The sequence below is a fragment of the Triturus cristatus genome, chromosome 1_1 (assembly GCF_964204655.1).
Source record: "Triturus cristatus chromosome 1_1, aTriCri1.1, whole genome shotgun sequence".
NCBI classification, from domain to species: domain Eukaryota; kingdom Metazoa; phylum Chordata; class Amphibia; order Caudata; family Salamandridae; genus Triturus; species Triturus cristatus.
The window spans coordinates 93,073,707-93,143,099 of NC_140579.1; the positions used below are offsets into that span (position 1 = coordinate 93,073,707).

Genomic DNA, 69,393 nt, shown 5'->3' on the forward strand with positions numbered 1-69,393 from the left:
GCCTGTTGACACAAGCGCTCCTGATCCCATCAGAAAGGAGCTAGACCTGCAATGCGAGTGACTTCAAGGGCCCCGTCGCCCTGCATCTCTGAAAGGTACTGTTTGCGGGTCTTCTTGACACCGTAGCTGGCCTGCGACCCCGCGGTCAGCCAGAACTGTTTTTGGATTTGTGTGTTCACGACGCCGTGGTAGCCAGGACAGAGCTATACACACAAGGAACTCTTTTTAATCAGCGTATTTTTGAACTGTGAACTTCCAAGTATAGTATTGTAGCTTTATTAGTTTTTGGTCTTGTTTTAATCATATAAAAATATTGGATATTTTTCTAAACTGGTGTGGTGTCCTTTTGTAGTGCCTACATTGTATTACTTTTGGTTATGTGCAAATGCTTTACACACTGCCTCTAAGATAAGCCTGGCTGCTCGTGCCAAGCTACTAAGGGGGTGAGCAAGGGTTATTTTATACGTGTAACTCCCTTATCCTGACTAGAGTGGTGGTTTTTGCCTGGCTTTGGCCCACGCCCTAGCCTACTAAAAATCCCATTTCTAACACATATCGACTTGGCAAGTGCACCCTCTAGCCAGGCCCTAACCTTCCCTTTTCTTACATGTCAGTCACCCCTAAAGTAGGCCCAAGGTACCCCTGTGGGCAGGGTGCAGTGGATGTGAAAGGTAGGACATGTCCTTGTGTGTGTGGCATGTCCTGATAGGGAATTACCGCCAATTTTGTTTTTCACTATTTCAAGGCTACCTGTTCCCCATAGGACAGAATGGGGAGTTTGTTTATAACATCTTATAAACATAACTGGCCCTGGGAACTAGGTAGGAAAATGAAGTTTAGTATGCTTGAACTCAGAATCTAAAGATGCATCTTTTAATGAAGGTGATTTTTACATTCTGTGTTTGAAAATACCACTTTTAGAAAGTAGGTGTTTTCTTGCCTCACCATCCAGTGTGCCTCTGCTGGGTTTGTGGATTGACTGTCTAGGTTTTGGATGACAGGGGCTGGTAGTCTAGGTGGGTCAGGAAAGGGCTGAATAGACCTGGGCTGCATTTAGAGTAGGGGGAGGAGATTGCCTTGCACCTGAATGGGTCTGGTTTGCCTCTGACAATGCCGTCTCCACCTTCTGCCAGGAAGCCACACCAGAGAAGGCCGAACTGGTTTTGGCTGGGCATAGACACTCTCTGCCTAAGAGATCAAAGGATGTTGGTATATAAAAATTATGGCCCAGACCCCTGATCTTTAGAACTTTTTTGGATCAAGAAGACTGCCAAGAAGAAGAGCTGGAGAAGCTGTGTGGAAGAACTACCACTTTGCTGTGTGCTTTGCTGTGTTGGCCTGCAGTGGCTGCTTCTGTCTTGGGCAGTGAAAGGACTGGACTGAACTTTCTGCAATCTACTTTTGTGAGTTTCTCCAAGGGCTTGAGGTAGAGCTTGCCCCCTGTTCAAGAAGTCTCAGGAACAGCAAAGACTTCCAGCTCTTCTGCCCTCAGCACTAGGGACTGTTTGTTTCGTGCAGCAACAGAAGAAAAAGCAACCAGTCGACGACGACGCTGCCAACTCCATGTCCTGAAGGCACCGCAGAGGGCACTGCCGCAATGCCAAACCGCGACCCTGGTCTCGCCGATGATACCTGCTGACGCCGCCACCGAGCCACTGCTCGCACCGCGACCTGTGGGCACTTCACTCTGCACCGCCTTGCTTCACGACGATGCCTTGGTATCCCAGACGACTCCTCTCCACGACGAAATAGACGCCGCTGCTTGCACCGTGGTTTGAGGGCACCACTCGTAAAGTTACACGAGGCACTATCCTCATCCTGCACTGCAGCCTTGGCCTGCCGGTGCCACCGACTCCAATTCATCAACTGACAACAACGCTTCAGCAATGATGACACCGCTGCTTGCACCATGACCTATGAGCACCGCATTCACTTAGCACCACGACCCTGGTCTCACCGACGATGCCATCTGACGCCGCCAACGAACCGCTGCTCTCACTGTGACCTGAGGGCACCGCACGCCACACCGCTGCACTTCACACCGCAGCACACAACGCCTGAGGACGCCAGCGCTCCTGACTTCAACAGAGAGAAGTTCGATCTGCAACGCACATGACTTCGAGGGCCTAACGACTCCTGCACCGACCTCCGGAACCAATACATGCGGACGCCGTGCTTTTGGAAGCTCAACGAGAGGTCGCAGACATCCTGCATTTCTAAAAGGTACTGTTGCGGGTCTTCCCGACACCGTAGCTGACCCGGGACGCCGAAGTCAGCCAGAACTGTTTGGATTTGTTTCTTGATGTCGATAGCTATGGAGCTATCGACATCAAGAAACTGTTTTTCAAGCATATTTTGATAACTGAAGACGTTTAAGTACTGTATTGTGGATTTTTATCGTTTTTGGTCTTGTCTTAAGAATACAAAAAGTTTAGATATTTTTCTAAACTGGTGTGGTGTCCTTCCGTAGTGCTTACACTGTATTACTGTTGGTTATGTGCAAATGCTTTACACACTGCCTCTAAGATAAGCCTGACTGCTCGTTCCAAGCTACCAAGGGAGTGAGCAGGGGTTATTTTAGTAGTATAACTCCCTTATCCTGACTAGGAAGAAGGGTCCCTATTTGAACAAAGGTGCAAACCCTTGCCAACTAGAGACCCCCATTTCTAACAAGGTTAGAGACATGAAGCTTTCTTACTGTGTTTAATGATGTCTCTTGCAAAATAGGGTTTTAGGTATGTAACACTATGGTTACTCCTTTTGTGACTCTGCACTGCAAAAGGAATTTGTATAATCATGTATTTTATGGTCATGTGCTATTATACCATAAAACATTCGAGCTTTTGTAAATTGTCATTGTTCTGGTTTGAACCCTACTGAGTTGTGCCTCATTGCTCCTGCTGAGAAACTGCAACAAAGGCTGAGTATCTTAGCAGCAACAGAGAACCAAACATTTCCTGTAACCACTGCCTGATCTAGGACCCAGAGAAATGTCTGTTAAGAGTGCAGTGGGCGCTATAATAAAAAGCCACATAGGATGTAGCAATGAGATTGTGCTGTGTGTGCTACACCTTGGTGTAGATGAAAGAATGCAGTGAGAGTGAGCAGAGTATGCTGCTGAGAACCATTTATTGCATCACTGTGTAATCCACAGGAGTAATAACGTGAAGGCTCAGAAACCTCCAGAAGATGCGGTCGTGGAGCAGACTCTGCTGAGTATTGGAGAACATTCCTCCTTGCAGGATAAACTCTTGGAATTAAAAGGTAAATAGACATCAGATTGAAAGGGAAAACCCAAGTAACAATTGTTCATGGTGAATGCATCCTACGAAGAAGACTTTATATACAAGCAAATGTTACAGCAAGTCCTGTCCTTGTTCTGTTACGCTAGGTTGGAGGGTTGGGTACACAAGTAAATGATGGTTTTCAGAAGTGGAAGAAGAATAAAGAGCGAGAGAAAAGAAAATTATGAGTATAGCAAGAATGGAGCAGTTGTAAATGCTGCTAGTCTTTGGTGATAATAAAAGTTAGACGGGACAAGCAGCACTGTGAGACTGTATTGCATAAAATCCAAAGGAGGCCCAGGACAGCTCACTGCATTTGAATTGAAGATCTGTGTCATGTGCTGCATCTCTGTATGACTGCATGAATGTGTTCTGCAGTCTGTATTTTGGGAATCCTCTAGATCAGGAAGAATGTTGCAGAGACTTCTTGGAGAGAATGCTTCATATCTTTCTTTCAAATAGAATGCGTTCAGCAGGATGCGACAACATCTGAGAAAATGTACTGCATTTCTAAATTAATTAAAATTTGCCACCCAGGAAAGTTTGTACTTGGTCTTTTGGAGCTCAGAATCCTGCAGCGGGGAAGGGCTGTAGGCTGCATCCAGGACGTTCACATTTAAGTTGGATCGGCTGGTCACGAAGATCCGCTCAAAAGGCCGTTTGAGTGGTCCAAACCTCAGAGCCTCACCAACTTGATTTTCTTGTCCAGTGAAGTTGCGCTTTGGGCAGATTAACTCCGGTCAGTCCTGGTCCCAGGACCCATGGACATCACTTAGGGGTCAGAACGTATTCCAGCAGAGCCGATTAGCAGGGTCCAGTCCTCTTCCAGTTGCAACTGCTCTTTCTAGGAAAAAGACCCTGTGCAGATTGTTGTGTCCCTGTAAACACACAGGAGGGCCAGCTGACCCTGGCATCCACTTCATTGTCCTGGGTACAAGTGGGATTAGGTCCAGCGCTTCAGGTCTCCTCCCGTCTCAAACAGCAGGTGATCTGTCACAGGTCCAGTGATCTGGTGAGGGTTTCTTTGAGTGCTGCATTTATTGTTGGCACTAGCTAGTCGGGTAAAAGTTCCCAGGTGCATCCCTATCCACTTTTATTTTAGCAGTTACTGTTTGCACTACTGCAAACAATCCCACAATTGCACCTTATTCCTTAAGTCCAAGATGTGGAAATGCTTTGTCCCTTGTGTAGAGTCTGTGTGCCCGCCCAGAGGTGTGTTCAGGGAAATGAGTATCCCCCTCCTTTGTGGTCACTCAAAACTGGTATTGGAGCTAGCTAGCTTTTTCCCACTGAATTTATACCCAGCCCAGGTGTCTTCCCAATGATTTACTTTACAAAGGACAGGCCCAAGCTGGTCCTCCAGTAAGGGAAGACTAACATCTCCCCACACTCAGCCATTGTTTCCGCTCTGGAGGCAGCTTTTACACCTCATTACATCAAGCAATGGCTGGCCTACTGCTGTCGGGTTAATGTAAATTTGCCCCCAGGAGCTTCCGGCAAGGAAAACCTAACTTTCTAAAGTGGCTAGAAATTTGCTGTTTTTGTTAGAAATATATCTTGAATCGTAGAATTCAAGAAGCAAAAAGAAACTAGACTAGAACTGTAAATAGATGTGGAAATGTATTAGCTTGATCTCACAATATAAGAGAGAATATGGAGCACTGCTAAACTAAATGAGAAGGTCCTATAAATGGCACTTAGCAATAACCGAGCATAGAGTACAGAGAGAGGTCTTAAGTTAAGTCAAGAGAACCATTACCCTTTCCTAAAACTACAGCGGGGTTATGCTGCTGCCCTCTGAGACATGGCCAGCAAGATCTTGCCAATGGCCCAGGAAGACCTGAAGACATCACCAGCTCAGTCTTTTCAGAATGGGCAAGACGCTGCCGAATTCGTGATTCTGGCTGGCCTTGATACTATTGATTTTCTGGGAAGGGCAGTTGGTACTGGTCTGGTGCTTCGTCGCCATGCATGGATGCACTCCAGGATTTTTTGGAAATGTACAAGCCTCTCTCATGGATATGCCTTTCGATGCATTGCGTCTGTTAAGAGAAAAAGCCATTTCTGTCGTGGAAGAACTGCTTAACTGTTTCCTGCAGAAATTTAGGAAATTCCAAGGCTCCTCCAGGGTGTTGGTGTATAGGCACTGCCAGTGTCCCCAGCCCCTACGACAGTCACCCAAGTCCATTAGAGGTCTGATCGTGGATTTTGCAGGCAGCGCGCAGGTCATCAATGGTATCGGTTCTCCCAGTCTACTTCCTCTGCTGCCACAGCCATCAAGCCTCTTTAGCTTACCATTTGTAGCACACAACCATCCAGTGAGCCAGGATCCAGCACTTTCTCCCAGGGTTGTGAGCCATCATGCTTGCAAAATGGGCCCTCCAAATCTTTCAGCAGCTTTGCCCTTATGTTTCTTTATGCCCGCCGCACCTTCCTCCCACATTGAAGTGGCTCTCAGACGAGCCCCTATCCATTCAAATGCAAGGAGTCATCAATAGCGATGGATGTGATAATGCATCACTGCTGGGTTGGGTAGGCCAGCTGAGTGCGGTAGAGATCAGAGGTACCTGGTCTCCGGCAGAATCCTGGCTCCATATCAATCTGTTGGCATTGCAGGCATTCAGTTGGTGTTGAAGTACTTCCTGTAGTCTACCGAAGAAATGCTTGTGCAGGCTCCAAAGGACAACACCACCACCATGTGGTTCTGCAACAAACCGGGCAGAGTGTGGCCCTGGGTCCCTTGCCAAGAGGCCCTGCACCTATAGAGTTTACTGGAGCATCGGATAATTTCCCTGGTCTTTAACCACCTTATGAATGCCAGGGCAGACGAGCTCAGCCATGGGCATCTGGCAGAACACTAATGATGTCTGTATCACAAGGTGGCGTATTGCCAATAGTTTTGTTTTTGCTTGTTCGACTTTCTACAAAGAGAGTCACTATGATATGTGTTCTGGCCTTCCCAGCCCTACCTCTTTTGCACCAAGTTCTGAAAAGATTAAATTAAAATATATTTTGTAAAGAACGCTGTTTCCTGGAGGCTTCATGGCACTATCAAAAAATATGAAGGGGGGACTAGGAGCTGGAAGGAAGTCCGGTGCCCCTGCTCCTGGGGTTAAGATAAATGCAAAAACTTGAGGTCACTGTTCCTAGTTAGGAGAGGAGAATGAAAGAGGTTTTTTCAGTTAGACACATTTAGAGTGCCAGTCAGCAAGACTGTTTCATGTTGCCCTCACACATCCAGAGGGATGTCACGCTTCATCATAGAGTGTTTGCTACTCATCAGGCCAGCTCTGCGATACCCTACGGGTCCCGCGAATGGTTACTTTGGCAGAGATCTTTTGCTTTTATTGCTGTATGATGAGTGAAAGTCTTAGTGGGGTGGTGTTTGGTGTGCTGTGATAGGAGTTAAAACTGATTAGGGATATCACTGAAACATTTAATATCTCGATTACCCTGTCAGATTAAAAAACCTTCATAGGTTAGTGCTACTAATGGGGTAATAAAGTACCCTAGTAGCTTGTCACTCGTACCATTATTAGGGTCAAACTCCGGTCAACATGTTTCACGCCCCTAGTGGTCAAAAGGATCCGTGGCGCTTCTTCGGGAGAAAAATAATGGGTGAATCGTCCTACCCCACAATTGTGTTGATACAAATGCCCAATGAGTGGTACCTACTTGTCTCAGTGTTGGCTGTACTACCTGTTAGGAAAGAAAATAATATAATATAGCAACAAAATCTTCATGTTTCTGGCATAAGGATGTCTGGAGCTGAAATGGCTTTCAGACGTGTGCAAATAAATAAAAAAAAACACTTCATAGAAGAAAGTAGAACAAATGGACATTGTGCAGCATAAATGCAAATGCATCACATTTGGGTGTTTTATAAGAATGAGGTATCAGCCTTGTTTGTAAAATTGTTTGTAAAATTGGTGCCACTGTGCAACTAATACATATTGCCCAGTGAAACAAATAAACATCATGCAGCATAAATGTAAGTGAATCTCACCAGCAGGATTAGAGCGGAAGGGTCATGAACCCGTCTCTTTTCTATTGCGCATGTCTGGTGGCCATATTGAAGTGGTTCTTCCTTAAGGCTGTGAATAGAGAATGTGTCTAATATGACACAAGTATGTCAGAAGGATATGTTTTTGGTTGCCTTGTCGCATGTAGTTGATTTCTGTGTAAGTACGTATGCAAAGTGGCCATAATTGGAATGGCTCCTAATTCTGGTGTTGAAAATTGAAAATGAATGTCTTGGAACCAGCATATGAAAAAGACATGTTGAGGATGGCCAGTCGCATGCGGTTGGTAATGATCATTGGGGGCCATGGTGGGGTTGCTTTCTTGTCATATTGAAGAGACTCTATGTTATAGTTAAAGAGTGGAGACTATGAGAATCTTGAAATAAGTATTACAGGATTATATGTCATAGGTGGCTATGATATGTAGCCACACAGTTTCCTGCGGGATAGTTATGGGAGTAAAATGACTATATATTCTAATGGCTGTTATCATCTAATTCCCCAAGACCATCTACAAATGTTGGTGGTATAGATGGGTGGAAACGGTACCCCTCTATGTAAGGTGGTGATGTTTGAACAACCCGAGTCTTCTTGTAGCATCCAGAGGTATGTCATGGATGGATATCTGAAGTGTCATGGAGCGGCCAAAATATCTGTTCATATCACCACATAGTCGTATTGCTTTATGTCGTGGGTGGCCCGAGACGGGGAGCCTACATTTAAATCCAAGGAATATCATAATTGAGACAATCATGATTGGTGTGGAGGTAGAACACCCAGCTTTGTTCTCGTCTGAATAATGTGGTGGGGTTCCACAATGGGTTTGATTCTAGGATCGTCCATTTCACGTCGTCAATTGAGTGTTTCAGGTCATTGAAGTGGTTACAAATCTTAGTGGCATTGCGTCCACATCTTATAGTACTCTATTTTCAAACTTTTTATTATTATGTTTTTCACCTTATTGGATAAGGGCGTAAAGGTGGTGACATATGGCATGGCGGTATCCTTAGGTCCTGTTGTGTTCTCTAGTAGGGCCACTCTGTTGTTGTTGCAGGCTCTCTTTTTGGCATGTCTGATTACTCTCGGAGGGTAGTTTCTTTCAAGTAAATTCTTGCTGAGGTCTTTGGCCAGTTTGTCGTAGTCACCTCTAGCTGCTGCAATTCCTCCGGACACAAAGGTATTGACCAGATGGGAGGTTCTCACAGATAGCTTTTGGGTGGTGACTCTCAAAAGACAAAAGGCTGTTACAGTCTGTGTTTTTCCTGTAGGTTCTGGTGTGTATCTGGCCTTGCGTGAGACAGATTAAAAGTTCCAGAAAGGGATCTCTTCGTCCGATATCGATCTTGTAAAATGCAGAAAAGGGTTAAGGGAGTTGAACCAGTTTCCAAAGGCCTCAGAGATAATCTTGTCTCCTTTCCAGAAGACGATGATGTCGTCTATATACCGCTTCCATGAGATAATGTTTGCCTGGAATGGGTTGGAGAAGAGAAAATGTGCCTTGACTCGAAGTCGGCCATATAGAGGCAGGACAGGCTGGGGGCTAAGGTACTTTCCATTGAGATCCCTTGTATTTGATGGTATATTTGGGTTTTATACATAAAGACATTTTTTTTCAGAGCTAGGGAAGCACATTCGATTATGAAGTCCACCGCAGTGGTGGTCGGTAAGGTGGCTGTTACTAGAAATGTGTTGATCACCTCTATTGTGATATCTTGAGGTATGTTGGTGCATAAAGCCTCCACGTCGAGTGGCATAAGGAAGGAAATCTCCTCTGGATTCTCCATGTTGGCGATCAGGTTAAGTACATCCTAGGTGTCCTTCAGAAATGACGGTGTTGTTTGGACCAGTGGTTGAAGAAAGTAATTGCAGAACTGGTTCAAAGGTTCCAAGACTGACCCGATCCCAGAGACAATGGGTCTGCTGGGAGGTGGGCGCGTCTCCTTATGTATTTTAGTTAATACATGGAAGTAGGGTGTGGTGGGTGAATCGTTCACAAAGAAGGCTGCTTCTCTTTGTGAGATCCAACCCTGGTTCTCCGGCGAGTTAACCATGATTTTGATGCTTCTGAGGAGACTGCTGGTAGGGTCAGTGTCCAATCTTTTGTAATATCTAGTGTTTGCCAGTTGTCTTCGGCACTCTAGATCGTAGTCATCTGTCTTCAGAATCACGGTGGTGCCTCCTTTATCAGCCAGTTTGTTGACAATGCCTTCAACTTGCGTAAGAGAGATTAGGGTTGTCCTTAGTTTATTCTAAAGATTGTTAACAGGTCTATTTGGTTTAGTCCCCCCCCCCACGTCTCTGAGAACTGCTTTTTCAAATGTCAAAATTTCTCTTGGAGTAATAGCTGCTGTAGGGGTAAACGTTGATGGAGTTCTCAGTCCTAAGTCTGGTTGGGTGGGACTAGACTTGTCTTGGAAAAAGGAGTGTAATCAGATTTTCTGAAAATAAATGATGTAATTCACCTGTCAGAGGAAACTGGTCTTCACGAGGGGTGGGGATAAAACCAAGTCCTCGCTGTAGGACTGTGTTTTCATCTTCACTTCGTATCCTATCTGATAAGTTGATGATTATTTGATGATTTGTTTTTTGTGGCTGTCTGGCTCCTGGTTTGGCGTTGGGTCTCGGTCTCCTGCCATCGTACTTGTTTGTAGTTGCCTCTTCTTCCTTTGCCTCTGCCCCTGCTCCAGAAAGGTTGGGAGACAGGGTGTTGGAAGAAGGGTTGGAATGGTGGTTGTTGCCCAGGAAAGCTGGGATACATGGGAATGGTGGTGCATGGAAACCATACATCGAGGGCGTTGGTAGTACAAGAGCGGTAACAACGGTCTTCTGCAAATCCTGCTGATTAAAAGGGAAAACCTTCCTCAAGATTTTCAAGAAGAAAAAGAATGAAAAGGTCACAGCATTGATTTAATTCTCGAATGACAATTTGTCATCAAAAAGAATCCCATGATTTTTCAATTGAGAGACTGAAGTTGGCAGTGTTCCCAACTCCTGCGGCCATCAGGCTGTGAACCAAAAGGATGTGTTATTGTCATGCTGAAGTACTTCGGTTTTCCCAGAGTTAAATTTTAGCCAGTTTTTAGACATCATGAATCCCAGACAATGAAACCACTGACTGGGTATCGAGCACATAGGACACTACTGAGAAACTGAAGGTTTTAATGAGTCTGGCCAAGGGGGTGACATATAGATTAAAAAGTTTGGGGTTCAGGGACAAGCCCTTAGGCACCCCACAGGGCAGAGAGAAGGAGTTAGTTGTAAAGCGATCCATAGTGACGAATTGTCTGATAAGAATGATTTCAGAAGAGTAAGTGCTGCTCACCTGATGCCAATAGAGTGAGACGGTCAATCAGCAAGTCGTGATTGGCCGTGTCAAATGCAGCTGAGAGGTCAAGTAGGATCAAAGCTGCAATTCCTCCTTTGTGTAAGGTGGCATTCAACTCTTCGGATGCCATGATCAGGGCTGATTCTCTGCTGTGTTCACTCCTGAAACTAAATTGAGTCGCTCCAGGTGATGATTGGCTTGGAGAAACAAGACCAGTTCTTTGCTTAACACCTTTTCGACAATTTTGGCTGGAAAAGGGTTGTGTTATATTGGCCGGTAATTGCTGGGGTCCGATGGACTGAGATTCATTTTCTTAAGTAAGGGCAACATGGAGGCTAATTTCCAGGCTTTAGGATAATAACCTTGTTAAACTTTTGTTAAAGATTTTCACCAGATGGCTAGCTATTACTTTGGGAGCCAGTTGGGTTATCTTAGGGGGTCAGCTGCCCAAAGCGGAGCTCAATTTTGTAGATTGAAGCAAGTCCAACACCTGATCAGCCGTCAGTGCTGTAAAGAATTTCTAGATTAGTGTGCCGGATTATTATTCTCCTATGACTCTGGCATGATGCTTCTGGTTCAGCCTCCAGTGAGAGCTCCTTCTGAGGTGGAGAGGTCTGCTGAATATTTGCCATGAAGGTATTGTAAATATCTTTTAGCATCACCTGAAAGAAGGAGGCTAGAGTATTGCACAGGGATTGGTTGCTGTTGGTCAGATCAGAAAAGGTCAGGCCCAAGTTATATTAGTGGCTTTGGATTGGACCAGGAGAGGGTGGTCCCCTGAACATCTGGGCATGAGCATCTGCCCTCTCTTCAGGCTAACACCTCGGGATGATCTTGTGTCGCAGGGCAGGGTCCGTCTCCCGAACCGGAGCAATCTACACCTCCATGCATCTGTCTCCCAAAATTGTGGAGGTCATCCTGGCTGTCAGACATCCTTCCACACCAGGTGATGAGATACATTTGTGGGCTGTGGTGGAGCCCACACTCCAAACTGTTGGATATTTTAATGTTTGTTTTGCCTTTGACCCAGCAAGGCAGTGGTCTCTATTCAAGTTTATTTGACAGTCCTTTTGGCTTTTTGTGTTTTCTGGACCAAATGTCCTTGTTTACATCTCATGTTGTGATTAGGTTTATTAAAGTTTTGACACACTTGTTCCCTCCCAAACGTTTTGCATCCCATTGTGGGAACCTAACTTGGTCTTGACAGTTCTCATGTGTACACCCTTCTAGCTGATGCACAGTGCTTGTTTCATAATCTGACTCCAAAAACTGTATTTCTTGTTGCAATCATATTCTGAATCCAAAAACTGTATTCCTCATTGCAATCACTTCAGCTCATTGGCAGAGTGAGCTGCAGACACTCTTGATGCAACTGCCCTACAACAGCCTTTCTGCACACAAACTGGTGCCCAGGACTTGGTGGCCTCCTTGGCAAAAGTCATGACTTGATTCCACGTTGGGCAATCCATCACTCCATCAGTTGAACCCTAAATGAGCTTTTAAACTTGTTTGTACCAAGGACTCGTGGGTGGATACTCAGCTTATTGTTGATTACAGTGGGGCAAACAAAGGAAAGGCTGTTCAGAAAAGACCTCTATCAGGGCGAATTGCTCTTTGCATTAAGATCTGCTACACATTGGCTAAAAAGCAGACTCTGCCAGAAATGAAGGCCCATTCCACCAGGGCTAAGACTGCTCCCGCTGCATTGGCATGTGTCCTTGACATCAGCAAGGCTGTGACATGGGCATTGGTGCGCAGGTTCACAAAACAATACTGCCTTGACAACCAAGACTGTCAGGGCGGGCTTTTTGCCTGTCCGGTCATGCATGACATTTTGATTTAGGTCCACGCCACAGACTCTCTGCTTTCGAGAGGTACTGCTTTGGTATCAATTCCAAAGGTGAGACATCTGTGAATAGAAGAATCCACCAGAAGAGCAAATTTAGAATGATTTATAGCACTTTTAGAGAATTGTGAAGAAATATGCTTCCGGATCCAGTCTGGGGCTTGGGCAATATTCTAAAGGTTAAGAATCTGTGGTGTGATAGAGTTTCCACCAGAAAGAGCATTACCTAAGGTGTGTAGCTTGTTCAGATGCATCCCTTCTGGGCAAATGTACAGAATGAGCATCTAACCACTTAAATTATAATAAACCTTACCTCAAAGGGTATAAGACATATTAAAAAGCTATATGATAAGTTGGGTCCTTATCTAGCATTTTGTGTCTTTTTTTTATACAGAAATGTTTCCAGCAGAACTGGGTAAGTTTAATAAAAGACATGAAATGTATTCTATTTACTCTTTATGTTGTCTAATTTCACATACCCTCTATTCGTTTCTTACTTTTAGAGAGCAGATACATCAAACCTGGTGAATGTGAGTAATTCCATATACTTGGAGATGTAGCACTTGTGAAGCCACAGGTTACAGGGCTCTAGAGGTTCCACGTGGGTGGTTCAAAGGAGTTGTGTGCTGTTATTACCTAAACTTATTCAGCACTTATGACCTTGTGCTTTGCGACTCTTTTGTTTTTACCAAGAGTTGTTCATTTTAGGATTAATAAAGTGATGTGCTTGTTAGCAGAATTGTTTAGTTATCTGGCCTAACCTTTTGGTGTTTTCTCTTCAATAGTTTTTTTAATTTGGATCTCTTTGTCGATGAGCTACCAAAGGCGATGCAGCTGTTTTTGTTTTTGAAATCTAACTTTTAATGTTATGTATCAAGGGAATTCACAAAATTATAATAATGGAAAATAATTGAAACCTGGTATGGTAAACCTTTGTCATTAAATCGGGGCTAAATCAGATGTTAGATTAAAACAATAGCAGATTGGGATAAGAAAAGGAAACAAAGAGTAGAGTTTGGTTACAGGACCTCATATAGCCAGACTGAGCTGTCATATGGATTACTTAATTAAAGGAACATGGTTTGGGATTTCAGGATTGGTAGATCAGTCAGCAGTCTCCAGCCCTGGGTTAATGTTTATTCTGAATCCCAGACACTAGTGTAATGAAAATACATCTAAACAATAAATATTATTTTAACAATGACCACAGCCATAAAAAGATGTTTAAAAACAATTACCACAGTCAACATTATGAGGAATAGCTTTGAGACTCCTGGTGAGTGTAATCCGCTCCACCATGTGGTAACAACATGCCATGCCCTTCACACTCCATGCCTTGGCAAAGCTTAGACCGCCTTTACGCAGGCAGTTGTGTCTGCAGAGGCCCCAAGTCCATGACTGAGACTGATATGGCCGTGATGGGTTCAAGACTCATCCTGAGAGAAGGTTTTGGAAAAGGTTCCAATGTTTTATTTAAAGGTAAGAAAACCAGAAAAATATCTAAAAGCTATCTAATTCTCCCTCATTCAGAGGTGGGAGTCATAAACACCAATGACTCTGCGGTTAGGAAAGCCTTCCTCAGGAGCACACACTGTTGGAGATGTCATCGGAAAATCACCGGAGGGATGCAAAGCCATATCAGCCACGTTTTTCGACTGATGCTGCTGGTTTTTCGAATGACTCTGAGACTCAGGGTAACATGCTGACCCCTCAGCTGTGCTAACTCCTGAACGGTGTGTCGAAAATTGGCATACAAAGTTATCAAGCAACTCCTTACATTAAGCCCGACTTGTATCTCAAATCGCAATTAATGCCATTTGTTGCAGTGTGCAGCTTTAGCAAGCTGACACTTTGTTGCCTTTAACTCCTGTGCCTTCCAGGGCACACATGGAGCCTGTTCCACTAGACCGCTTTCTGCCCTCCTGCAGAGATGTGTCAAAGATTCTCAGGACAGTGAACAATGAGGGATTGCAGGTCAGGGAGGTGTTACCTCCCTCCAGTGGTCGAAGTGGGGAAAAAAAAGTAGGGGAACTGTGGGCGGAGTCTCAGGGGGCGGGAATAACCCAAGGATTAGATTAGTGGGCGGAGTCGGAGGTGTGGCTAGAAATAGCAAAACATACCAATTTTTGAACGTTTGGCATTTCACTGACCAGTTACAGCTTATAACGTTATTTAATTCAAAGAATCAATAAACATGTTTATTTGAGGTTTAATATATAAGTTGTTTATATTTAATTCATTCACAATGTGGGACATGTTTCCAATCACAGAATATTCCAAATACGCTTATAAGTGTCTCCGAGCCATGCAGTTTCTTTCATCTGCACTTCTCCTCCCTTTTTCTAACCATTTCTGAACATAAAATTCAGGTTTAAATTCTATGACAGGTGGCCCCACGATATTTATGAACATTGTAGAAGACAGACGATTGATTGATATTCTGTTCCGCAGTGGTGTGAGCACATCATTCATTACACTAAAGCCCCGTTCACATTCAGCAGTTGAGGTACAAAAGGTGTTTATAATGTGCATTAATGGTTTCAGGCTTTCAGAGATGCAATTTTTATTTTGTTTGTACTCTCTGAAACCAAGGATGTACTGCCTGGTATCAAATACATGCAACCTGCTACAAAGGTTTTGTAATTCTCCCTCACCGTATAAGATGTCTACTGGATCTGGCCAATAAACTGGTTGTAGGAGTTTCATTCTATGTACTAACTCTTTGTATTCTATTTCATCATTGTTTGTCGTTGTGCATCTAGAAACATTTGATGCATTAGACATTGTCATCCTTTTTCGCAGGTTATTTGCTAAGCTCCTAAAGAACAGTGCCCTATTGATGCTAACACAGCCTTTGTTCTGTTGCAGTCCTACACCAGCAAACTGCATCCGTTTAGCAGCATCTAATGCAGTTGTAGCAAACAAAGGGCCCAGGTGCATCAGCCATTGATTCAAACACTAAAATCTGCATCTGTATTGAACGATCGGCCTCATATATGGTCATATCACGCCGCTGCAGCCTTCTGGATAGGTCACCCAATTCTGTGAGAGCATCATATAAAATGCCCATATTTTCAACAAACACCAGGGAGGTTAATAAACGGTTTAAACCAGCATATTTCCTCTGCTCAATGTCACTCCTCGTTGAGTCTTCGGAAGATTCCATGAAATGTTTAATAAGTCCTTTGTAGTTATTCCAAACAGCTCTCACAGATCTTTCACTTGAGGACACCCAACGTACATCTAGCACCTTTCCAATTGCCAGAAGTCTTACTTCTACCTCCAGAGCACATTCCCCAAGCTCTCTCTGATTTTTCGGAGAGGCATGGTAGGTGGTATATAGTTTATCAAAAAAAAATTTGAGCTGATTAATGCCTGCGACTTCTTTACAAACATCACCCACAGCAAGCTCCAGCTTGTGGTTAGCACAGTGCCATACACTCAACTGTGGATATTTCAGTTTCAGAAGAGTTGCCACACCGGATTTCCTACCTATCATATTGGAAGCACCATCTGTTACAAGCTGAACCAAATGACTTTTTAAATACTCATCAGTAAAACCGTGTCTCTCTAAGCATGCAAGTAAGGTATCTAAGATTAGATCTGCTGCTGTGCTTGGCAACTCAACAAGGTCCAAGAAAAAGGTCAGTGGCTCATTGTGTTTATCAATACATGCTCTTACACAGATAATTAGTGTGGTCAATTTACTATTTGTGAGCTTAGGGACATATTTATGGGAATGGTGGCGCAGGGCAGCACAGCAAGTTACTTTGCTGCGCTGCCCTGCGTCACAGGGAAAGGGCGGGAATGTGCCGTATTTATCCAATATGGTGCATTCCGGTCTTTTCCCCTGCACTGGCGCCATTTCGACAGCCTGGCTTCAACGCAGGCACACTTGCCCCATGGTGCAAGGGTGCCTCCTTTGCATGCAGGATTGTTTTTGTGCAGGAAGGGGCACCTTCCTGTACAAAAACAATCTTGAGAGGCTTTTTCATCTTTCTATGTGGGCTGCAGAATAAAGCACAGTTTGAAAGTCACAAACTCTTAACCTTGAATGGAGGCTTCCAAAAATTGAGAGCCAAAGGAAGGGCAATGACAATGCAGACAACGCACACGCGGCCATAATAGAGTGCCTAAATCCTATTGGGTCAAAGAAAGTTGCAAGGAAGTGTCAACTCTCATTTTAAGCCACACTGTCATAGAGAGCTGATCTAGCTAATGTGGGGCGTACTACCTAACGCGCCCCAGGAGGGCCACAGGCGTGTGTACAAGCTTTCTGCGCACCCAGGGCACTTTGGTATTACAGAAGCGATCGCTAATGCTTGTGCTGCAATTTCTTTAGTACAAATAGCACCGGCGCATATATGGAACCAGCAATATCCTATGGGGCATGCCTATATTTGCATGGGCGTGTCGCCCCATGCAAATGAGGGAAGCACCTTTCCTCTGCTTATGCACCAGATTATGGATGCTTGAATAGAGGCCGTTAGAAGGTGAACTGACTGCGTGCCACAAAGCGGTGGTGCACAGTCCGTGCACCCCCCCTCCGAAAACTAACAATACATGGGGTAGAGGGGTCCCGTGGACCCCTCCAGACGTTTCACTGTAGGTGTGTGCTATCACTAACTGCAACAGCCAGAAGGGAGACCTCTGGCCCGCCTTTGAAATGTAGGCCGCATGCCACCTGTACAGTGAATCGAGGAGTGGCTGCTATAAATAGCCGGTCCACTTTTCACAAATGCGCTACCCCAAGTCAGCCACGAGTTTGTGTGTGCCCTAGGGGCAGCATATTTTATGTAACGGGCATACTTTCCCTGTTTGCCCTCAACGCACCGTGTTTAATGATGCATCAAGGCCCAAGCAGGGACAGTGCGACCTTTACATAATGCTTCCTTCGTGGTCTCTATAAAACTAGAGAGGGAAAGACAGGAATTGTAGGATTGTTTCATGTACTCCCTAAATGAACCTGAACATACAAAAGTGTAACAATCCTGGATAGCACTATTTATAGTGCCTGTATCAAAAGTATTTGCCTATGTCGGGGGAACCACACAGGACGATAAACCCTCAGAGTGATGTGAGATATACATACCGAAACCTAGGCGCCCCTACCATACATAATTACTGATGTGGCGGAATTAATGGAAAACAAAAACTGAGAAACCATATTGGTGGAAACTAAATCATGGAAAATCAATTTTAAGGAAAGACAATTTTAAGGAAATACAAAATTAATTTCAACTTGGGTGGAGTTTATGACTACTGTGGGATTTTGGGGTTCAGTGATTTGTAATTTTTAGGGTGATGAGGGGCTTTAGGGGTCAGCAGTACTTGAAGGTCTTCCTTGAGGATATAAATCTACATTGGGTGGTGACAAGGATTCACTTGTATCCTAGTTCACATTTTCAGAATAATGATCTTATGCATTACTGTACCAAACCCCAACATGAAAAGAGCCCCCTATTGGACTACATAGTCTTTAAAGGGGTCTCTTATGAGTGAATTGCCCTTTACCAGTAGCCTGATCAGACCACTCTGATTACCTTCTAATTCCTTTTTTCTCTTGGATTCAGTCATTCACTGAGTAGGTTTCTTTCTGGGTGTAATGAGGGATATTAAAGCCACCCTAGCATACGAAGTGGACTTTTTCTAAATTAAATTGGACCTCAAGCAGAAGCATTTGAACCCTGACGGGTAAAGTCACTGAAATGTAGGACAGGGTGAGCTTTACTCATGGTGGCCTGCACACTTTGGAAAGAAGGGTTCGGACACTCGTTCAAGAACTTAAAGCTGTGCATTTCAGAATGGAAGATCCAGAAGGGAGAGCTGAAAGGAATAATATTTGTCTGCTTGGTGTGCCAAAGGGGTTGTAATAAGACCAGATGGAGCATTTTGTGGAGTGCCTCTGTTCCCACAAGGAACAGGGTCAAGGGCTTGGCTCACGGTGGAGTTCCACGCCTCCACGTAGCACCTGCACCTGGTTCCCTTGCCCCTCCCTCTCCTTCCATGTGGCTGATGGCGGCAGCAGCTAGAGGACGCGTTCTGGCGGTACTTTGAAGGTCCAGGCTCATCGGCGGACTCTGGGCTGAAACTGCAGCATCGCGGCTTGGCTTGGTCATCCGCAGTCTGCCTTTGCGCTCAAAGGACTGAGAGCTGATTATTAAGAGCGGATCTTTTCTGGATTTATCGGCGGTTCCTGGCAATTCCGGCATTTCGATTACATAGCGGACTGTCCTGGCTGAGAGAACCGTTGTGTCACTCAGAGTACGTAGATTTCGGCGGAGTTGCAGCTGTTCCGCAGTCTGAGAAAAGTGTAGGGTGAGGCCATCGACCCTAGTGAGCAATAAATTACCATTCTGCTGCGGTAGCTGGTGCCTTTCTTCACTGCATACCTGTTCACACAGATTGGATTGCATTAAGGAGGCCATCGCAGCCTTTGGATATTTGGCACCGGCCGTACTGCAGGCAGAGTGACAGGACTATATGTCCCAGAAATCTTGGCGATGGACAGTGGAATTGGAATTGCGGAGCAGCTGTTGGTAGCAGTGATTGGAAGATTACTGACCCTGCCCGGGTACCATATTACAGTCGGACAGTGCGAGGCTCTAGCCCGTTTATGAGTGGAGCTGTCTGCCCGGCCGCTGCAGCCTTATAGTCTTGTGTTGCAGCCACTGTGTGGGTTAGACTTTCGGTCTCAGCATTCCTGACGACCGGGGTTTTTTTTTTGGCATTTACTGTGACTTATGGGGAACGTTGCTATTTGTGGCTGAGGATTGAAGGTCCAGAGATTTAGAGATGAGAAGATATCACCCTGTTATTTATTTATTTTTTATTTTTTTGGAACGCTGTAACTGCCTCTAATAATGGGCAAGCAACTGACGGCCAGGGCCAAGGCGATACTACGACGCCAGCAACTGAAAGAGAATTCAGAAAGGGCTAAGCGGGCTGGGTCAGTTGCGGAGAGAGAAACCTCTTTTGTTGAAAATTCGGAGAGCTCTGGGGAAGGCGAGGACGATCTCCCGGGTGGCAGCCCGATACAGGTTCATCAACAGAATCTTGGAAAATCCGTCATTAGTGAGGGGCAGGAGGTATTGGAGTTACCCGTGGGGGGAATGGACATGGCCTTACTGGGCTCAGAAGTTAAATTACCTGAAACAGCTCAGTGTTTGAATCCGGCGGCCTCACTTGATTTACTGGCGTCTAAAGAGGTTACGACAGTCTGTGCTCTTAAGGTCTCTAAACAATTTCCGTTATTTGAACGAAAGGGCGCAACACAGGTCTCTGCTAACGCAGCTGGTATTCGTGCAGCCTTACCAGGGGCTCCAACCCTTCCAATTCCTCCAATAACTATTTCTCCTTTGAAAGATTCCGAGAATTTAGGATTAACGATGTCGTCTGGCGATCTAGTCGAGTTAATAGCCCCTCCACCTTTAAATATAAGAGCTACTTCTCTCAGTGATAAAAAACTTTCTATCTTTCCTACCAGTACTTCTACGATTGCCTCTACGGGTGTCTCTACGGTATTGCTGCAATCTAGACTAGATTCCATTGGTGCTATTACGCCTCATAGTCCGATTGTGGGGATGGATACTGAGACTACTGGGGATTTTCAGATTTCAGTGAAGGACATGTTGAATTTGATTCTGCAAGAAATAAGAGAGATGAAGCAATTTCAAAAGATGGAATTGGAGGTGATTAGTAAGCGTTTGGATAAAATTGAAGACTCGATGGCTTCATTTCCAAATCGACTTCAAGAATCTGAGACTAGAATTTCGGGGGTGGAGGACAATTTGATCATTATGCAGAGAGAGATGGCCAGTGTATCCAAATTTTCGAAGGCTTTTGAATTTAAACTGGACGAGATAGAAAATTATAACAGAAGGTCAAACCTTGGCATAGTGGGCATACCAGAGAACATTGAGGGCTCTGACATGATGCAATGGATTACTTCTTTTTTTTCTCGAGAGGTTGTCCCTGAGCTTAAGGGAGACTTAACAATTACGCGGGCGCATCGAGTTCCTGCTCGCCCATCTCCTAATTCTCCGTTTCCTCTGACTATTATTGTTAATTTTGCTGATGTTCGCGTTAAAGAAATAATCCTATCACAGGCTTTCAAGCAAAGACAATTCCATGCTAATCCTACTACTAAGTGCCAGATTTTCTCCGACATGTCGGCTGCCGCTGCCAGACGGAGAAAAGACTTTGTAAAGATTCTCCAGTTATTTAAGGACAAAGGTGCTCAAGCATAGATTGCACAGCAATCAAAGCTAAAAGTTTTGATTAAGGGCAAATTTCATGTGTTTACGGATGTTGACGAGGCACGTGAGATGCTTGACCAGTTGGTGTAGGGTTGGGATGGTTTTGGAATTTGATTTGATTTGGTCTGATGGTTACTGGAGGTTCTTCCCTTTCTTTTTCTTTTTTTTTCTTGTCTTTTTTTGCTACTGCAATTTTGGATATTATTGTTTGGGGGGAGGTGCAGGTGAGGAACTGGAGGTTCATGGGAACAGGGGCGCAACATCAAGGCGCCTTTATGAGAGGGGTTAGTGCCATGTGGCCAGCGTGGGAGGGAGGTGAAGGTGAAGGACAGGGCCACGGGGTTAGGTGCAGGGGGAGAGCACCTGGGTGGGGGAATGGGGTGGGTGGGGGGGAGAAATGGAAAATTGGAGTTCTTGTTGGATGTGATGGAAAAATATGTTGGCAAGAAGTTGTTTTTCAATGATTCAAATATATGTCTATTGGGGGGCTTAGAGTGATTTCCTTTAATGTTAATGGGCTGAATAATAAGAAAAAAATGCGAGCCATCGAGCTATGGATTAAAACAGAGCGCCCAGCAGTTGTGATGTTGCAAGAAACTCATATTCCCGCGGATAAAATTAATTATTTTTTCATGTTTAAAACTTGGTCCTCATATCGTGGGTTTTCTTGCGCTCAAGAATCTCAAAGGGGGGTCTCGCTTTTTGTAGATCGAAACTTAGACGCAGAAATTATCCAGTTTGAAGATGGGGGGGCAGGGCGGTGGTGTTGGGCCACGTGTGTAATAAAAGACAGCAATAGGCCAATTACTTTTGTTAGTTTTTATGCCCCAGTGGAAGATCGTGCCCCAACTATGAGGAGTTATTCCAATCATTGCTGATGGTTAGGGGGGATATAGTTATAGGCAGGGATTTCAATATTCTTGTGGATATAAAATTAGACTCCACTGGTGCCTTGAAGAAACAATCTAAACCACAGTCAAGAAGGTCTATTATGAAGAATATAACCTTATTGGATCTTTGTGACCCATGGCGATTAAAATTCCCACAAAAAAAAGAATTTACTTGTTGGTCGGGAAGACATAGATCCTCTTCTTGGATAGATTTTTTTTTTTGGCCTCTAGGTTATTAAAATTTTCTTATCAAAAATGTTTGCATAATGGCTTCTCAGACCACGCAATGTTGGTAATCGAATTCGAAGTAGGGGAAGAAATTAGGCCCCCTAAGAGATGGATATTTAAAAAGGTATATCTACAAGATAGTAACTGGGTGTCTTTTTTTTAAATTAGAGATTGCTGTGTTTATTGCTCGTAATTCGGATACGGCTCCGCTTCACGTTATTTGGGACTCATTAAAAGCCTTTATTCGTGGCATCATAATCGGTAAAGACGCAGACGAATGGCGCACTATTAAACAAGATAGTACTGTACTCTATCAAAAAAATTGTATGCTTACTCTGCTTCGACAATCCAACTTTTCTAGTGTCGTGCAAAATAAATTAAATGAGGCCAAACGTGAACTCAGTACGCTTTTTTCTACACAAAGTGAACAGCAATTTCTGACACAATCTCAGAGGATTTATGAGGAGAGTAATTTCTCTGGTAAACTCCTCGCGTGGCAGGTAAAAGAGCAAGCCGCCGCAAATCGGATCCGTACTCTGAAGTGTCCTGCTACTCAGATAGAAACATCACAGTCTGATGTTATTGGCACTATAATGTTGTCCCATTATAAACAGATATACAGCCAACATCAAGAGATAGATCATTCTAGGCTCTCAAATTTTTTCGCTAGATTATGATATGCCCTCTCTATCTCAGGCAGATAGTAGTGCAATGATGCGTTTATTTTCTAAGTCAGAACTAGAATCAGTGGTTAAGAACTTACCAATTGGCAAGGCTTGCGGCCCGGATGGCCTCCCAGCTGAATTTTTCAAGGTTTTCTTTAGCGCCTTTTCTGATTTACTATTACAATTAGTTAATTATATGCTAGTGGGCGGGCAAGTTCCAGACTCTTTTGGGGAGGGGACAGTTGTTAGCTTTCTGAAAAAAGGTAAAGATCCTAAAGACCCTAACTCATATAGGCCTATAACATTACTGAACACTGTTTATAAGATCCTTACTAAATTATTATCCATTTCTTTTTAATTTCATTGCAAAGGATCTTATTCATCTAGATCAGAATGGTTTTGTGGCAGGACGGCAATTAGCTACCAACACACATTTTCTTACTGAGGCTTTAGATTATTTTCAGACAAAAAAAATCTCTGCTTTAATCTTATTATTAGACGCGGAGAAAGCCTTTGATCTGGTGGTATGGATAACTTTATTTGCTATTTTAAACCACTTCCTCCACAAGTTATTAGTTTAATTCAGAATTTGTACACGGGTGCTAAAGCTAATATAATTATTAATTCTGTTATGGTGGGTACAGTATCGGTCCAACGGGGCACCAGGCAGGGTTGCCCCTTGTCCCCTATTCTTTTTGCTTTTTTCATTGAACCGTTAGCCACAGCAATTCGTGAATCTGTGAATATTCCTCCTCCGATCCCTTCTATGGCAAAAATTAAATTGTATGCCGATGATATCATGTTGTGGATTAAGACTGATATTCAATCTCAAACTGCTGCTCTACAGCTTTTTGAAGAATTTGAAGCTTTGGGAGGCTACCGAATTAATTTTTTTTAAAAAACGGAAATATTAGTTTGTGGTGGGGGTGAGGTGGATTTACATGCTGATTTACTTGGCTGCACTAATTTAAGATCGAAGAGGTATCTGGGAGTTATGTTTTCCACTCTGGTTTCCGATTTAGCTATGCTGAACTTTGATCCTCTTCTACGTAAGGTTCAATCTTTGTTTATCAAATGGGATTTGTTGCCATTCTCCATTTTGGGGCGGGTGGCACTTATAAAAATGTCTATTCTCCCGCTCTTCAATTTTTTATTTTCTGCCATTCCTTGCTTTTTGCCCAGTGGCTTTTTTTCAAAAGTAGAATCGTTATTTTCAGGGTTTATATGGGCAAAAAAAAGTCCCAGGATAGCAATGGGGACTCTTTATTTGGAAACTGAATTGGGAGGTTTATCCGTACCTAATGTCAGAGATTATTATAGCGCATATTTTGCCCAATATTTAGAGCGGTTTAAATCTGGAATGCAGAGTCCAAATGTCTTTATTAATTTCTTTTTTGACCGAATTTGTCATGAAGCTCAGACCCCATTTCCGTTGCATATTCCTAAATCACCGAAACTTAGTCGATACAAGATGATGCTCTGGTTTTTTAAGCGTCGTGACGTCTTCCTTAAAAGATATTCTCTCCCCCAGTTTAATATCAGAACTCCCTTAAGGAATGCTCTCATTTTTATGGGAATGAAAATTGGAGTGGATACTGTATTGCAATGGGAACGAGTTGGGTTTTATACTCTTTCAGATTTTTTAAGGGAGGGGGCATGGTTGTTACCAGGAGAGATGCAGCTATTAATCTCGCGGAATTTTATGCTACTAGGTTCCTATGTTTCGATCTTTAAAATGCTGGAACAAGTGGAGCCAAGACTTATTGGTTCCTCTAGTCAGTTATGGGACGATTTGTTTTTGACTCCTCGGATAAGGAAGCCAGGGGTATGGAAACGTTGCTTAGCCCAACATATTGAGGTAGATCTGAGTCAGAAAGCCATTAAAAAATGGCAAGAACAGGAGAATCACGTACTCACTATTAATACTTGGAAAACCATAAATAAGCTGAATTTTAGTGTTCTTCGAGGATCTAACTGGAGAAGAATGCTATTTTTCAGTAAATGGCTCCTGTATCGCACTCCTGCCGCCATCACTAAAATGTACGTCAATACTAGTGCCACCTGTTTCAGATGTCAGCAATATACTCCTGCTAACTGGTCTCACATTATAGCTCACTGTTTTAAAATTGTGGGATCCAGATTACTTATAACGTTAAATTAGTACTGTATGGATATGACTCTGATCTCGGTTTGATAGAACAGATGGTTAAACTATTATTTATTGCAATGGCAGTGGCAAGGTCTCTGGTGCTCCAGAACTGGAAGTCAATTCAAGTTCCTGTGTTTAATGTCTGGCTTCAAAAAATGAGGAATGTTAGAAAGAGTGAACTGCGATATGCACAGCGAATTGGTGGGACGAGGAAGTTTGACAAAATTTGAAGTTCTTACTTTGTGTAATGTTGGACTTTTGTATTCTGTAAATAATTTTCCTTACTCTGTATCTTTATTTTTGGTTGCCAATTCATGTATTGAAATTATGATACAAGAACTTCAATAAAAAATTATAAAAAAAAAAAAAAAAAAGAAAAGGAACAGGGTCAAGACTTATTTGCAAATGGCTGGGTCCAAACTAGGGTGGCGTAGTGGGAAAAAGAACAATGGATTTAACCCAGATCTATTGACTGGGGGAGAATGTTTGCATTGTCAGCATTCCGTCCATCAATTGTTTCTTGTGCATATGTCGCCCTAAGTGAGAAGGGTATGCCCAGACGTGGGTCCCGTGCTCACTACACCACTGGATTCAAGCCAGCCTGACTGATGAAGGGTGATGCCAGGATGCCAGGATGCTTGTTTCTGGTCCAGGGAGGACCTTACATGGCAGTTTGGGCTGGACTATTCCCACAAGGAACAGGGTTAAGACTGATTTGCATATGGCTGGGTCCAGACTGGGGTATTGTGATGAGCAAAATAATGATGGATTTAACCCAGATCCTTGTGACTGAGGGTGAATGTGTGCATTGTCCAGCATTCCGTCCATCAATAGTATCTTTTGCTTATATTTTTTGTGTGCATAATTAAGAACATGCAGAATGTGGTTTTAAACTTGAATTTGCATTTATATGCTGGCATTATGTTATTGCCTTTGAAGCGATATAGATATAACTTGTTAAAGTGCATTTTCTTTGCTCTGGCTAACTATGCCTCAAATAGGGCTTGATGCCATCTTGTTCAAAATTAATATCACATTCACTGCTCATTATTCACTGCTGCACACAGTCCAGGAAAGTCATGTTTGTTTATTTTGAAAAGGAAGTTCTCTAACATGGAGTCAGATGTCCTTTCAGACGGCAACCGGGCGTGCAGGGGTTACTGGGCCCAACCGTGATGTTTTAGGCTTTTTACTCCTGATGTCCTGGAGCCCGACCTACTATGGATCCTGAGCAACTGGTAAAATACCCTTTCTGCACTGGACTCAGTAGTAGGTATGGTTGAGCAGTCCAAGGTCAGTGAATATACGTCTGTGAACACGAATCCTAACTCAGAGTGCACAGCAGTGTCAAAAAATCAATGTCCAGGCAAATACTTCTTTTATAATAAAAGGAAGCGCTTTATTTCTACTATTCCATATATTGTTGTCTTTGCCCTTTACCTTGCGATTGTCAGTATACGTGTTCATTGGGCAAACTCGCCACCTTCCCCTGTCGCCCCCCTTGTAATCCCCCTGTCGTTAATGGCCCTAGGACAGTGGGAGTAGATGGCATACTGATCAATAGTCGCTCTTTGGTCAAGAATAAAATAATGTTCAGAGAGATGGTTTTGGATAGAAAGCCGGCATTAGTATTTATTACTGAAACCTGGGCTAAAGATTCATCTGGCCCCGACCTGATTGAAGCGGTCCCGGAAGGATATTGCCTGGCTAGATTAGATAGACAGGGACGAACGGGAGGGGGGATAGCCATTCTTTATTAGGATCACCTGCAATGTCACACTGTGCCTGTACCGGATCTTCTGGATGGTGTTCAGGCTTTTTTCTTTGGGATAAAGGAAGGGCGCTACCCCCTTTTCAACGGAATATTACTGTACCGACCTCCTGGCCCCAGGGCCAACTTTTTGTGTAATCTCCTGCACTATTTGGAGCCTTACTTTGGTCGAGAAAATTTTTCCATTCTTGGGGACTTTAACTACCACTTAGAAAGGTATGATTTAACAGATACTTCCTGTCTCATTGATGCCCTGGCGTCGTGTGGACTCACGCATCGAGTCCGCGGGGCTACCCATCATGCAGGCCATATTCTAGATGGTATTTTCTCCAATGACCCTCGTCTGATCGTTAAGGATCCGGTACATCTGTCCTGGTCTGATCATCTTGCGGTCCCGTTCCTGCTGGAATGCCCTCAGAATGAGGGTAGTAAAGCAGGGAAACACACCATGGGGACTAGCAGAAACCTCAGAAACATCAGGCCTGACTCCTTTATTCCCTGGGCTGGTAGTCTCTCCACCGCGGACCTGGATAGTGTTCAGACTGCGGTTGGGCATTTTGGACGAGTTATTACGGAGGCCTTGAACGAACTGGCCCCACTACAGACTCGTCGTCGAGCCAGGAAGAGACCCTCTGCCCCATGGTACTCAGACTCCCTTAGACTTCTTAGACAAGAAGTTAGGAGGATGGAGAGGCTTTGGCATGCTAGCTGGGATCTTAAGAATAAGGAAGCTCATAGGTTCCTGGTCAGGAAATATAAGGCTGAGATAGTGGAGGCCATACAAAACTATTTCGTGGCCATAACAACTTCCCTTTCCTCGCCAAAGGAGCTTTTCAGAATTGTTGACTCTCTGGTCAACCTTCAAACATCTGATCCAGTTATTCCCTCGCAAGATCTGTGCGATAAAATTGCTTCCTTTTTTCATACAAAAATACAAGATATCCATCTAGCTCTTGAGTTACAAAAAGCTTCGATCAGTGGGCCCTCTGGATTGGCTGAGGGGGACAACACTACATCTGGCGTCTCCCCTCTGAGTACTTTCGACTCCTTTCCCTCGCTGGCCCTACAAGATCTGGAGATTCTGCTCGACAAAACCAACTCTGGCTCCCCATTAGACATCTGCCCTCTGAAGATCATTAAGCAGTGTAGGGAATCTCTCTTACCACCTTTACTAGAAATTATGAATCGGTGTATGCGAGAGGGCATCTTCCCCTTGGAGTGGAAGAGTGCAGTAGTCAAACCTCTGCTAAAGAAAGCTTCCCTTGATCCGGAGGTCCTAAAAAACTTCAGTCCGATCTCCCTGCTCCCAGCCCCTGCGAAGATGCTTGAGGCACATCTTAACAAGCATCTCGCTGCCTTTGTGGAAGGCTTGGGCTGCTTAGACTTCTCCCAGCACGGATTCAGGAGGGAACACAGCACTGAGTCGGCCCTCACCATTGTGCTTGATAAAATCCGCACTAGAGTGGATGGGGGCCAGACCACCCTCCTGGACCTGTTGGATCTAACTGCGGCCTTTGACACCCTCTCCCCCTCAATACTTATACATCGTTTGAGGGAGGTGGGGGTCAAGGACGCAGCCTTGGATCTGATGACCTCCTTCCTAAATGGAAGGGAACAAAGAGTCAAGCTGGGAGAGTTCTTATCTCTATCCCGATCGGTGCTGTGTGGGGTCCCGCAGGGGTCGGCTCTTAGTCCGACCCTATTTAACATCTATGTGACCCCACTGGCCAGGTTAATTAGATCTTTCGGGATGGAGGTAATCTCTTATGCAGATGATACCCAGATCCTCGTCTCTCTCTCCCATTCAGACGTACCAACTGCCTCCAATTTTAGATCTTGTATGGAGGCAGTTGGTCAGTGGATGGTTCAAAATTCGCTTAAGCTGAATGGGGAGAAGACTGAGGTGATGGTGTTTGGAGGGAATCAGGATACTTGGTCAGCCAGCTGGTGGCCTGATTCGTTGGGACTATGCCCTTCCCCCACGATATCTGCCAGAAATCTGGGGGTGATGATAGATCCTGCCCGTAGCATGGGCGGACAGGTCAGTAGAACCATTTCTACCTGTTGGGGCTTAATTTATACCCTACGAAGAATTAGGAAGTATCTCTCCCTTCAGTCCAGAAAGCAAGTAGTGGTCGCCCTTATCGGTTCACGACTGGACTACTGTAATGCGCTGTATGCAGGGCTGAACAGAGGCCTGCTGCAGCGCTTGCAGGTAGTCCAGAATGCTGCCGCCAGATTTGTTCTGGATGTTCATAGACGCTCCTCGGCCACTTTGGCAAGGAGAACATTGCATTGGCTACCGGTTGAATACCGGATACGGTTTAAAGTCTTGTGTATGACTTACAGAGCCATTGCAAGGAATAATGATATGGGAGTTGGTTCTATCATCTCTCACTACACTCCTGGAAGGGACTTGCGTTCCTCCAGGAAATTGCTTCTCACAGTCCCCCGTATAAGAAAAGCCAAATGGGGTGGTAGGGCTTTCTCTACTCTGGCTCCTAAATGGTGGAATGATTTATCTTTGGATCTCAGGTCATTGCCCTCCTTACAGAGATTCCGAGGTGCCCTTAAAACCTGCCTCTTCCTGCAAGCCTATGCGTAAGGTGATATATTGATATTTTTACCTCTTTGATAGGCGCCTTGATACCTGCGGGTTATTGTTTTGCGCAATATAACTTTTCTTCAAATCAAATCAAATCAAATCATATAAATTCAATGCCACATAAAATTACAATGATATTCAGATTTATTACAATATATCTTAAAAATATTTCACATTAATTACACATACACAGCACAATTTTAAAATACCACAAAGACATTTATTTTCTTCAATACATGGCAAGAATGGGGTTGGACAATGTGCAGCTCTATTAGATGCAGCCCAAATATCAGAAATACATTGAACTTATGAAAGTCTTTAATATGTGTGCAATTGATTAGAAAATCAGTCATTGAAATATGAACAAACAGGTTGTTTTATGTCCAGTCTGAGCAAATAGCCAACACGTGTTTTGTCTACTAGACTTCCCCAGGGCTTTTCAAATATAAAGTAAAGAAACCATCCAACGGCTGGAACTGGAGCGACTGGAATATGGTGCAAGAACTCATTGACACTGTGCAGTTGTTCCTTGTTCACTATAATAACATGCCACAAGAAACCACCATTCACAATTTCAAATTCCACATGGCCAACCAAAGATGCTATTTCAATCGCAAGAACCAAAGTGGCGAATGTTGCTGCTGATGTCTGAATGCGCATCCAAACACTCCGTGTTGCGAGTATCGGTTTCCCTCGGTCATGTCCCCTCACCCTTTAGGGAGACTAGCAGGCCTGGGCCCCAGTCCTGGTCACAGACAAAGTCTTGCAGAGCTTCCCCTCCTCACGCAGCCCGTCTGGCAGATGAACGTTTTGGGGTCTCAAATCCCCATTATAATCTATTTCCAGACACCATATGCGATTTAGGGTCTGGGTCTTTGAAGTTTTGTGCTGGAGTTCTGCTTCTTTTGGAGTATACACTTTTATCTCTCTTCTTCCTCTTAAAAGGCTGCTTATAACAGCAGAGGCCCTGAAGGGATAGTCGCACAACACAGGCCATGGGAGTGACTAGAGTTCACACCTGGATGTCAGCCACAGGGATAGGTGCATCAAAAGGTTAATCCTGGGCTCCCAGCCCTTCTCTTTATGGTTCCTTTAAGCCCCATTTCCTTCTTGACATATGTGCAGGGACTGTATCTCTCCCTTCCCCAGTGTGTCCCACCCACCTCACAGGAACGCAGCAATAAACAAATCTGTCCAGGGGATTTCTTCACCTGGCAGGCTTGGGCTTCCCAGTATGAAACCCAGGATCCTTCATGTAATGTTAAGTTACAGGCACGCTTGCACGCAGTGTATAGGCCTAGCTTATACACTATTAAGTACTGTTACTTCCATGCATTGTGCCATCACAGACATACACACATTCATCTCACACCTTCATTCTGTGTGCACTGCTCAGTACTGTAGCCTTTCTGTGTTGTGCCTTGATGTGTTACTTGCAAACACACACTGACAGCACCCACATTCCCCATGCATGCACTGCACAATATTTCACCCGTCATGTATTTTATTTCTCGCAAGCTCACATACACCCAGCACATACTTTCACTGCACACGCACTGCACAGCACATCTATCATGTGATGTATTCCTCTCCGGCATACATTCACCCAGTACACACACTCACCATGCATGCACTGAGCACCAGTGTTCTATCCCTGTCCCTTACCAGGTACAAATACATCCAGTCAGCGTCACCACTCCTGCATTGTGCAGCATTCTGCATCTACCAGGCGTAGGCCGGTGATCAGAGGTGAGTGAGCCTGTAGGCCTCACTCCAGTGACACAGGGTAATAAGAACCTGTTCACTCCTACTGATCACTAGACGGTATGCTGCCACCACCGCCCACGCGCTGCTTAACTCCTGATAAAGGCCGTAGCCTTCCACCACTATGAATGTACTGCTTTAGGCTCGCCTCCCAGTCCAACAAGACCACAGTCCGTGACACAGGTCTATGTGGTGCACACACAAGATCCATGTTTGCTTTTGGCAACAAATATCAGCATTAGGCATCCAGACAGCAGTACAGTTGGGCACTCGGGTCAGGGATACAGGTCCATTACCATGCAGAGGACTTTCCCGTCCCAACACATGGGGTCAGTATTGTATCTTTCTCACGGTCCTTTGGCTTGCATGCTGTATTGTCTACATTCATAATGGTTCACTCCTGTTTTTGTAACTAGTTTGTTCCAACATCTTTGGATGACAGTAGGTCAGAGGGGGCTGAACTAATATTGAATAGTGGGTTAGTGCACACAGCCTTACCACCGTACGACGCTTAATATTTTTGTGTTTTTATTTGCTGAAATAATATTATTTTGCTCACACCATGATGAATCTGCACTGTCAATGCAGTCCTATGGGAAGATTTCCTATGTAAACCCTCACATTTCTGGGTGAGTCTGAATATTTCGGGTTCTGCTAGGGAGGCTGCCCCTTTCCTTATTGATTTTGATGCCCATTTGGGACTTGGGTTTTTCTGTTAATTTTGTCACTTTTCTGTCCTGATGGCATTTGTGGCAATTATCTCATGCACCTACATTCTCGTTATTCTGTATTGCACCCTCTGAATGTTTTTAATAAATTCTCTGAATTCTTCATTCTGCCCTTGAACTCACTTATTGAGTCTGTGTTTTCCTAATTGACTGTATTTTTGAGATGCTGATTTGTACCTTATCTTGGGAAACATTGCCTCATTTAATTGAGGTTTAACAACATCCCGATCCACCAACCCACACAATCGTCATCACAATAACATGGTTCACCCCCACATTCTCAGTGTCCTTCTCTCAGGCTAAAGCGTCCACTGTGTGGACCATGCACATAAGAAGAAAGGAGGCCTTTCTGTCATCCAGAACTCCTCCTGGTCCTGCACCGTAGGTAAACAAGTCATACCCCACTCCATGGAGGTGGTTGTGTGCCTGCTGACATGCTATTTCCATCTCCAGGACATGTCACGTCCTTCTCTTTGCAACAACAAACATAAGGTGATGGATGGAATACTTGAATTAATCTCAGCCACTGGAAATCGTTTGAGCGCATCCCAGTCCATCGTTTTTCTCCCAGCATGCCACCTCAGTGTGGACCCAGCCATATGCAAATCAGGCTCGACCCTGATCCAATGGAAACAGTACAGCCCGAAGTGCCAAGCCAGGTCCTCCCTGAGCTGGAATACAAGTAACCCAGGACCGGTTGCACCCTTATAAAGGGATCATCAGCCAGGTATAGATTGATTCCAGTTGAGCAGTGAGTGCAGAACCCACGTCTGGGCATACCCTTCACACTTAGGGCATCGGCTGCAAAAACAGCAAGGTGATGGATGGTATGCTTGAATTAATCCAGCCACTGCCAATCGCAGGAGGTGTGGTAGATACGTACGTAGATGTAGAGGTATGGGCTGGCTTCGTTCCACAGACCTTGAGTATCCGGACTGGCTTAAAGACATGAACTATCGAAATGAAGTTGAAAAATCTTCTTTCATTTTATGCTGGTTGCTTATGTTGCAAGGCACATCTAAAGAACAGCTCAGGTCTTATCAGGGTGAAATGGGTCCTAGGTTACTTGTATTCCTGTTCGCAGATCGCATTAATGATCCCTTGTGACCCCGCTCAAGGCGTATGATGTATTGGTTACCCCACTAGTTATGATATGTACAAGTGATGAATTAAGAGCTGTGTTATTATTTTTAGGTTATTGCATTATTGTTTGAAAAATGTAATGGAATATTCTTTATGGCACTGTTTTTTTTTTTAAATCAAAGTTTGTAAAAAAGAAGATATAAATTCATTAACTGTGCACTCCATTGAGAGAATGTTTTAGCCCCTCTTTAAGAAAAATGACTGACAGGATAGTTTCGACTCAGTTCTTCGCTGTTGACTTTGATTGAAGAAAGAAAAACACTTGGAGCTACTGAAAGGATATGGAAACAACACCCATCAGATTTTACACTGTGAAAAATATGTAGGAATCAACAACGAAAAAGCACTGTAGGCCTTTAAGGGTCGCACTAGTGTATAGTTTCCTCTGGGGACGCTGAGTCTACTTGTTTTTTCCTGCCGTGAGGGGAACGGCTGTTAAAATTATCCTGGCCTCACCTGTTTTGCTGGGCTGCTCTGCTCTATCTGTTGCCACCATTCAGACATCGCCGTGAGGGGAGCGGCTCGCTGACAGAACTACCCTTCCCAGGGGGCAGTGCCTGGACTGTGTCAGGCGTCACCAGAGGGCGCCAGGGCCCCATAAAATCGTCACACGCCTCCCGCAGCGCGGGACGCGCGCGGGCGCGCCCGGACAAAGCCCGGGCCAAGGGCGGGCCCATCCCCGCCCGAAAGAGGCTGACTGAGGCTGGGTTGGGTCACCCCCCTAACGTTCTATGGGGATCTAGGTGGTGTTTGTCATAGCCTGTACTTCCTTGTTTTGACTTGTCTCTTTGTTGTCTTTATGTGCATGGTTAGCTACTTCCTTGTTAGTTAGTTTACACTCCTTCTGTTTGCATCTAGTAGAGGGTAGCTAGTAACCATGAACAGGAGGGCTACTAAAAAGGCTGTTCAGCCCTCAGGGGGAGGGGTGGCGGGTACTCTTGATCATTTTATTCTTAGAGCAACCTCCGTGCTGGAAAAAGAGATTGCCATTACCGAGCGAAGGTTATCTTTGGATCCCCTGTTGAATAAAAGATCTTCCCTAGCTGCTTCTCTTTCACCAGCCCACGCTCTGTCTCCCGCTATGCAAACAGAGGTTAATGTTCCCCTGGATACTTATTCTCAAAACACTAGCATACTATCAGAGAATATTTCTAGCCCCCCCCCCCTCCCAGTGCAGACAGCGCCACGTAGCAAAAAGAAAAGAGCATTAGCCGAAGTAGTCTCTGGTTGTAAGGCCAAACCCTCCGACGCTCCTCCTGATCCTGTTGCGAAAAGCAAGAGGGGTGTTGGTCCTCGGAGAGCCTCCGTCAAAGCCCCGAGGTCTAACTCTCAAGCCATAGATGTGAGTCTCACTCTGGGCAATAGACAGGACACCACATTACTCGCTGACCTTAACTCACCATCTATTAGAGATTTTAGTCCCCGTGGCGGTGAAGACATGTGGCGTAGACTTGAGAACCTTTTGTCCACTTTATTATCCCCGATCACATATAGGTTGAACAAAATAGAGGAAAATCTAATCCAGCTATCCATGATAGCCAACCTGGGAAACAAGGAGGTCCATGTTACAGATAATATCCAGCACACCTTTGAGCTCTCCATAAATCCTTCCAATGTTAGATGTGATAGTAACCCTCCACCTCTGATTTTAACAGACACTTTAACAACGCCTATAAGGGACTCAGGCTCTAGGGGGGAGGATAATGTGAGAACATCAATCCCTAACATTAGGCCATTTTCGCCCATCGAGAAATTAGATACCCTGGCTGACACACCTGGCGAATTTGCCCAATCCTCTTTGCATTCCCATAAGGAGTCTAAATTGACCGCTGTTAACACTTGTAATGGTCATTCCTATTCACACAGTACCGACCCAACTAGATCCTGCCAAACAAGGGTAGGAGCCCCTCCACAAGCCCATATGGCCGGTGATAGGGGCTTGCTTAGAGCACGGTCGAATAGTGGATCCCTTCATCTTCCACCAGCTGCAGCCCCTTTGGTTGTCATTCTGAGTAATGTCCCTCAGAGTCGGTGTAGAAACCCTGAAACCACTGGGCAACTACTTTGTAAAACCAGACACTGGCTTAACACAAATCTAAAGGGAGCAGGATTCTGGGATGAAAATATTCTTGACCATATGATCAAGGCTCGACGCACTGGGTGGGTGGGACCCCTTAAGAAGGAAATGAAGGGTGACTGCGTGATAGTCAATTTTGACAACACACAGTCTCCCAGAGTGATACTGGAGTTCTTGGGTGGGTTCACAAGGTCAAAGGATAATTCCATCGTGATGTTGCCGCTAGGGTTCTTTTATAGGCAAGTCCCCCCAACCTTCTATACTGAGAAACTCCCACTGGGATATGCCCCACCGAGAGGAAGTCTGAGACCTGTCACCAGATCAACTGAGGTCCCATTATGCAATATGTTCGCAGCTCTATCGGACTTAGACGCCTGCGATTGACCATCACTATGCACATTGGCCGCTTTGGATCCCATTGAGGAGCTTGATACAGGCCCTAGGCTACAGCCTGTCCTTTCAGAAGCCCCTTCATTCGAACATGGCTCCTCATTAGCAAGAGCTCTTTTATCTCCTTCTGTAGCGGCACCACAGGCCCCATTGAGACTATTGCTAGGGGGAGTCTCTCCATGATGTCATGGAATGTCGCTGGTCTCTCCTCCAAACTTCCTTCGTTAGAATGGTCGAATTTGGTAGATAGTCACGACTTCATTGTGTTTCAAGAGACCTGGTCATTATCTATTATCCCTCAACCGGGTTACCTGGCGTATGGGAAAGTGGCTACCACTAAAGGGAAAGGCCGACCCAGTGGCGGACTTTTAATTTGGGTCAGGCAACACTCTTCGTGTCACATTAAGGAAATACCTTTGGATAACGATGACATTCTGGCTCTAAGTTAAGTGGGACGGTGAATTAGCATTCACCTTAATTAATATCTATTCGAGAGGTCTTGCGGGTGGGAGATCTTCTCCAACTATCCAGTCTTTGGACACTTTCATTGACGGGTTTGAAAGCCCCAAATCGCTGGTAATCGCAGGGGATTTTAATTGCACCTTCGAGCCCTTAGGGACCGAAGATGGCAAACTTAGCCTTGACGAGGACAGTAATTGGGGTGTTCCATCGCTGTCCCTTGCTCCTATTAAAAAGTGGACTGAGGCGGCCCTCCAATTAAAAAGCTTTTCCTTGGGGTGGGGCTTGAGAGCCGCTAATGGGAGAACATCATCAGACACCAACGGTAGTAATACTTTTTTCAATGGGAAGAGTGGCAGCAGGATCGATCATATCTTTGTCAGCTTGGACCTATGGCCTATCGTGCTGGACATGGCAGTGACCCACAGACCGGAAAGTGACCACGATCCCCTATCCATGCAATTAATAATCAAGCTTCTAGTGTGTACTGGCCCCCCTAGGGCATTGCTGGGGGGTGACATCAAGGTATCAAATGACCTTCGACGATTGAAGTGGGACAACGTATCTGACAATCTAAGTACTCAAAGTCTGCTCCGAAAATCTTTAGAGGACACTCTCCTGACTCTCTCAGTTTTTAATTACTTATGAGATCCTCCTCAATGTCTAAAAGGAGAGCACGAGGCTCTCTTTGATAGTCTGAAATCTTTGCTCACCATTAAAGGGAAAGAAAAAAAATGTATACAACCCAAATCAGCTAAATGGTATGACAAAGATTGCTCTGCAGTTTTTAATTTGCTTTCCTCTGCAATTAAAACTAGCGATATTCAGCAGCCAGGGCATCATATAAAAGGGTGCTTCTGAAGGCCAAAGAGAGCTTTGATAAGGAAAGATGGGAGGATTTAACCCAAGCTTCAGAAGAGAAGAACTGGCAGAGATTTTGGTATCTAATTAAGTGGGGAAGTGGGGTGTCTGAGCCTATTCCCCATAACAATGTCCCTCCAGACAAATGGGTTGCCCACTTCCAAGCCCAGTTCACTTGCCCCTTATCCTCTGGGTCTGACTTTTATGACATCGATACCACGGAGGTGTTAACCTTCGGTCTGGCGGAGATTGAGAGAGCCATTGAAGCAGCACCGCCAGGCCGGGCGCCTGGTCCGGACTGTATCCCCACGGATCTTTTTAAATCTGATAAAAAAAACTGGGCCACTTATATTCTTTTCTTGGTAAACGCCCTGGCCAGGGGTGCTCCCCTGCCTGACTCCTGGCTCGGTGCAGAAATTATACCTATTTTTAAAGAGGGAGACCGTTCTAGCCCCTCCAACTATAGACCCATCAGTTTAATTGATTCTCTCCAAAAAATTATGGCTCGGATTATTTTACTTAGGATCAACAAATGGATTGACGAGTCCCAGGCCTTATCCATATACCAAGCTGGGTTTCGGGCCCATGTTAGTACAATTGACCAGGTCTTCAGATTCTCAATGATTTATTGGAAAACGGTCATTTAGTCGGGGGGCACCTTGTTTGCAGCTTTTGTTGATTTGAAATCTGCCTTTGATTTAGTCCCCCGTAGAAAGTTGTGGGACTCTCTTAAGGAGGCTGGTATGCCCCTGGCGCTTTTGTCGCTTATTGTCAGATTTCACACTTCAAACTTTGCACAGGTCAGATGGGGACAACAGGGTGAGCTTACTGATAAATTTCCCGTCAATAGGGGTGTTAGGCAAGGGTGTGTCCTAGCACCGACCCTGTTTTCTCTGTTTATCAACAGGGTTATCTCTTACTTTGCAAACCATCCAACCGACGCTCCTTCATTGGATGGCTCTAAGGTCCCACTACTTATGTTTGCAGACGACACACTCATTCTGTCCAAAACACAATCTGGTCTGCAGAGGTCCCTAGACAGATTTCTGGTCTTTTGTAATGACCATGATCTGGCCATCAACGTCGACAAGACTAAATATATGGTGATGCATAAAAGTAAAAATATCAAGAGCAAACTGTCAATGAACTATATCCCCTTGGAACAAACAGACACGTTCACCTACTTGGGGATCACCATGAGCCGTAGGCTGACTTGGAAGTCTCAAATTGATCTACTTGTTCTTAAACACAACCAACTAGCTGGTGCCCTACTGAAAGAATATAAAGCCTCACACACTATACCGGTGGGGCCCGCTATTGCCCTATATAAAGGGAAAATAAGAGCGTCAGTTATCTATGGGGCTGAGATATGGGGCTATGACAATCTTTCCCATCTAGTCAAAGCCCAGAATAAGTTTCTGCGCTCATTGACTAGTCTTCCCCAGTCAACACCTATCCATCCCCTATTGTTAGATCTGGGCTGCAGGGCGTTGGATGAAGATGCTGGGTTTAGACCCCTCTCCTATTGGAGAAGATTGTGGTCAACTCCTGAGCTACTTCCTTATGCTAATGCAATCTGGTATATTAAAGATCAAGACAAGCTTAGGAGTATAGCCTGGCTCTAATATGTTAAAAGTGGTTTGCACGATATGGGTCTGGACCACCTTTGGTCTGATCCTAGGAGCAACCAATTCCCCAATAAAATGGACTTTAAAGCCCTATACTGGGAATCCAGGTTTGGGAAAATAAGGCTAGGGGTAAATAGTAGCTCCCTGTCTGGTCTCTTTATGGATCACAAGTATATAAGCAGCTTTGAACCATATTGGAATTTTATTTCCAGACCTGATGACCGCAAACTATATCATCAATTTAGAGCGGGGTCTCTACCTCTTAATTCCTTTACAAGCAAATGGAAGGTTGGTCATGATAGGTTTTGCCCTACATGCTTAACACAGGATGAGTCAATAGCACATGTTTTGTTTGCATGCCCTGCTTTTGCCCGCCCCAGGTATAAATGGCTTAAGCCGATCTGTTCAAATCTAGGAACTAGATCTCATAAGACAGCACTGCGTATTCTTAGAACTAATACGCGAGAGGACATAGCCATTGCAACGGCTACATTTTTGAGCTGGTCATGGGCTATACGTAGATCTACTGTGAAGTGGGCTGTTCCTTTAGTACCCCCTATTTTAGATACCTAGTTATTTTCAATTAAGCTTTTATCTCTTTTTTCCTTTATCTGTTTTATGACACATGAAAAGATTGCTATGTTGATTTAATCATATCTTAACAGTTTTTTCTTCTTTTTGGGTTGGTCTCTGTTATTTATTGTCTTTTGGTTTTTATTTCTATTTTTTCTCTTTTTTCCTTGTTCTTATTCATAATCTAGTTGTATTAGTATTCGAATCTCTTAAAATTCTTTTTATCTTTGATATAGTGTATCTTTCATGATGTAACAATCGAATAAAGATTTTATGATGATGATGATGGTTTCCTCTTTTATTCTTCAGTGCAAGCTCTTGCGCTTAGCTCTGCGTGACTGCACTGCTTAGAAGCACTAACTAACGAAATCACTAAACAATAATGCAAAATGAGCACAGACCATCTCAGAATGCAGATATCCTTTGAGTAGAGAAAATTCAATTCAAAATTAAATGACTTTGGGTTCCTATTAACGGAATGTTCTCCAAATATCTACAATAGCATCCACCTTTGTACGAAGGAGTCGTGTATTCTTTTCCAAGTCCAATCTTATTGATTTCCATTAAAGATACGTCAGCCCAGCCAACTTAGACTTAGAAGAACTTCCTCAGAGTCATAAATCGTGAAGGTCCCACTGAGGGTGAGATACATACATCATCCAATAGTGATTGTTTGCAGACCAGTCCTGCTGAAGGAAGCACGGAGATACTTGGCTTATGAAAATACCTACCCTCATGAAGTCCTTTGGACTAAACGCCTTGGCTGGGCTGACATGTATCTTTAATTGAAATCAAAAACATTGAGATGCATTTTCTCTGCTCAAAGGATATCACCATCCTTTTGCATTGCTCTTTTGGGAATGCGAAAAATATGTCTCAACATATAAAAAAGCATATATGCTCTTTCATCAAGTCTCAAATTGATTAAAATCTACCACTCCTCCGCCTTTTATCCGAATCAGAGGGGAGATCAAAGATTGTGCTTGATCTTTCCACCAGAGAAGTGTCCCTTCCAATCCCTTCTCACAAACATCATCTTTTGCTGCTTCACAGAATCTTCCCTTCTTTGAACGGGGTGACAGCAACATCATCTCAAATTCAAACCATCAGCTGATCCCTTTCGAGGGATACTTGTAAAGACATAAGTAAACATCTGGACTCTCTCTGAGCTGTTCCAGACTGAAGCTTAATTGAAAAATCTTTCTGTAGACACAGAGTATCTCAATACTTGTGTCCAGTGTTGTGACTTCAATTGATACTGAGGCCCGGGATGGTTGCATGGCCACCCTTCAAAGTTATTTCTTGTTTGAAATGAACCTGCTGTTGAGTTATCCTCTGACTTCTGACCCGATTACAGGAATGAAACTCCTGCTACAGCAAGTTGACAATGCTTTCCGTATACTTCGATGGTCGCTCGTGTATATTGGTCCTCTTAGATCTTGCTGCGGCTTTGGTATGGTCCATCATAAGGCTCTACTTGGGCACCAAAAGACTTTAAAGGTCTAGACAGTACTGTCTTCAGCTTTTCTGCTCTTCTTGGATGAATCGCTCACAGCGCATGAGTTGGAGCCTCTTTATGGCCTATGTTTCTCTCACGAAGTGTTCCTCAAGCTTTAATTTTTGAAATTTCCTTGCATATCATACCATTAATTACATTTAAAGATCTTCTCGCTCATTTCAGAACATTCAGCTGTGGATGGCTCTTGATCATCTCTAACTAAACCTACAAACAAATGTATACTTGCGCGTGTGTTACTCGTCTCACCTCGTTCAGCGAGGCTTCCTTTCCAAACACAGCTTGGCTATCTCTCCAGCTAGGATTGTAAACTCCACATCATTTAATGTATAAATACCTTGGCTCGTTCCTGACCAGTGTTTACAGTCCCTTTGTCTGGATGAGCGGTGATGGGGCATCTACCAGGCACTGCTGGATAGCCTTTCACACTCCCTGCATCAGTTATAGGTCAAGAGATGGTTTTCCTGACGACAGAGCCCCCGCCCGCTCTACCACTGGGAAACCCTGGTGGAGATGTCGTCAGAAGGATTATCTGGAGCTTTCACACTCTACTCTTCCTAATAGGCAAACAAAGGTGACTGCACATTTTTGTGATTCCTGTGTAGGGAAGGCTCTTGGCTGTGTGCCTGTGGGTGAGATGCTGGCACTTGGTGGCCCTATGTAAGTTGGTAGATCCGGAGTCAATGATGTTCGTGACGGCGTGACAGGTGTGACGACAGAAAAAATGTTTGGATGAAATGAGGACTACAGAGCCCCTCTTGATTCAGTTGTAAACTATTAAAACCTGTCAGCTATAATAACCTGCTACTTACAGACTACAATACCCATACTGCACATGAAGTGCCTTCTGATGATTATTTTGCACCATTATGATTACTGCTATGAAACAGGGTGCTGCTAACATGGAGATGACGTCAGCTGAGGGTCTCTTGCTGCTGCTGGGACCGGCTGAGTATGAGCGATGTGTTTATTGTGGACAAGTGGTTTCTAAGCTCTCATCTCTGCTTCTGTGTCTTGCAGCTGCGGTGACCCTGGATCCGGACACCGCTCATCGGAGGCTCGTCCTGTCCGAGGACGGAAGGAGCGTGAGGCACGGAGGCAGAGACCAGGGTCGGCCCGACACGGACCAGAGATTCAGTTATATCGTCGCTGTGCTGGGGAGAGAGAGGCTGAGCTCTGGGAGGCATTACTGGGAGGTGGAGGTGGGGGGCAAGACGGACTGGATCCTGGGGGTGTGTGACGAGGCTGCGAACAGAAAGGTGGAGATCACAATATCACCTGAGCTTGGATTCTGGACAGTGTGGCTCAGCGATGGTAAATACAAAGCTCTCACCTCCCCTCCCACCCTCCTGGCCCCCCGTGTGCCCCCCAGGGCTGTGGGTTTCTTCCTGGACTATGAGGGGCGCAGGCTCTCCGTGTACAATGTGACTGACCGGTCTCTGCTCTTCACCTTCTCCGGGGCCCCCTTCCCCCCCACCCTGCGGCCCTTCTTCAGTCCAGGTCTAAAGGATGGAGGGGGGAATACGCCGGGGGCGCTGCGGGTGCGGCCGCTGACACAAGAGTGATAGCCGCTCTCAGCAGCACCGGGTAAAAATGTATAGTGGCGCTCACTACATTCACAGCGCGCAGCCAGTGCCCCCACCACACATTGTTCTCTGCATTGTTTTAAGCTGGTGGGCGGTCTCATTAGAACAGCAGTGTAGGTTCTACATCCGCCTCTGCATTCCAAGCATCCCCTAAAGGTGGAACCGGCAAAGGGTGTGTTTCAGATCAGTGCGATGCAGGACCGGTGCTGCCCCTTTGTACTTGAGTGCTGCTGAGCACTGCCCGCAAATGCAGGAATATGGTTTCCTGCTGCCCCTCCCCCCAGCCTGCCCCTGGACTACAGCTGTCCCCCCGATCAGGGACACTGCTGGGAGCGAGGATGCTGCCCTCACCCTCACTTTTCAGGGTCTTCAGTGAAGCCCTCCCTCCATATTCACTCCAGTATCAGGAAATGCCGAAAAATAAACGTTTAACCCTATCATGTCGGTCTTTCTGAATTGGAAATTGTCTTGATACTGACCAGAACACCTCAGTAGAATGGAACCAGTTGTACCTTTGTTTCCTTCATCATTTTTAATAACAAAAACAACAGTTCTTCCATCAAAACCCTGTCAGCTGCTTTTTAAATCATTCATTGAGCAGTTCCATATGGAAATATTTTAAAAATGAACATCTTTCATCTGTTCAATCGTGACTTTACCACCTTCTGCTCAAGTGAGGCTCGTACTCAGGAGTATATTTTTGGGGGGCTGTGGCATGCCCCCCTAGAAATGACATACAAGGATTATATTTGGTCTCCCGCTGCTTCTGTCTCCCTTCCTGTGCACCTCGCCGTCATTCACCTTTCTTTACTTTCTTACTCTGTGTTTCCTTCTTTCTCCCCCCTGTGGTTGCCTTTACTCCACCTTTCTCCTCCCATTTCACCTGGTGGCACTCCTTTCTACCTCCCCACTCCTCCCCCACCGCTCCTGGCCCTGGGTATTCTCTCCCCCCTGCCCCTCTTCTGTCCCTCACCCCCTCCCTAGCTGTACTAGTCCTGACTCTTCTAGAGCACTCTCGTTTCGTTGCAGCTAGGGTACCATTGTATAGTGTTGTTTAAGTATCAGGTTCATGAATGTCCGCCTGCGCGTCTACGGACTTCGAAATACCCAACAGACAGCCCGGGGAGGCATCCGCAGGCACTGGCAGGGTTGCTGCTCCTAACGCCACGTCTGCGGCTTTGATGACACGTTGGTAGTTCATAAAGTGGAGTTGACCTAAGTGAGGGTGGATATTTAATCTTTAATATTATGGGAGGACACGCTATATAAGGCAGGTGCGTTGGTGGGTACATACTGCTGATCACCCTGTTACTGCTCTACTCAACTCAAAGAGGTTCCGGTGGCGCAACGCAGAATGATGGGGCCCCCTTTAGAATGTGGTAAGGGGGCCATGTCTCACAGATATATATTGGGATGAATAGGGGCTCTCTGTAGGGTTGGGGGCCCCTTGAAGACATTGCGTTACCCTGGCTTTGCGGCCACCACAGGGGCCTGTGTTACAGCTGTAATAGGTTCTACAACTGCTTAATGAAGCTCTGGTCCATGACCTATGATGTCTAACAAATGATGTCCTTTCCACCTGTGGTCAGCAGACTGCTCATGGCACTGAACTCTCGTCTTCCTTGCATTATCTCTTGTTCTGCTTTTGTATTCTCTGCTCCATGACAGCTGTTGATGAATTCCTGTGTGACTTGCCGTGTCATTTTCCTGCAGTTTCCTAGGTTTGTTGTAGAGTCCTGGGGCCCCAGTCCCAGAGATGTTTCTCACTCCAGACCTGTGCTTGTATGAAAAGCTCAGGGAGGGGTGTTGCTCGTGGGCTCAGTGCCTGGTGTTCTGGCTGATACTTCTTTTCTCTGACCTGCAGCTCTACTCTACTGATGGGGAAGGGCCAGAGGCTTCCTGCTGCAGCAAACTCCACTGCTCTTGAGGAGGAAGCCATGGAAGGCGGAACCCTGGAAGTGACCCTGGAGAGTTGGCTGCTACAGCCAATCAGCGTGTATATCTCGCTGAGGTTCAGGAAGTGCTCTGAGTCTACCCATGTCTGTTGCCCCTAGGCAGAGAAGATGCAGTGTGCAGAGGTGGGCGGGGATGATGGAGGGAATGTGAACACAGATATATGAATGGAACCCTGCACATTCCCCGGCGTCTTGTTTATCTGAGGTAAGTTACTGGTGTTACAGATGCGAGTAGGCAGCAGACCCGGAGTATTCTGAAGGACACAACAGGACTAAACATGGAAGAGTAGCTTATGGGAGGACCCAGCTCAGATGCTGCCATCTTTGCTTTCTAAAACAGGACCTTACTGGACAGTTCCTATCACTGGGTGGTGCGGTGTTTGTATGTCATCAAGTAAAGCTGCCCTGTGGGGCATATTTAACAAAGTGCTAGGGTTAGTAAGAGATGTATGCAGGGGTCTGAAAGAGAGAGCAGTGGAGGAGAAGGAGAAAGATTGTACACAAAAGACTCCGCAATGACCAAGGCCACCGTGACAAATCTGTCTCCATAGCTGCTTCTTTTACATGTAGGTATGAACTTGCTACTGCCCATTATCTGTTAGGTACATGCAGACTGCAACCAAAAATGTTTCTAGCTCAATCATATCAAATGTTATAAAAATGTTCCACCTGTGGTGAACATTGCACCTGGGACTGGCAAGAGTCAGTTAGTCACCTTCTAGCTGTTGATGCCATATTCAAGCATTGCAAGAGGGGGCAATTTTCACCTGATAGTTTAAACATCCCCACTTGATGTACTTGGAGCTTTTGTCAGTCATCAGAAAAGAACCATAAGAAAGTGAATTAAATGGAAATGATGGAAAAATGTTTCATTTGGTTTCATATGAACGTTTTATTTACCACAATGGACACTTGTCAATCTAAAAGATATCTCCAGAGCGCAAACATGTAAGTTGGGCTGCGACGACAATTGAAACCTCTCCGTTCTCGAATATACCCCACTGACGCAGTGTGCCGCCAGCGACCAGGATGCCAGCCGCTGCCCCAACGAACACGTACTTTGGCAAAGATGCTGAGACAGCGAACTCTGACACAAGGTGGAGAGAAGAGAGAAACTCCCTATTGCCCCCCCCCCCCGAGATTCCTCACCTCCAGGGTATTGGTCCAAAGTACAGTTACCATAGTAACCTGTTACCATTATTAGCCGTAAGAAATGTCCACTGTAAATTACCTCTGTGTATTTGCACAAGTAAAGTATGTTCTTTGGCTGGACAGTGATTTAACTTCTGTTTGATGCTCCTGAGAGGGAAGTGCTGGAAGGTGTTCTTGCTGATTAGTTTTGGGTCCAATCGTGGGGCAAAGTCGTTAGTACTGAAGTGCTTCAGGGTGCAGCTGCGCTTGCAGTTCCGGGGCTAATCCAGGATTAATGAACGAGGAGGTTCTGATAAGGAACTGTTTTGTTGGGCGCAAACTTTAAAGGGATTCTCCTCTGTCCAGAAAGGTTTCAACCAATAGTCAAATATTGGTACACCCAATTTCCAGGCTCAGACCGTAAGAAGACAACTTAGACCATAGAGACAAACAAAATGTGGATTTAAACAGAAAAGCTATCTGACAGGAGACACAAACCTTGTAGGCAAGGACATCACACAGCAGAGCTACCCCTCAGGTTTCCTACAATTTACCAGCTCACGTCTCAAACAGCAGACCTAGTTCACGATTCACAGTTTACTTTGGTTATTTAGTTTATGTTTATTAGTTTCACTTTTACATCAATTCTGCACCTTGCATATTGTCAGGGCCACTGGAATTAGGCATCATGAAGCAAGCAAATTATGCTGCGGAGTTGAATAAATTATGCACCAAGAAAAGGCAAATTATGCCGCATAATGTTGCACATTTTGTGTACATATTAACTCATTATTTTGGCATTTTTACCCGTTAACTCTTTCTGCGCAAACTTTTCACCTTATTAGTACCACTTTAACACCCAAATACAGAAATAAGTGATAGAAAATTGACCAGTCAACCTTTGGAAAGGGCCTTGAACTGCACGGCATCGTGTGTTGCTGGATTTTTAGTAACTTTTGATCCATTTAAGTAAGAAACACGTTGTTCTGCTAAATTTGCAGTTTATCCACAGATAATGGATTGTGTGGCAAATTCTGCAATTGTGCGTAACGCGTGTAACTGCAAAAATCACATAATTCTAGTGGTCGTGCATATTGCTTATGGGCCCAATGGAACTATCTGACAATGTAGGACTGTGGGAACTTCTTCAACCAACAGTCCCAGGGCAGGCAAGTGTCACTGAGCTCAGTTTGTGTGAATAAAAGCAGTTTTCCACTGATGTCCCAGTACATCTATCATTCAGACAGAGGCTGACGTTCTTGACTTGTGCCTTCCTGCAGATGATGTCAAAACTAATGTATTAACAGTGGTCCTACTTCCTTCTCACCCAAACCTCTGAAGCCCTAAAGTGCCTTCTAATGAGGCGTTGATTGACCCTGTTCTGGCAGCATGGGAGAAACCTTCTTCTGACCCACCAGTAAACCAAATAGAGCATAAAACGAAGGAGTAAAAGCCGAGTATGCGGTTCTCATCAACAATCCTAATCCTCTTCCTCTCCCACCCACACTGGAAAGCAGTTCTATTTCTCTTCCTAATATGCCACTGGCTCATGTGGGGGGGAAAGAGCGTTTGCCCTTCTACTGGCCTGGAAGGCCATTAATTCAGACCAGAGGGTCTGTCAAATCGTGGAAAGGGGTTATGCCCTTCCCTTCCTATAGGCCCCATATGCTGTATCAGCCCATCCATCCACCACCAGTATGGATCACTTGGCAATACTGCAACAGGAAGTGGCAGGACTTCGAAGCAGGAAAATTGGTATTGGAAAAAGAGAAGGGGCTAACCTGTTATGCACATTGCTTCCTAACGCTTTGTCCATTCCTGGATCTCATGATCTTTAAGGGGCTGTTGAATTGTGGTGGCATTAAAGGAGACTGCAATAATATTAGCCTCTGTGTCTTTAAAAAAATCTAGATTTTCTGTGCATGAGAGCAGAGGAAAATCTACCTTTTTATGGCAAGACCGGAGGCAGATGTTATTGCAAGTTTCAAGCTACCGCAATAAACAATTAGTTGCATATTCGACACGTTTAAAATAAAACCTCGTGAAAACAGCATAATTTGACCAATCAGCACACAGTAAAATGTCATGTATTGCACCTCCGAGCATAAAAGTTTGGACGCTGATGCACCTCTCACAGAATGCGCCCCAAACACGCTAACATCTACACCAGAACTTCAACACCTCTTTCACCCAATGAGCAGGAGTAGGTGAAAAGACAGCTTTAAGTTGGCATTTCAAAGAAATAAGCAACTGTTTTTTCAAATCAGCGCTTAACTGAGCTGTCCTCCTCTCATACTACTCTACTCCACGTACCACACACACACGTTTTCATGCTCGTGAAAACTGGATAAAAAATGTACCTAAAATTTGACTTTGTTCTTTTGTTTAAATGAAAACATACTCCCTCTGGTGAAAAAATCCTACTTGTAACGTCCAAAGCCCTAACATCCGAAACCCTCCTAAAAGAGACTAGACACAACAAAACTGTCAACTTCTGGAACCACCTTCAAACTCAAAGTCTCATATGCCTCCAAACCTTCTAAGTAATCTAAGACCTTAGTCACATCCCAAACTGAATTGTACTGAGGCACGGAAGGTCTGGAATTCCTTAAACTCCTCAACACCCTTCTCACCAGCACATCCTAACCAATTGTACTCCCACTATGCAAGACATGCCCTTCAGCAATAGCTGACCTGTACACATTTTTTCGTTCTTTAAGAAAAACCCCTTCCAAACAATTCCATCAAATAATTTACTACTTCCACTGAAATGGGATCAAATTCCCTCTCCACGCACCAGCAAACCCATTTTTGCCATGCAAATCTATACTTCTTCCTAGTTCTAGGTTCACAGGAGTCCCTAATAAGATTCGAAGCATCCTGTGAAACTCCAGGCACCTCCAGACATGCCTGAAAATATCCATGCCACCAGTCTCAACTGCCCTGACATAACCAACTTGTCTCTCTCCCATTGGACTCAGATGAATGTCCTGAAAAATTGGTAATAGGATTTGTAACCCTGCAGACATTTCCAGGAGTACTGGATACCAGATCTGTGGCTTCCAAAGAGGTGTCACCAACACCGATGTCTCCTTCCACTTGTGTAGCATCCCAGTCACACAAGTAATCATCGAAATTTTTGAAGATGGGAGAAATGCATAAGGTCTGAGACCCTTCCAATTCTGTCGGAATGCATCTATCCCTGCCGACTCCAGATCCGGTCGCCCACTGAAAAAAGTTGATAACTGTGCATTCAGCCTGTTTGCAAATAAATCCACCTGGCCAAGACCTCTGAGAATCATTAACCTGTGAAATACTAGCCTGTCAAATTGCAGGAATCCCTGTAATGTGTCAAACACCTATCCACATCCTCATTGCTCAACCCTGGGATATGCTCTGATTGGACTCACATATTCTGTTTTAAACAATAAACCTTTGCCAGGTCTGCCAGATCCTTCGATCGCTTACCCCCAACTTGTTCACATACCTCACTGCTGAGCTATTGTCCATCCTCAACAAGACCAAGCACATTACCTTGTCCTTCGTGAAACCTCTCATCACGAAGGACCCTGCCAACATTCCAGACAATTTATATGAAGCCTGCTATCCTCTTGTGACCATACGCCGCCTGTTGTAACTGAAGTGCAGCGTTCCCCCCAATCTTCTAGACTTGCAACTGATTCTATAACTATTTCGGGACCCCCCCAACAATAGCTCTTCCATTCCATGCCTTTATATTCCTTAACCACCAAACCAGTCTCATTTTTGCCTTCTCCTTGAGTACAATCTTCTCTGCATACTTCAGACAACTCCTTAAATGCCTGGCTTTTAATTTCTGGAGGGCTCGGTGGGTCAAAGCACCTGGGAAAATAGCTTAGATCGTTGCAGACAACATACCTATAACTCTTGCTAATGTCCTTAAGGAAGTCTTTTCTAATCCTAAGACCTTTCGAATTTTGTTCCTTATTCTTTTTAACTGCTCTTTCGGCAATTTCAATTGCCCCGCCACTGTATTCAGCATAAAATCCAGAAACTGCGATTCCTGTCTCCAAATAAGGCATGATGTCTGTCTGTTTACTACAATTCCTAGATCCTTCAACAAACGTACGCCATACTTGTGTACTCCAGTAGTTTCAATTTGCTCTGATCCATCAACAAAATGTAGTCCAAGTAGATAATTAGCCGTACACCTCTCTACCTCAGAAAAGCCGCTACAGGGACGAAGGACCTTTGTGGAGCACCAGGGGGTTGACGACAAACTGCGCAGAAGATAAACAAACTTCCACATCTTCCCATTCCATCTGAATTGCAGAAAGTGTGATGGGGTTCCCGAACTGGAGTCAATAAGTATGAGTCCTACAAATCTAGTTGAGTCATTGAGTCCCCTGTCTGCAAAACATCTCAACAAGTGTATTCCCTCCATTTTGAAATGATGGTACTCCACCCAATCTTTCAGGCCCCTCAACTTTATCACAGGCCTCCCCCCTTTGTCTTTTTTCTCTCCCAGAAAAATATTGGTCATAAACCGCTTTACATGGTCCCTTACCCCTACAATTGCTCCCATCGCCTCTAATTCCGGAACCTCTTTGCTTACCAAAGTCGAAAGTTCTACATTGAACCTTATCATCCCTGAATAATGTAACTGAATAGGCTGTTCTAAAAAGTCCATGTCATATCCTTGCATCGTCTCTAAGACCCATGGATTCCCTGTTACCCAAGTCCAGTTTCCATAAAATTGAGCAACTCTGCTGCCCAACATTAATGGGATAACAGTAGGGTCTTGCCTTACCTGTCCCTTTGGTACGCCTGTCACCACACCCTCTTCTGCCTCTATTCCTTTGTCTCTGGGGGTAAAATCCCCCTTTCTGTTATGGAGTCTGATAAGAACTAGACTTGTATGATGCTCTTCTAATGCCCTGACATCGGCCGCGGAACCGACCCCTCATTCTCCCGGCCTCTCCAAAAACACATTTGTCAAACACTTTCTTTATCTCCCTGCAACAAACTAAATACCCTCACGTATTTGGACATCTCCTTTATGTGATCATCCCCAAACAGCAAACCATTTGCTGCCTGACCTGCCTCGTTGTTAGCCAACCCAACTAACTTCGGGTCACTCTTGAGTAAAATACTCTTCCTTCGTTCCACTGATAACGCAGTGTTTGCATTTCTCCATACACCTCCTCAGCCATATTGAAAATCTTTGTGATCGGATCAGTCAAGTCGAACAATCGAACTTAGCATATTTTAAGTCCTTTATCAAGCTATTTCCTGGGGTCCCGTCCCCCTTTGCCTATGAAGGCCATCATTTTTGCATCATGGTCAAGAGTCCACATAATCTTATTTGCCAGACTATGTCTCGGGCACTCAGACCTCAGGTGAAGCCTAAAATCCTTAGTTATCTGCCTCCTCAACCAGGTTTCCACATACTCCACCATGTGGGCTGCCAGAGACCACTCCGGAGATTATGAATGATTTAAAAGCAATGGGTCGAACATGTATTGCCCAACCAACCTGTAAAGACCTCAATTTCTCCACCTTTCTCGGCCACTACGTATGCTGATTTTAAAACGCTTCCTATGTTCTCACCCTCTGAATCTAAATCAGAGGAACAACTTAACTCTACCTCTGCACTGCCAGAGGACTCATCACAGAATACTGTGGAATGTTTGCGTGTCTCAGTTGGCCTCCTCACTGAGTTCTCTGGACCCTTTCTCTGGCCTTGTGTGTCCATGACACCATCATGTTTCGTGTGTCCACAAATTCTTTGTTCTGCACCAACAGGTCTATATTTGTTTGCCAGAGTCTGCACCTCAATAAGGTGTTTTCTACTCCTTTTCCCACTCTTTCTTTCTGGTGGCTCCTCTCCGGCTGAATGAAATCTCTCATCCTGAGTGACTAACCCTTTACTCTGAATTAAGTCATCCAGTTTTCACTACATCTTATTATTAAAATCAATGGAGAACTTTTACAACATATTCATAATCCTCTCCTCCATAGTACTCTCCATGCTGCCTAAAGTGCTTGGATCACTAATCTCTATATTCTTTTAATACTCTAAAAGTATTAACCTAACCTCCCAAATCACCAAATCCAACCAACTTCTCCAGAACTCAATCAGGTTTCAGTCTGCACACTTGTCAAATGTCTGTCAGCTGTTTGAAGGTAAAAAGGGCGAAAAGGATTCCAATTGCCCAGCCTGTGACTCAAGTAAAACATAGTAATGGCTGACTTCACGTCGCGTAATACGTGAAGGAACCACATTAAGTCCATTTTTAATGCCCACTATCTTAACCAGCCAGTCGCATCATGGATTTGACCTCCTACCAATACATTCCGTAAGTTCCCTGTGTGCCGACGTGCTCTAACGGATTGTGCCTTACCGGTCTGTTTCAAACGCAATGAGACCGCATAAACACTGATGCCTACGCGCGTCTGGATAGGGGTCCTGGGCGAGCCTCATGCAGACCTTGTTCAACAATGGATACGGCCCTGCTTGATCCGCAAGCATAACTTGTCTGTAAACACCGCACATAGCGAAATGAAACTCGCAACCAATGGTCTGAATTTTAAAACCCGCCCTGTACTTAAACTTACATAACGCTTCAGGATGTATTCAGTTCCATAAAATGTAGAAGACGCAAACTACCATGCATCTCGCCTCCGTATTAATTAACGCGCATCTTGCCTCAGTAATAATTAACATATTTTAATTGAAACTGCCCACTGCTTCCTGACAAAGGATGTAACTAACAAAACTGTTACAGGTTACACGCTCACGCCTAAGGTTTTCTTTAAAAAAAAGTACTTATTCCTCACACTTAAACAAAAAATTAGGAAAAAAAACACTCAGACCTGCACTCAGTCGCAAGATGAGTACTTGTCTGTCATTGCAGCAGCAAAAAAGAAGTATGATGTTTGGGTGATCGACTGTGTTATATTGTTGGAGCTTTGTTGTGCTCCATGTTATTTAAGGGGCTGCTGAATTGTGGTGGCATTAATGGAGGCTGCAATAACAGTAGCCTCCAGACTTGCCATAACATTCTGAGATTCTAAGGTTTGCTAGCTTCCTGCATTCTCCTGGTCACACATGCATTGTTGGCACATGTGGGCCTTGACGTGGTGGCTCCACAGGCACTGGCTCTAGTATGGGGGATATCAAGTGGAGTCTATCATGATCTTCCCCAGCGGGGAGGTGGCTTGGTGGGGGTACAAGGTAAACCTAACTCACGGGATGGCCTTCACTCCCCTCTGGCTGTGACTACGATAGTGATGGATGCCTTCACCTTAGGGAGGGTTGCTCATCTGGAGTTGAGAGGCCTCTGTGATGTGGTATGTAAACAAGCAAAGGGGCGTAAGGTCTCACCTCCTTTGCCTGGAAATGTAGAGACTGTGTTCTTGGGCACCTTCAAGGGATCGGGCAAACTGCCAATCACCAAACGGGGTCTCTGAATGTCAGAGCCGATAGCCTGAGCTGGCATCATCACGAGTGGCATCTCCTGCCGGAAGTAGACCAAGACATCTTTATCCAGGGTGGCACTCATCAGGTGAACTTGTTATTCTCCTCGGATAATGCTCAATGTCAGCAGTTCTATGCCCTCCAATATCCGTGGAGTTGAGCCTTTGCGGATGGCTTTCAGTTGAGGTGGAACTTTCAGCTGCATTACCCGTTCCCCTTTCCAATCCATGAGTTCTGAGAAAGATCTGCCAAGACTGGGTCCAGGTTATTTTCATTGTCCGTGATTGGCTGAGATGGGTGATGTATGCAGACCTTCTCAGGCTCGCCACATGTCCCTCACACCGCCTGCCATTGAAGTTGGATCTCCTCTCCCAATAGTATGGGCTGGTTCTGCACCCCAATCTCTGTGGCCCACACCTACATGCTTGGAGATTGAGTGGAAATATCTGAGTTTATTTCAGCTGCCACCAGAAGTGGTAGATGTGATAATCCCTGAATGTCGCCCCTCCACCAAACCATCTGCACTCTGACAGGTTTAACAACTTTGTATCATCATGGGCAGACAATAATGTAAAAAAATGGGGTTTCTGCATAAATACGATATGCATCTAAGTCAGGCAAAACCCACCACTCTATTTGTGGCATGCAAGTTACACACCAAAGACGACCCCCCCCACCAACAACTTCGTCAGATCCATCAGGCTCAACATAATCTCCTGCGCAGACGACACTCTACTGATCCTCTCCCTCACAGAGGATTGCTCCAACGCCAAACCAAACGTCTGCAACAACATGACCAATGTAGCCAAATGGATGAGTGACTGTCCCCAACTCAACTCCGACAAAACTGAAGTATTGATCTTCAGGAAGTACACCTCCACATGAGACCACAGCTGGTGGCCTGCAGAACTCGGACCTACGCCCACACCAACCGACCATGCACACATCCTCAGCATCATTCTCGACAGCCACCTGACCATGAAACAACAAGTCAACGCAGTCATCTCCTGCTTCCACATACTTTGCATGCTCCGCAGAATATTCTGATGGATCTCAACCAATGCCAGGAGGACCGTCACTCAGGCCCTCGTTATCAGCTGCCTTGACTTTGGCAACTCCCCCTGTGCCGGCATCTCCACCCAGCTCCTCTGAAGACTCCAGACCATACAGAACTCCACAGCCAGAGTCATCCTGAACCTCCCCAAATTACCCTACATCAACCCCCAGCTGAGAGACCTCCACTGGATCCCCATCCAGTTCAAGATCCTCACACACTCCTACAAAGCCATACACGACCTAGGACCCGCCTACATCAACCATTGACTGAACTTCCACAAACCATGTAGACCCCTGCGCTTCTCTTCACTTGCACTTGCAAACACCCCCTGCAACTGTCACAGCCGCAGCAGTGGCCACTCCTTCTCCTACATCACTGCCAAGACTTGGAATGACCTTACCCTCCAGTTACATACAGCCCAATTGCTGGCAGACTTCAGAAAGATACTCAAAACCTGGCTCTTTGACAGAAACACAGCGCCCAGATACCCCTAGGGGTGACCGTGTTGCGCTTTACAAATGCCAATTTATTGATTGATTGATTGATATAATGGCAATCTGCTCGAGTCCTCGAGCAGTCCTGCTTTTAAAAATGGCCCGGCGCTGTTCTTTGGGTCCTCTCCAAAGCTTTCCCCCACTGTTGCTAAGAGACCACAATGCCCCCAAGGGAGAAGCTCAGGAGTGGCGTCTATTCCCTGACACTGCAACCTGCGAGCCCTGCTCTCCGTGTCTCTTGCAGCAGAGGGGGCCTCGCTAGGGGGTTCTCGAATAGCAGTGACCAGGATGCAGTCAGTAGGGGATATCTTCACCCTGCATGTGGGATTCCAGTGCAGGTTGTCACAGATTTCCCCCACAGGTGGGGCCGTGCTGATCTGGGCTCTTCGAGTTACCTCGGCAACGTGGGTTGAACAAAGGCAGCTTGTTTACTCACGCACGCTCTGACTATGCAGAGCGAGCTGGCAAAAACGCTGTGTAGAGCTTGCCACAATGCACTCTTCCTTCAGAGTGGGGGCATGAAAAGCGCTCAACATGCGCTATCACCAGAGCCAGGGGCATTAGCGACGCTCATCGTGATCTGGGGGATAACTTCTTCCAGGTGATGCCAACACTTCAGATATTTGGACAACACGAGCACTGTGCTGGAAAAGCAACGAGCAGTCTCTCACAACTCCTGGATAACACACCCTAGTGATCTTGGGAGAACAAAGAGTGCTCCTTGGAGAACACTTGTGGGCCAGAGAGGGAGCAGCAGGCAGGCAGGCCATCACATAAAGGTACTTGGCAAAGTGGCAGTCCCTCCAGCAGCCCAACAGGCAGCAGGCCAGCACAAAAATGCTTCTACCTGCATTGTTGTCCTGGCAGTCCTAATGGTGGTTCCTACTGGCAGCACAGCAGTCCTCTGGCAATGTGCAGTATGTAGAGACAGCAGAGGCTGGTTACAAGTCCCACGTGGTGTTTGGTTACAGTCGGAGAGCAGCAGTTAGCAGGACACCAAGCAGAAAAGCAGCCCAGTTTAGTCCTTTCAGCAGTGCAGCAGTCCTTTTGACAGGTACAGTTGAGAAGGGATGTATGACGTTACAACGCACACTTTTACAACGCATGCACTTACAACGCATTTTTTACAACGCATAATCCATTACAACGCATGACATTACAACGCATGACACTACAACGCATTTTTAAAAAATACCTTTACAACGCATTTCCATTACAACGCATACTACCTTTACAACGCATACCATTACAACGCATAATATTAAATTACATTTAAGGTAAGTATTAGATAGTATAGGGGTAAAAGTTACTTTTCTAACTCCAGGGGGTGCAACAGTAGGGTAAGTGTTGGATAGTATAGGGGTAGAAATTACTATTCTAACTCCAGGGGGTGCAACAGTGGGGTAAGTGTTGGATAGTATAGGGGTAAAAATTACTATTCTAACTCCAGGGGGTGCAACAGTAGGGTAAGTGTTGGATAGTATAGGGGTAAAAATTACTATTCTAACTCCAGGGGGTGCAACAGTAGGGTAATTGTTGGATAGTATAGGGGTAAAAATTACTATTCTAACTCCAGGGGGTGCAACAGTAGGGTAAGTGTTGGATAGTATAGGGGTAAAAATTACTATTCTAACTCCAGGGGGTGCAACAGTGGGGTAAGTGTTGGATAGTATAGGGGTAAAAATTACTATTCTAACTCCAGGGGGTGCAACAGTAGGGTAAGTGTTGGATAGTATAGGGGTAAAAATTACTATTCTAACTCCAGGGGGTGCAACAGTAGGGTAATTGTTGGATAGTATAGGGGTAAAAATTACTATTCTAACTCCAGGGGGTGCAACAGTAGGGTAAGTGTTGGATAGTATAGGGGTAAAAATTACTATTCTAACTCCAGGGGGTGCAACAGTAGGGTAAGTGTTGGATAGAATAGGGGTAAAAATTACTATTCTAACTCCAGGGGGTGCAACAGTAGGGTAAGTGTTGGATAGTATAGGGGTAAAAATTACTATTCTAACTCCAGGGGGTGCAACAGTAGGGTAAGTGTTGGATAGTATAGGGGTAAAAATTACTATTCTAACTCCAGGGGGTGCAACAGTAGGGTAAGTGTTGGATAGTATAGGGGTAAAAATTACTATTCTAACTCCAGGGGGTGCATCAGTAGGGTAAGTGTTGGATAGTATAGGGGTAAAAATTACTATTCTAACTCCAGGGGGTGCATCAGTAGGGTAAGTGTTGGATAGTATAGGGGTAAAAATTACTATTCTAACTCCAGGGGGTGCAACAGTTGGGTAAGTGTTGGATAGTGTAGTGTAATATTATGCGTTGTAATGGTATGCGTTGTAATGGTAGTATGCGTTGTAATGGAATGCGTTGTAAAGGTAGTTTTTAAAAATGCGTTGTAGTGTCATGCGTTGTAATGTCATGCGTTGTAATGGATTATGCGTTGTAAAAAATGCGTTGTAAAGGTAGTGCGTTGTAAAAGTTGCGTTGTAAAGGTTGTTCCCCGTTGAGAAGTACTTCATCAACATGGGGTCAGAGACCCAGTACTTATACTCACAAATGTCTTTGATGTAGGGAGTGACTACAAAGGAACCTTTAGAACTGCACAATAATCCCTTTCAGCCCAGTCCTGGCTCCAGATGTTCAGTAGGGGGTAAGTTAGTCCTTTGTGTGAGGGCAGGACACAACCTATACAAATATAAGTGTGAACCGTCTCTCTCTCCTTTCCAGCCCAGGAAGACAATCAGTATGCATATGAATGCAGATGTATCCACTGTCACATCCAGCCCTTCCTGTGTTTTTGGCTGTGCTTTGCAGCCTAACTCCAATCCACCACTGAGCTGGCTGACAGCTACACTTGGTGCATACTTTCCAGACAAAGAGTCATAAGCACAGAGAAATGCCCAATTTCTAAAAGTGCAAATGAAACAATTGATGGACGGAATTCTTTTGCTCACCACATCATCGAACAGGGTCAAGACTGATTTGCATATGGCTGGGTCCAAACTGGTGTGTTGTGGTGAGCAAAGGAATGATGGATTTATCCCAGATCCTAGTGACTGGGGGTGAATGTTTGCAATGTCCAGCATTCCGTCCATCAATTGTTTCTTTTGTGTATGTCGACCTAAGTGGGAAGGTGTTGTATGAAGTATCACTAAAAGTAAAGTAAGGAATAGTTTTTGGTTCCCTAAATTAGATTCCAGAGTTGAATTTAAAGTAAAGGATTGCATTAACTGCGCAAAAAGTGACAAGATTAAGACTTTACGTAAGGTTCCTCTATCCCCAGTGGAGGTTCCCGTAATTCCTTGGACAAAACTTGCTATGGACATTATTGGCCCGATGGATGCTTTAGGTCCACAAAAAAGGTTTATGTTTGTTCTGGTGGACTACACCTCTCACTGGGTAAATGTTAAATTCACCCCTTCCACCACGACCAAAAACCTCATCTTTTTCTTGAAGTCATTGTTCTCATTTGAAGGTATACCATCGATCTTAGTAACTGACAATGGGGTGCAATTTACCTCTGAGGAAATGATGACCTTTCTGAAGAACCTTGATATCAAGCACGAAAGAACTGCACTCTACTGTCCCAAAGCAAACGGGTTGGTGGAACGGATGAATCGCTTGATTAAGGATCACATTCAACTGGCAATGTCAAATGGGTTCAACTTAGATGATTCTCTGAGAGACTGTTTGTGGGCCTACCACACAGCACCCAATCTTGTAAGTGGCATTTCTCCTTTTGTGGCCTTAAGAGGGAGAGAGCCTGGCACCAAACTGTACCCTCTCTGGCTAGACGGGGGTAAGCCTGTGGTCTACGATAAAACAGAGTGTCATCTTAAAGTTCAACAACATCAATCTCGCTACAAAGAATGGTACGACAAGAAACATGGAGTGAAGGATCTAAATCTCAAGGTTGATAATCCTGTGGTGGTAAGGAAACCTACCTGGGTGCAGGTGGGACAGAGCAAATTTGTTCCGCCACAAAAAGTTAAAAACATTGGGAAAAAAGTTGGAGGATGGTCAAATCTGGAGCGGGGACAGATTAGCTACATAAAGCTCCTCTTGTGTTATATTTTTCTCTGTTATGTTGGGTAAGGAGATGTGTTGTATTTTCCCTTACTCCTCCCCTGGTACCTTCCGTCCACCCCTTCCCTTTACTCACCTTTGGTACGTCCGGGAGCTCACTTTAGAATGTTGGGTTTCCGCCTTGTGTAGAGTGAGAGCGGATGACCTGAATAAAGTGACTTCTTCTCTCTTCAAGTTGTCACTTGATTATAATAGAAGGGTATGCCCAGACGTGGATCCTGTGCTCACTACACCACTGGATTCAAGCTAGCCTGGCTGATGAAGGGTGATGCCCTGAAACCGGTCCCAGGATGCTTGTTTCCGGTCCAGGGAGGGCCTGGCTTGTCAGTTCAGACTGGACTGTTCCCACAAGGAACAGGGTCAAGACTGATTTGCATATGGCTGGGTCCAAACTGGGGTGGTGTGGTGAGCAAAAGAATGATGGATTTAACCCAGATCCTTGTGACTTGGGGTGAATGTATGCGTTGTCCAGCATTATGTCCATCAATTGTTTCTTTTGCATATGTCGCCCTAAGTGGGAAGGGTATGCCCAGACGTGGGTCTCCTGCTCACTACACCACTGGATTCAAGCTAGCCTGGCTGATGAAGGGTCACATACTCTGCAACCGGTCCCAGGATGCTTGTTTCCGGTCCAGGGAGGCCCTGGCTTGGCAGTTCAGGCTGGACCGTTCCCACAAGGAACAGGGTCAAGACTGATTTGCATACGACTGGGTCCAAACTGGGGTGGTGTGTTAGCAAAAGAATGATGATTTAACCCAGATCCTTGTGACTGGGAGTGAATGTTTGCATTGTCCAGCATTCCGTCCATCAAGTAAGGTGGATTTATCACCACTATTCTAAACATACCAAACCTGGCAAAACCACTCCTTTATGATCAGGAATTACTACTTAAAAGTATATAAGGGAATTCCCAATGCTAGCCTATGAGAGGATTAGACCTCACAGCAGTGAAAAATGAAATAGACTCTGTCACTACTAGGACATGCTACACATAAAGGCACATGCCCTACCTTTTACTTACACAACACCCTGCCCATAGGGCTACCAGGTCCTACCCTAGGAGTGACCTATGTGTAATAAAGGGGAGTTTAAGGCTTTGCGAGTTGTTTTAAAGTCCAAGTCAATGTAGCAGTAAACTGTGCATGCAGGCCCTGCAGTGGCAGGCCTGAGACAGGTTTGAAAGGCTACCTCTGTGGGTGGCACAATTAGTGCTGAAGGCCCACTAGTAGAATGTAATTTACAGGTTCTGGGTATATGGTATACCACTTTACAAGGGACGTGTAAGTAAATTAAATATGCCAAACAGGTGTAAACCTATCATACCATGTTTTAGGGGGAGAGCTCATGCATTTTAGCACTGGTTAGCAGTGGTAACGTGGCTAGAGTCCTAATGCCAACAGAAAAGGGTCAGAAAAATAGGAGGAGAAATGCAAAAGGTTTGGGGGATAATCCTGCAAAAAGGGCTAGGTCCAACACAACCCCCCTACAGCCTTATGCCAGGATAGACTAATCAATACCTCAATGAACTTCCCTGCTTAGAGCAGAGGTCTTCAATCTGTGGGGTGCGACTCCCAGGGGGGCCGTGGAGTCATGGTAAAGGGGACGCTCTCGTCATTTGCAGAAAGGAAATGTCCCAGATGGTTAATTCCAATAGTTAAAATACTTTCCTTGGAGTGTTATTTAGGGACTCTACTGTGCTGGGAAATCGAAGCCACACAGACAGCTAAACACGCCTTTCTAGCAGTGTGCTGCTGGCCTGAAAGAAATGCAAATGTGCACAACGAGTTAATCTGCAAATGTAAAGGATTTGCAGATTAACTTGTGCACATTTGCATTTCTTTCAGGCCAGTGGCACACTGGCAGAGGGGTGTGTTTAGCTGTCTGCCTGGCTTTGATTTCTCAGGACAGGAGAGTGCTGTTGCAGTTAATTGATCGAATCACTTGAAGCTTTTTGAGTGGTAGGGCACAGAGTTTACTGAGCTGTGAAGTGCTTGCTTTTAATTGTCATTATATTTACATAGCGCTTACTATCCCTGAGAAAGTGTTAAAGGGACAGTTATGTAAAGAAATTGCATTACACAGGGTCATAGTATTGGGTATGTCTAAAATGTATGGCCTCATTTTCAGTGAAATGGTGTAGGGCAGTTCTGTCATTTTTTTGCTGTGCTGCCCTATGCCAATTCAAAAGGGCAGGAATGGACTGTATTTATAAGATAGGGTGCACTCCTGTCCTTTCTGCTGGCGCACAATTTGGTGCCTAGCGCCAACGCAGGCACCCTTGCACCATGGTGCAAGGGTGTCTGCATTGTTGTCAGGGTTGTTTTTGTGCAAAAACAATCCATGGAGGCTTTTTCCTCTTTCTATGGGTGCTGCACGTAGAACGAGGAAACAATTGAGGAGAAATAAAGATATTTCTTCTCGTTACGCATCCCCTGGGGCAGCGTGCAGTTTTGACACATCCTCAGGTTTACAGATACTTGTAAATCTGGGAATGTGTCAAAACGCATGGGAAAACCCACCGCAATGCCCATGGGCTCCCCCCTAATGCAGTGTAAGGTAGCGCATCGACTTGCACTTTGTTGCCTTACACTATATCTAGGAGACCATGAAAAGCCATGCAAAGTGACTTCGCGTGGCCTCATAGATATGGGTCTGCACTCTGCACTCCCAGAGCGTCATAAAAAGTGATACAGTGCAATTGGCTTATAAATAAGCCCCTATATTTTGAAAGCAGTCCGTATATTTTGGAAGCACCATTTTATCGTAAAACATTTTGCGCTTTTTGTAGCGGTCTATCTTATACTGTGTGTAATGTAAGTATAAAATAAAGACTTATATATTCACAGTGCTTTCTGTTACAGGCTGTGACCTCATAGCACTATAAAATACACAATAGGTGGGATACATTCGCTTCTAGTACTTCTGACACTCCTCCCTCTGCTTGTTTGACAGGGCTGCATCCCTCATCAGCTGTCCCCTGATGTTCGCCTTCGCCTCCACCCACAATGTCAGGGCAGAGGTGACCGAACCACCATTGTTCACCCATTAAGTAAGCACATGGGCTGTAAGCTGTGCCTTGCTTACCGAGTGGTTGCATCAGGATAAGTTAAGACAACAGGGCTTGTGAATTGGCCGTGACAGACCCAGATTAGCCTCTAAGTGGTGAGTGGCCCGAAAGTGCAGGCCTTGCAGAGAACAGGAAGTAAAATGAGTGTCATCAGGAAAAAATTCAACCTTGATTACGTACCATAGACTAGGGACAAATATGTATATTCCCGGTACGTCTGATGCAAAAGACACCATATGTTGCGGAGGCCATGATCAGCCATAAGATCTCGTAGGAGGGCCCTGTCCGCATTATTAGATACAAAAATTAGATCCCGGGCCCAATTCCAATCTCCGCCTGCCAGGATGTTGATGGTGTCTATCTCCATCAATACTCTTGTGAATTGAAGAAGGAAGGCACGCTTCAAACCCGTGGGTGCCTACACTGAACCTATGCATAAAACCTTACCAACCCTTCGGAGCAACCCAAGTCTTAAGCACTACATTCTATAACGTGCTCTGAATCAGGATGGATACACCACGTTTCTGGGGACTGGGGGTGATAAGTCATGTGCCTCTCTCAAAGGACAACAACTGCATATCTCTTTGCCCTCCCAATTCCGCCGAAGGTTCTCCGCTTCTTTCTTGGTAAGGAGCTATGTCGGCGTGTTTGGAGTTGAGATAAGAGAGCACATTTTTACGCTTGATGTAATGTGTGAGACCATTGACATTCCAGGAAAGAATGCGCAAACAGGAGTGTTCATAGTTATAGAGATCACAAGATTCAAAGGGAGAATCAGAGGGTTGTAAGTAAGAGGAAATGTTAGTCAGATCCTGTTAGCAATCTACGGGTTGTTGTTGAAAGGGCAGAGCAGACAAGGGGAAGGAGAAGAGGAAGGGGGTAAGCAATAAAGAAAATATGCAAAAGATTTTAATTAAATAGAGTTTTAACCGAAAACAGAAGAGATGAAGGAAAAGGAGGGAAGGGTGGTGAAAGAAAAGAACAATACACAAAGAAACACAATATTTTGTGAGCCATAAATCAATTATATAGTCAGTATAATTGCTGCGTCCTATTAACTGTAGTCAGCGGGTCTACACCTGAATAGCCATCGCATCCAGAAGGCCCTGGGGTTCAGTGATCTAGAAGAAAAAAACACAGGGTGATGGGAGGATAGACCCTACAACGCGTTCAGGGCATTGGTAACAGCAAAGGTCAGATAGTGGGTGAGTAATGGCATGGAGGAGAAAGGAATCAAAACTTGTTCTTGTGTCTGCGAGCTGAGTGGAAGGACAATTGATGGGAAAGAGGACATACGATGTCTCGGCGATAGGAGATACAATGCTCCATGTGAGTCAGTACTCCTTAGAGTGTACATTTAAGGGGTAAAAGGAGTAAAAAAGAGTGAAAGGTTGGGAAGACGAGTGCAATATTTGTTGCATACTATTCTGTGAAAAGTGCAAGCGAGGGGAGCATGGCTTTACATGTTATTCTATGGCAGGGGACGGTGAAAAGGAGATGAATGTTTCTGCCAGACCAACATTGGGTAGACCCATATATTAAATATTTAATAATGAACTACAATACACAATGTATCAAAGACAGACAAGGAGGGAGGTGATCCCACCAGTGACAAGCATGCATTCCACTGTACTCAGGCTGCAGGTTGGGGAAGTTCTGCAGGACCAGTATTACGTCCAACATATCAGCCATCAGACCGCAGTCGGATGCAGCTTAAGTGGTGCTCGGGACTTGTCTAGCCCTCTGTCCTGTGTGTGTTCTGCCAGCGCCCTGAGTATCTTCTCCTTATCACACTGCATTCAATGGTCTTTATGTTGGACCCCCTTGCATGTGTTTCAGAGTTCCTCTGGGCAAGAGAGTCCCCCTCTGCGGCAGGGAGATCAGGAGGGCATTGTGAAGTGTCCATGGCCCCTTCTTGTAGTCCATCTAAAAAGGCCTGCAATTCCCCTGGATTAAAGACGTTCTTCGATTTTCCGCTCATTGTAATCCACATGCGTGCCAGTTCGAAGAGGCCAAATTTGAGGTCCCATTTGCGAAGGAGTGTTGCAAGGAGAGAAAACCGTTCTCCGATCACTTGTTTGCTTTGAAAAGTCTGCTGCCACCTGTATTTTGTTGCGATCAAATTCATAGGGTCCATGAGCTCTTGCCCTGTCAGGATGTGGCGGGCCTGCTCATGCAGGCGGAAGCAGGCAATAATAGGTCTTGCTCCAGATTAGGCCGCGGCTTGTTGCTGTCTTAATCTATGCGCTCTTTGTATCTCAAGCAGTGGTAAAAAAATGTATCCCTAGGAATGTTGGCAAAAAGTCACACAAAAATGCCTCTAACATCTGTGCCTTCTGTTTTTTCAGGGATCCCAAAGAAGTGTACATTATCCCCACAGCTTCAGACTTCCAGATCTACTACTTTGTCATGCAATGCATGAATATCCCTGTCTCTATCTGGCAGGAGCTCGACCCTGGATTCAAGGGAGGGCAAGCGGTAATCCTAACGTCTCCACCTTGTGCTGGAAACCGGAGATCTCAGCACGGATTGATTTAATCTCTGGGGTGAGGTCAGTAATTTTCACGTCCATTGTCTCCAGTCTATGCTCCACCGAAGTTATCTCCTTGAGGGTCAGGTCCGCTGTGGTCTCCGAAGATCCCTACGGAGACAACAAAGGTTTAGTTTGGGAGACCGCCTCTGCGATTAGCAGCTGCCTTGTTAATTTCCCACACGCCATCTTGTCCCGTCGAGCAGTTGATCCTTAGCAATGGACATAACCAGATGTGGACAGTATGTATCTCCTCTCCTTGCAGGGGGACATCAGGGGATGTCAATTCAGTGCAGGTCTCCTTGGCCGAGCCCACCCGTGCCTGAAGGGACTTAGACTAGCGATGGACCGGGATAGCAGGGCGTATCGGCAATACCTCGAGCCTTGTATCAGGTCCTGGTGGATGCTTCGAGCCAGCAGTTTGCTAAGAGCAAATAATCTGTGTCCCCTCTGGGGAGAGATGCAGCGTTATGAGTGAGAGGAAGAACGCGTCCAGCTGTGAGCACTCAGTGCCAAACGTCCCCTCGGGTATCAACTGCTGTCGATGCTGCGAGGCTTTTCAGAGTCCTTTTACTATAGTGGACTAACTGCGCCAGGGAGCCCAGGTAGCCTATGTCCTGTAGGGAGAATAGCAAAAACGGCTGTGTCCGGACTCTGGTGTGATGAACGGGGCAGACTGTACTTTGGCCTTGAGCTCTTACCCCTTCTGGGGATCAGCTACACGCCATGGGGGTGATCCGTGAGGCGTGTTTGGTTCCTTCTCTGTGCTCAGCAGCTCAGCTGTTACAGAGGATGTGGTCCGTCGGCTGCGCTGCCACCTCTGGTGCAGGAAACCAGGGTTCGAGCCTCGAGGTCCCGTCCACATCCTGTCATTATGGGCAAATCACCTAATCTCCCCGTGCCCGAATGTGTAATGTAAATACGGTGCTATGTAAAGCGCTCCAATACCTTCGGGGCGAGTTCGTGTTATATAAATATGCACACAAAAAAAAAGAAAAACTGGGGCGAGGCTCTGATGCATATGGCGGTTGAATAGTATGGTTTACTCTCTTTATTGCCCCTCAAGTAGGCAGTTTCCTTCTACTACTGGTTTCTGCCCCAGGCAACTGCAAGGTGAAGTTTCAAGTGCAGCAGCTCAGAAAAAAAAATGATAACTAACCAACCATGTGAGTCAATTAATATACATATGTTTTTGCCGCCACCGTTGTCCAGTGAGAGTTTCTTTATAAAGGAGAATCATATTTTATCCTTTGGCTCCACCTAGTGGTAAATTTAAAATATTTATACCGCTGTCCAAAGTGCTGAAACACTCCGTGAGGCCTAACAAAGAATGCTGCTCCTCAACATTCACTGTCAAAAGGCCTGGATCGTGAAGGAGCATCATTTCCATCACTATCATTGCCAAGCTCCCCCAGCTCTTCGGACGGGCTGCCGATGCACCTGCTCCGTGCGGGCTGACAGTGAATGTACGTTACCTCAGCACATAAGTCAGACCTCTTGCGATGAGGCTGGAAGGCTCCGCGGAGGGTGTCAAGTGTTTCTGGGCAGTCCTGCTCATTCCATGCACGGGGGATGCACGCCCAGCAGCCGCGGTGACCAGCGAATGCCGGTTATCTGTGCGTTTCTCCCCAGGGACTCCTGGCGTCGTCTCAGGCGGCCATCAGCGCCAGGTTCTCTTTTAAGGTTGTTTCACACTGCACCCTTAGGGCTCTCTGAAGGCCCCACTTGTCGGATTCCCCACTCACTGCCAGTCCCGTCTCCCTGCAGAAAACCTTTAACTCCTCCCCATGGTAAAACAAGAGGTCGTCTAGGTCAAAGGTTAATCCCATCTTGTCAAGGTACCCAAAACACTGGCATTACAACAAGAGTCCCAAGATTGAGAGCTGAAGCAGACATAAACAGTAACAGGCATTGCCATAGCCAATAGGCCTCGCCTTTAGTATCTTATAAGTGTTTAGACATGCAGCATGTTATCCTGGGTCTGTTGCTTCCCTCAACTAACTCTAGCTGGTGACGCAGGCGAATAGACAGAGGTCATGTGAAATGACCCTAAAAGTGTTAGAACTTGCATATGAAAGGAGCCTGCTTTCAATAATTACTGTTCTTGATGTCAGGTGCCAGATGGGAGGTCCAACGTGTACAATCTTGGACTTCACTGGTCAGATAACTGGAGATCGAATCCTGGCTGGGCCTGCCTGAAGAAGCCACCTACCTCAGGGATCAGCTGTGACCCAGGGGATGAACAGCTGTGACCCAGGGAATGAACAGCGGTGACCCAGGGGATAAACAGCTGTGAACCAGGGAATTAACAGCTGTGACCCAGGGGATGAACAGCTGTGACCCAGGGGATGAACAGCTGTGACCCAGGGGATGAACAGCTGTGACCCAGGGAATGAACAGCTGTGACCCAGGGGATGAACAGCTGTGACCCAGGGGATGAACAGCTGTGACTCAGGGAATGAAGAGCTGTGTCCCAGGGGATTAACAGCGGTGACCCAGGGAATGAGCAGCTGTGTCCCAGGGGATGAACAGCTGTGACCCAGGGGATAAACAGCTGTGAACCAGGGAATTAACAGCTGTGACCCAGGGGATGAACAGCTGTGACCCAGGGGATAAACAGCTGTGACCCAGGGGATAAACAGCTGTGAACCAGGGGATAAACAGCTGTGACCCAGGGGATAAACAGCTGTGAACCAGGGAATTAACAGCTGTGACCCAGGGGATGAACAGCTGTGACCCAGGGGATAAACATCTGTGAACCAGGGAATTAACAGCTGTGACCCAGGGGATGAACAGCTGTGACCCAGGGGGTGAACAGCTGTGTCCCAGGGAATGAACAGCTGTGACCCAGGGGATGAACAGCTGTGACCCAGGGGATGAACAGCTGTGACCCAGGGGATAAACAGCTGTGAACCAGGGAATGAACAGCTGTGACCCAGGGGATGAACAGCTGTGACCCAGGGGATGAACAGCTGTGTCCCAGGGGATGAACAGCTGTGACCCAGGGGATGAACAGCTGTGTCCCAGGGAATGAACAGCTGTGACCCAGGGGATGAACAGCTGTGACCCAGGGGATGAACAGCTGTGACCCAGGGGATGAACAGCTGTGACCCAGGGGATGAACAGCTGTGTCCCAGGGGGTGAACAGCTGTGACCCAGGGGATGAACAGCTGTGTCCCAGGGAATGAACAGCTGTGACCCAGGGGATGAACAGCTGTGTCTCAGGGGATGAACAGCTGTGACCCAGGGGATGAACAGCTGTGACCCAGGGGATGAACAGCTGTGACCCAGGGGATGAACAGCTGTGACCCAGGGGATGAACAGCTGTGACCCAGGGGATGAACAGCTGTGACCCAGGGGATGAACAGCTGTGACCCAGGGTATGAACAGCTGTGACTCAGGGAATGAAGAGCTGTGTCCCAGGGGATTAACAGCGGTGACCCAGGGAATGAGCAGCTGTGTCCCAGGGGATGAACAGCTGTGACCCAGGGGATAAACAGCTGTGAACCAGGGAATTAACAGCTGTGACCCAGGGGATGAACAGCTGTGACCCAGGGGATAAACAGCTGTGACCCAGGGGATAAACAGCTGTGAACCAGGGAATTAACAGCTGTGACCCAGGGGATGAACAGCTGTGACCCAGGGGATAAACATCTGTGAACCAGGGAATTAACAGCTGTGACCCAGGGGATGAACAGCTGTGACCCAGGGGGTGAACAGCTGTGTCCCAGGGAATGAACAGCTGTGACCCAGGGGATGAACAGCTGTGACCCAGGGGATGAACAGCTGTGACCCAGGGGATGAACAGCTGTGACCCAGGGGATGAACAGCTGTGACCCAGGGGATAAACAGCTGTGACCCAGGGAATGAACAGCTGTGACCCAGGGGATGAACAGCTGTGACCCAGGGGATGAACAGCTGTGTCCCAGGGGATGAACAGCTGTGACCCAGGGGATGAACAGCTGTGTCCCAGGGAATGAACAGCTGTGACCCAGGGGATGAACAGCTGTGACCCAGGGGATGAACAGCTGTGACCCAGGGGATGAACAGCTGTGACCCAGGGGATGAACAGCTGTGTCCCAGGGGATGAACAGCTGTGACCCAGGGGATGAACAGCTGTGTCCCAGGGAATGAACAGCTGTGACCCAGGGGATGAACAGCTGTGTCTCAGGGGATGAACAGCTGTGACCCAGGGGATGAACAGCTGTGTCCCAGGGAATGAACAGCTGTGTCCCAGGGGATGAACAGCTGGGACCCAGGGGATGAACAGCGGTGTCCCCGGGGATGAACAGCTGGGACCCAGGGGATGAACAGCTGTGACCCAGGGAATGAACAGAGGTGACCCAGAGGATGAACAGATGTGACCCAGGGGATGAACAGCTGGGACCCAGGGAATGAAAAGCTGAGACCCAGAGTATGAACAGCTGTGACCCAGGGAATGAACAGCTGTGTCCCAGGGGATGAACAGCTGTGACCCAGGGGATGAACAGTTGTTACCCAGGGAATGAACAGCTGTGTCCCCGGGGATGAACAGCTGTGACCCAGGGAATGAACAGAGGTGACCCAGAGGATGAACAGCTGTGACCCAGGGGATGAACAGCTGAGACCCAGGGGATGAACAGCTGTGACCCAGGGAATGAACAGCTGTGTCCCAGGGGATGAACAGCTGTGACCCAGGGGATGAACAGCTGTGACCCTGGGGATGAACAGTTGTGACCCAGGGGATGAACAGCTGTGACCCAGGGAATGAACAGCTGTGACCCAGCGGATGAACAGCTGTGTCCCAGGGAATGAACAGCTGGGACCCAGGGAATGAACAGCTGTGTCCCAGGGGATGAACAGCTGTGATCCAGGGGATGAACAGCTGGGACCCAGGGAATGAACAGCTGTGACCCAGGGGATGAACAGTTGTGACCCAGGGAATGAACAGCTGTGTTCCCGGGGATGAACAGCTGGGACCCAGGGGATGAACAGCTGTGACCCAGGGAATGAACAGAGGTGACCCAGAGGATGAACAGCTGTGACCCAGGGGATGAACAGCTGGGACCCAGGGAATGAACAGCTGAGACCCAGGGGATGAACAGCTGTGACCCAGGGAATGAACAGCTGTGCCCCAGGGGATGAACAGCTGTGTCCCAGGGGATGAACAGCTGTGACCCAGGGGATGAACAGCTGTGACCCAGGGGATGAACAGTTGTGACCCAGGGGATGAACAGCTGTGACCCAGGGAATGAACAGCTGTGAGCCAGCGGATGAACAGCTGTGTCCCAGGGAATGAACAGCTGGGACCCAGGGAATGAACAGCTGTGTCTCAGGGGATGAACAGCTGTGATCCAGGGGATGAACAGCTGTGACTCAGGGAATGAAGAGCTGTGTCCCCGGGGATGAACAGCTGGGACCCAGGGAATGAACAGCTGTGACTCAGGGAATGAAGAGCTGTGACCCAGGCTGTGACCCAGGGAATGAACAGCTGTGACCCAGGGATGAACAGCTGTGACCCAAGGAATGAACAGCTGGGACCCAGTGGATTAACAGCTGTGACCCAGGGAATGAACAGCTGTGACCCAAGGAATGAACAGCTGGGACCCAGTGGATTAACAGCTGTGACCCAGGGAATGAACAGCTGTGACCCAGGGGATGAACAGCTGTGACCCAGGGATGAACAGCTGTGACCCAGGGGATGAACAGCTGTGACCCAGGGAATGAACAGCTGTGACCCAGGGGATGAACAGCTGTGACCCAGGGAATGAACAGCTGTGACCCAGGGAATGAGCAGCTGTGACCCAGGGGATGAACAGCTGTGACCCAGGGAATGAACAGCTGTGACCCAGGGAATGAGCAGCTGT

General features: G+C 45.8%; 1 protein-coding gene across 1 annotated transcript; it reads left to right on the forward strand.

Moving 5' to 3' along the window:
* Nucleotides 1-27,123: 27,123 nt before the first annotated feature.
* Nucleotides 27,124-41,747, forward strand: LOC146869591 (erythroid membrane-associated protein-like). Its single transcript, XM_085640149.1, has 2 exons — nt 27,124-27,583; nt 41,203-41,747. Exons 1-2 carry the CDS (start codon nt 27,124-27,126, stop codon nt 41,745-41,747), a joined length of 1,005 nt encoding a protein of 334 aa, XP_085496275.1.
* The last annotated feature ends 27,646 nt before the right edge of the window (nt 41,748-69,393 follow it).

Bases quoted from the DNA above. Each gene is read 5' to 3' on its own strand.
- LOC146869591 (XM_085640149.1), top strand. From the start codon at position 27,124: ATGGAGAGGCTTTGGCATGCTAGCTGGGATCTTAAGAATAAGGAAGCT. The intron at 27,584-41,202 runs GTAGGGAATCTC...TGTGTCTTGCAG, and splicing joins TCTGAAGATCATTAAGCAGT to CTGCGGTGACCCTGGATCCG.